This window comes from Hordeum vulgare, chromosome 4H, assembly GCF_904849725.1.
Source record: "Hordeum vulgare subsp. vulgare chromosome 4H, MorexV3_pseudomolecules_assembly, whole genome shotgun sequence".
Taxonomy (NCBI): domain Eukaryota; kingdom Viridiplantae; phylum Streptophyta; class Magnoliopsida; order Poales; family Poaceae; genus Hordeum; species Hordeum vulgare.
The window spans coordinates 518123098-518195186 of record NC_058521.1 but is presented as its reverse complement, the minus strand read 5'-3'; positions in this window follow the sequence as shown (position 1 = coordinate 518195186).

Here is a 72089-nt window from a genome sequence, read left to right as displayed (position 1 = left end):
AGATATCCTCAACAGAGTTTACCTTCCTACTTGTTGGAGCTCTCTCGGTGTGCCATTCAGAATAATTTGTCATCATCTCATCCAATAGATTTGTGGCAGCACCAAGTGTAGTTGACATAAAGGTTCCTCCCGCAGCCGAGTCTAATAGATTCAGCGAGGTAAAGTTCAATCCTGCATAGAAAGTTTGGATAACCATCCAAGTAGTCAAACCATGTGTAGGGAAATTCTTAACAAGAGATTTCATACGTTCCCAAGCTTGAGCAACATGTTCATTATCCAGTTGTCTAAAATTCATAATGTTACTCCTCAACTGGATAATCTTAGCAGGCGGGTAATACTTCCCAATAAAAGCATATTCGCACTTATCCCTAGAATCTATGTTATTCCTAGGCAAAGATTGAAGCCACACTTTAGCTCCTCCTCTCAAGGAGAAGGGAAAAAGCTTAAGTTTAACAATATCACCATCTACTTCTTTATATTTTTTCATATCAAAAAGCTCAAAAAAATTGTTCAAGTGCAAGGCAGCATCATCTCCAGCACCGAAGAATTGATCTTTCATAACTAGGTTCAGTAAAGCAGGTTTAATCTCATAGGACGTGGCTCTAGTGGTGGGAGCAGCAATAGGAGTGCAAATAAAGTCCTTGTTGTTGTGACTAGTGAAGTCACACAACTTGGTGTTCTCAGTGTAATCCATAGCAACGACAACGAGCAAGAACAAATCAACTATTTTTTTGTGGTTTTTGGTATGAGATTCTAAAGCAAAGACTAAAAAGCAAACTAACAAGACTAAAAAGCATAGGTAAAGGATAGCGTGCAACTCCCCTATCTTGAAGACTGGAGTCCCCGGCAATGGTGCCATAAAACTCTTGCTAATGATGAGATGATGTATATACTTCTCGCACCTCGTTGGTTACCCCAAGTGGAAGGTTGAGATGTAGTCAACAGCAAGTTTTCCCTCACACGGAACTGTAAGGTTTATCGAACCAAGAGGACTCCTAGTCTCAACAAGTAGGTGTCTTCCACCCTGGCGCTAGCAGAAGACGTGGACCTGCACACAAAACAAATAATTTTTCTCCCAACGATTACAGAGAGGTTGCCAATTTCTCCGGCCTTGTAGTTTGCAAAGGATCAAAACACAAGCGGGAATAGTAATGGTGATAGCAATGGAAAAGTAAATGAAAGCGGTAAATGATGGAGGTGTAAACAATGATGGTGATATGGACCGGAGTCACATGATGTTCACTAGTGATGTATCTCTCCCAAAAGACAATAAACAACTACGCTAGGGTAAACAAATCACAGTTGGGCAATTGATAGAATTATGAACGCACCACAATGCTAATTATGCTACTTGACAGTTAGAGGTTCAATAGTAATGGGCAGTAAGCCAAGACAAGTATATTGTTTATTCATCAGCATATACTTACTAATCATCCACCTTGATGTATCTATCCAGAACATCTCGCCGGTATTAAGTTGCGAGCCCCACCCAAAGTGTAAACTCAAAGCAACGGACAACTGCATTAATGAACTATGCGTAAGGTAAACAATCCTTGCAACCGTGGTCACAAGCACCGTTGTTTTCTCCCTGGTGGCAACAAGCACATCCCCTAGTCTCATGTTTCTGTCACTCAAGATAGACATCGAGGGGCATGAACCCACAATCATGCATAACACTCCCTCTTGGAGTTACAATCTACTACTCGACAAAGCAATAAATAACAACGGAGAACATGCATGACTCACTAAGGAACATAATATGAAAGGATCATCAAATATATAACTCGTAACAATCTGAACATAATCTCATAATCCATCGGATCCCAACAAACCGGGCATAGAAATAGCAAGAGAATTACATAGATGTCTTGATCATGTAGGACAACTCACAAGGACTAACCATTGAAGCACAAGATTGGAGAGAAGACATCACATAACTACTGGTCATGGACCCATGGTCAAAGGAGGACTAATCATGGCACGTCCGGGAAGCGTCCATGGTGGTGGATGATGACCCACAAGTGTAGGGAATCTATCATAGTCCTTTCGATAAGTAAGAGTGTCGAACCCAACGAGGAGCAGAAGGATCTGACAAGTGGTTTTCAGCAAGGTATTCTCTGCAAGCACTGAAATTATCGGTAACAGATAGTTGTGTGATAAGATGATTCGCAGCAAGTAGCAAGTAACAATAGTAAAAATGGTGCAGCAAAGTGGCCCAATCCCTTTTGTAGCAAGGGAAAAGCCTGGACAAACTCTTATAGGAGGTAAAGCGCTCCCGAGGACACATGGGAATTTCTGTCAAGCTAGTTTTCATCATGTTCATATGATTCGCGTTCGCTACTTTGATAGTTTGATATGTGGGGGACCAGTGCTTGGGTGCTGCCCTTACTTGGACAAAACTCCCACTTATGATTAACCCCTCTCGCAAGCATCCGCAACTACGAAAGAAGAATTAAGACAAAGTCTAACCATAGCATTAAACTAGTGGATCCAAATCAGCCCCTTATGAAGCAACGCATAAACTAGGGTTTAAGCTTTTGTCACTCTAGCAACCCATCATCTACTTATTACTTACCAATGACTTCCTCTAGGCCCAAATAATGGTGAAGTGTTATGTAGTCGACGTTCACATAACACCAATAGAGGGGAAACAACATACAACGCATCAAAATATCGAACGAATACCAAATTCACATGACTACTTATGGCAAGACTTATCCCATGTCCTCAGGAACAAAAGTAACTACTCAAAAAGCATAATTATGTTCATGACCAGAGAGGTATTGAATAGCATCAAGGATCTGAACATATAATCTTCCACCGAGTAATCCAACTAGCATCAACTACAAAGAGTAATTAACACTACTAGCAACCTTACAAGTACCAATCGGAGTCGCGAGACGGAGATTGGTTACAAGAGATGAACTAGGGTTTGAAGATGAGATGGTCCTGATGAAGATGTTGATGGTGACGAGTCCCCTCTGATGAGAGGAGTGTTGGTGATGACGATGGCGACGATTTCCCCCTCCGGGAGGGAAGTTTCCCCGACAGGACGGTCTGCCGGAGCTCTAGATTGGTTCTGCTCAAGTTCCGCCTCGTGGCGGTGGCGATTTCTCCCGAAAGCCTCCTCTTGATTTTTTCTGGAACGAAACCCTCCTTATAGCAAAAGAGGGGAGCCAGAGGGCCAACATGGAGCCCACAATTCCCCTAGGCGCGACCAGGGGGTAGGCCGCGCCTAGCAGGCTTGTGGCCTCCTCGTGGCTCCCCGCTGGTACTTCTTCCGCCCAGTATTTTTTATAAATTCCAAATAATTCCTCGTTGATTTTCATGGCTTTTGGAGTTGCGCAGAATAGGTATCTCAAACTTGCTCCTTTTTCAGACCAGAATTCCAGCTGCCGGCATTCTCTCTCTTCATGTAAACCTTGCAAAATAAGAGAGAAACGGCATAAGTATTGTACCGTGAAGTGTAATAACAGCCCATAAAGTGATAAATATCAACATAAAAGCACGATGCAAAATGGACGTATCAAATCCCCCAAGCTTAGACTTCGCTTGTCCACAAGCGGAAACCTAGATCAATAAATATGCCCACATGTTTCGAGAGAGAGATGTCAACAAAACAAAATACGGACATGCAGGCATCATGATCATAATTAGAACAACAATATCATCATATAATCTCTCATGCAAAAGTGATAATTCCTCCACAAAGTAAAGTATGGATCAAGAACCTTATTGAGAATTAACAACCAATAGCCTTTAGTCATTGAAGCAATTGCAATTTATCATAACATCAGAAAGAGTCAAATAAGAGCTTGTAAAGCAAATCCACATACTCAATCATCCTTTCGTCTTTTACAATTGCTACAACTCACGTGGTACTCATGAGATCAAAGTTTCAGTTGGACACAGAGAAAGATAGGGGCTTATAGTTTTGCCTCCTAGCTACTTACCTCAAGGGTAATGTCAACAATATAATTCATGAATACTTACTTCCAAGTTGACATACGAATATAGATCTTTGCCTAGCATATGACGTTAGCCAAGATAAAGGCGAGATAAGGAATTGGTGTCGATCACCATGACACTTTTAAGGACAACAAGTAAAGGTACAATATAGGCCCTTCGTAGAGGGAAGCAGAGGTTGTCATGCACTTTTGAGGTATGGATGTGCGACCTCTTAGTGTGAAGGAACGTCACTTTATATTGCCTCGTGTGATAAAGAACTTTATTATGCAGTCTGTCGCTTTTATGTCTTCCTCATCACAGGTTCGTACAAAGCTTATTTTCCACACACTAATAGATCATACATATTTAGGGAGCAATTTTTATTTCTTGCACCGATGACAACTTACTTGAGGGATCTTATTCAATCCATAGGTAGGTATGGTGGACTCTCATGGCAAAACAGTGTTGAAGGTTTAAGGATGCACAAGTAGTATCTCTACTTAGTGCGGAAGTTTTGGCTGATAAGAGGTGGAAGCAATCGTCACATGCTAAGGGATCTCTAGTCATATAACATTGTTCGGAACCAAGCAAACATAATTCATTACGTTGTCTTCCTTGTCCAACATCTACTTCTAAGCATGTAATAATTTATGAGTGTTCACAATCATAGATGGTGTCCAAGATGATTTATTTATATGTGAACCTCTCTTTCTTTATCATTTCCTATTAATTGCAACAATGACCAAGGTCTACGTTTGTCCATCCACAACAAGTTTCAATCAACATTCTTTTTATATGTGAAGCCATCACTTCCCATAAGATCATTACATGATCTTTCATGCTTTTGTTCTTTTATTATTCTTTTCTTTCAGATCATGGAATGAAGCAAGGCCCCTAACTAAAACACTCTTTATTATATGAGTCATGAGCTCGAATACATTGGAGGTGACACAAAGAAAAACTCAAGCCTAGAACACTAAGAACTTTATTCTACTAGAGAAAGATAAAACCAAAAAGGATCGAACTAAGAAAAGGTAAAGGCAAAAGATGTGATGGTGATACGATACCGGGGCAACTCCCCCAAGCTTGGCACAAGCCAAGGGGATTGCCCATACCCGTGCTTAGTTGTCTTCCTTTGATGGTGATGGTGGTGGAGTTGTTGCAACCTGGGTTTGATCCTCCGTCATCCAAGGCATAGGTGCTCCATCATGGAAAGACGATCGAGTTTCCGGAATCCTCAAATCTGCAGCCAACCATATTGATTTAAATCTATACTCATACTCACAGTTTTGGTTCTGCAGGTCATAGATCTGGGCTTGGAGGTGATCAATTCTGTCATAGAGCCTGGAGAGGTGCTTCTCGATGTCATTGGCATCGATCTTGTGCTTGTTGGTGAACTCCGTGATCATCATGTGGTTGGCGTTGAGTCCGCGATCCACCATCCCTTGGCACTTGAAGACTTGCTGCTCCATTGCTTCGAGTCTAGCCTCCATGCTTCCAGTCTTCTTGGGCTCCTCAACATCAGGGATGTGCAGCACCCCCCACGCATCTCGATAGATTGAGGGTGTTGCAGCACTCCCGTGAGGTAGGGATTGATGACCTTCTCGAAGAACTTGTCCTTCAGAACTTTTGGGGACGCCATAGCGATCTAGATCTGTCCGCACAGTAGCTCGAAAGGAAAACAGAGGAAATTTGCGTGATACGAGGGTCATACCTTTCGGGAGAATATATAATGATTTTTTCCCGACTAGAAGGAGTACTCCGCAAGAAAACGGAGTCCGAGAGGCACACGAGGTGGTCACAAGCACCCCAGGCGCAGCCAGGGGGTGGACCGCGCCTGGCAGGCTTGTCGCCTCCTCGTGCGCTTTCCGGACTACTTTAATTTTTTCTATTTTTCTAAAAATTCCAAAATGGAGAAAAATTCCTACTGGAAATTTTTGGAGTCGGTATACTTACCGAATCACATACCTCTTCATTTTCGGAGTCTGAAACAGGCTGATAAATATCCCTTATGTACTCCTCCGGGGTTATGGTATTGATAATATTGCTTTCAACATTTATGGGAGTACGTGAGATATAATGCTTGATTCTTTGCCCATTTACCACTCTTGGAAAATTACCTTCCGTGTTGTTGATCTTGATGGCACCAGAACGATGTACTTCCTCAACAATGTAAGGACCTTCCCATTTGGAGAGAAGCTTGCCTGCAAAAAATCTTAAACAAGAATTATATAGCAAGACATAATCACCTACATTGAACTCACGTTTTTGTATCCTTTTGTCATGCCACCTCTTAACATTTTCTTTGAACAACTTGGCATTTTCATATGCCTGAGCTCTCCATTCATCAAGTGAGCTAATATCAAATAACCTCTTCTCACCAGCAAGTTTGAAATCAAAGTTGAGCTCTTTGATTGCCCAATAAGCCTTATGCTCTAGCTCAAGAGGTAAATGACATGCTTTACCGTAAACCATTTTGTATGGAGACATGCCCATGGGATTCTTATAAGCAGTTCTATAAGCCCACAGTGCATCATTGAGCTTCTTAGACCAATTCTTTCTAGACCTATTAACAGTCTTTTGCAGAATTAGTTTAATCTCTCTATTACTTAGCTCTACTTGACCACTGGACTGAGGGTGATAGGGAGATGCAATTCTATGGTTGACATCATACTTAGCAAGCGTTTTACGGAAAGCACCATGAATGAAGTGTGAATCACCATCGATCATTAGATATCTAGGGACTCCAAATCTAGGGAAAATAGCTTCTTTAAGCATCCTAATAGAGGTGTTGTGATCACCACTACTAGTCGGGATAGCTTCTACCCACTTAGTAATGTAATCAACAACAACTAGGATATGAGTATAACCGTTGGATTTTGGAAAAGGTCCCATATAATCAAAACCCCAAACATCAAATGGTTCAATGAAAAGCGAATAATTCATAGGCATTTCCTGACGTTTACTGATATTACCTATTCTTTGGCATTCGTCACAAGACAAGACAAACTTATGGGCATCCTTGAAGAGAGTGGGCCAATAGAAACCTGATTGCAATACCTTGTGTGTGCAGTTTTATCTCCCGCATGGTGTCCTCCGTAAGCCTCGGAGTGACACTTCTGTAGGATCTGTCCCTGTTCATGTTCAGGTACAAAACGTCTAATAACACCATCTACTCCTTCCTTATAAAGGTGAGGATCATCCCAAAAGTAATGTCTCAAATCAAAGAAGAATTTCTTCTTTTGCTGGTATGTGAAACTAGGTGGCATATATTTGGCAACGATATAGTTTGCATAATCAGCATACCACGGTGTACTACGTGAAGCATTGATGACATTCAGTTGCTCATCAGGAAAGCTATCATCAATAGGTTGTGGGTCATCAAGAACATTCTCCAACCTAGAAAAGTTATCTGCTACGGGGTTCTCAACACCCTTCCTATCAACAACATGCAAATCAAATTCTTGTAGCAAGAGAACCCATTTGATAAGTCTATGTTTAGCATCTTTCTTTTCCATAAGATACTTAATAGTAGCGTGATCAGTGTGAATAGTGACTTTGGAATCAACAATGTAAGACCTGAACTTTTCACATGCAAACACGACTGCTAAAAATTCCTTTTCAGTAGTAGCATAGTTTCTTTGGGCACTGTCTAGAGTTTTACTAGCATAGTGAATAACATTCAACTTCTTATCTACTCTTTGTTCTAGAACAGCGCCAACAGCATAATCACTAGCATCACACTTTCAAAAGGTAAGTACCAATCAGGTGGTTGAACAATAGGCGCCGTTATCAAGGCCTTTTAAATATTTCAAAGGCTTCCTCACAATCATCGTCAAAAACTAAAGGAATATCCTTTTGCAAGAGATTGGTAAGAGGCCTACAAATCTTAGAAAAGTCCTTAATGAACCTTCTATAGAAACCAGCATGACCTAGGAAACTTCTTATACCTTTGATATCTATAGGGCATGGCATTTTCTCGATCGCATCAACCTTAGCCTTATCGACTTCAATACCTCTTTCATAAATTTTATGTCCTAAGACAATGCCTTCATTAACCATAAAGTGGCACCTCTCCCAATTCAAGACAAGATTGGTATCTTTACATCTCTGCAAGACTCGATCAAGGTTGCTGAGGCAATCATCAAAAGAAGACCCGTAAACGGAGAAGTCATCCGTGAAAACCTCAACAATCTTTTCATGAAAGTCAGAGAATATAGCCATCATACATCTTTGAAAGTTAGCAGGTGCATTACATAACCCAAAAGGCATACGTCTGTAAGCAAAGGTACTGAAAGGGCAGGTAAAAGTGGTTTTCTCCTGATCAGATTGTGCAACAGGATTTGGGAGAAACCAGAATAATCATCTAGAAAGCAGAAGTGTGTGTGTTTAGACAGTCTTTCTAGCATTTGGTCGATAAAAGGCAAAGGGTAATGATCTTTCCTAGTGCCTTCATTCAATTTCCTAAAATCGATCACCATCCTATAGCTAGTAATAGTCCTCTGTGGGATCAATCCAACCTTATCATTAGGGACAACGGTAATACCTCCCTTCTTAGGGACGCAATGCACCGGACTTACCCAATCACTATGAGCAACAGGATAGATAATACCTACTTCTAGGAGCTTTAGTATTTCTTTTCTTACTACCTCTTTCACCTTAGGATTTAATCTACGTTGATGATCGGCAACTGGTTTGGAATCAAATCGGTTTTAATCTTGTGCTGGCATAGAGTGGGACTAATGCCCTTAAGATCATCAAGAGTATATCCAATAGCAGCACGGTGCTTCCTCAGAGTTTTTAGTAACTTCTTTTCTTCATGCTCTGAGAGGCTAGCACTGATAATAACATGATATATCTATTTTTCATCAAGATAAGCATACTCAAGAGTATCTGGCAACTGTTTAAGCTCGAACACAGGATCACCCTTTGGTGGGGGTGGATCTCCAAGCAGTTCAACATGCAAATTATTCTTAAGGATAGGATGTTGTTCAAAGATAACTCTATCTATCTCATTCCTTTCATCCACATGCATATCATTTTCATGCTCAAGCAAATATTGCTCTAAAGGATCAGTAGGAGGCACAGTAATAGAAGCTAGAGCAATAATTTCATCCTTACTAGACAACTCTTTTTCATGTGGTTGTCTACCAAACTTGGAGAAATTGAACTCATGTGACACACCTTCAAAGCCAACAGTGACAGTTTGCTTCTCACAGTCAATATGAGCATTGACAGTATTGAGAAAAGGTCTGCCAAATATGATGGGACAAAAGCTATCTTGTGTGGCAGCAAGAATGAGAAAATTAGCAGGATACTTAGTTTTACCACACAAGACTTCAACATCTCTAACAACTCCCAAAGGGCAGATAGTATCTCTCTATTGGCAAGCTGAATAGTGACATCAATAGATTCCATCTCGACAAGTGCAATATCATCTTTAATTTCATCATACAAAGATTAAGGTATTGCACTAACACTAGAACCCACGTCACATAAACCATGATAACAATGATCTCCTATCTTAACAGAAACAACAGGCGTGCCAACAACATGCCTATGTTTGTCTCTAGCATGTGGTTTAGCAATTCTAGCAGCATCTTCATAGAAGTGAATATCATGGCCATCAACATTGTCGGACAGGAGATCTTTGATAATAGCAATGCTAGGTTCAACTCTAATTTTCTCAGGGGGTGTAGGTGTTCTAATGTAGCCCCTACGTATCATAGTTGAAACTTTAGAATGATCCTTTATCCTAACAGGAAAAGGTGGTTTCCCAATGTAAGCATTGGGAACAATAGGATCATTATAAGCAATGACTTTTTCTTCAACTGGATGGGGTTTAACTACATTGACTTCTAAGGGAGGATGATATTTAAACCACTTCTCTTTACGGAGAACAATATGAGCAGCAAATGATTCACACAATGAAGCTACTATCTCAGAGTCAAGTCCATACTTAGTGCTAAAATCATAAAAAGTATTTGTTTCGACAAAGGATTTAACGCAATCAAACTTGAGATTCATACCTCACTCCTTACCTTCATCAAACTCACAATATTCAGAGTTGTGTTTAATTCTTTCCAATAAATTCCATTTGAAGTCAATATCTCTCTTCATAAAAGAACCGGTACAAGAAGTGTCAAGCATGGTGCGATTATCATGAGAAAGCCGAGCATAGAAATTCTGAATGATAATTTCTCTTGAGAGCTCATGGTTGGGGCATGAACATAACATTGATTTAAGCCTCCCCCAAGCTTGAGCGGTACTTTCTCTGTCACGAGGCCAAAAATTATATATATAATTCCAATCACGATGTACCATATGGATAGGACAAAACTTTTGATGAAATTCCAATTTCAATCAGTTGTCGTTCCATGATCCAGTATCATCACATAGCCTATACCATGTCAATGCTTTATCCCTCAAAGATAAGGGAAAGACCTTCTTCTTGACCTCATCCTCGGGCAAACCTGCAAGCTTAAATAAACCACAAACTTCATCTACATAGATTAGATGCATGTCGGGATGTGATGTTCCATCTCCTGTAACAGGATTAGCCAACAGTTTCTCTAGCATACCCCAAGGAAATTCATAGAAAATATTTTCAGTAGGTGCAGCAGGTTGAGGAGCAACTCCTTGTGCTTCCGTTTGAGGTGAAGATATCCCGAACAAGCTCCTCAAAGGATTAGTTTCCATAGTGACAAGTGACAATAAATTTCAAGAAACTATATAAATCTTTCCTTGCCAAATTCCACTTATGAAAGTCGCTTCACTCCCCGGCAACGACGCCAGAAAAGAGTATTGATGACCCACAAGTGTAGGGGATCTATCGTAGTCCTTTCGATAAGTAAGAGTGTAGAACCCAACGAGGAGCAGAAGGATCTGACAAGTGGTTTTCAGCAAGGTATTCTCTGCAAGCACTGAAATTATCGGTAACAGATTGTTGTGTGATAAGATGATTCGCAACAAGTAGCAAGTAACAATAGTAACAACGGTGCAGCAAAGTGGCCCAATCCCTTTTGTAGCAAGGGACAAGCCTGGACAAACTCTTATTGGAGGTAAAGTGCTCCCGAGGACACATGGGAATTTCTGTCAAGCTAGTTTTCATCATGTTCATATGATTTGCGTTCGCTACTTTGATAGTTTGATATGTGGGTGGACCGGTGCTTGGGTGCTTACCTTACTTGGACAAATCTCCCACTTATTATTAACCCCTCTCGCAAGCATCCCCAACTACGAAAGAAGAATTAAGACAAAGTCTAACCATAGCATTAAACTAGTGGATCCAAATCAGCCCCTTACGAAGCAACACATAAACTAGGGTTTAAGATTCTGTCACTCTAGCAACCCATAATCTACTTATTCCTTCCCAATGCCTTCCTCTAGGCCCAAATAATGGTGAAGTGTTATGTAGTTGACATTCACATAACACTACTAGAGGAAAAACAACATACAACGCATCAAAATGTCGAACGAATACTAAATTCACATGACTACTTATAGCAAGACTTATCACATGTCCTCAGGAACAAAAGTAACTACTCACAAAGCATGATTATGTTCATGACCAGAGAGGTATTGAATAGCATCAAGGATCTGAACATATAATCTTCTACCGAGTAATCCAACTAGCATCAACTACAAAGAGTAATTAACACTACTAGCAACCTTACAAGTACCAATCGGAGTCGCGAGACGGAGATTGGTTACAAGATATGAACTAGGGTTTGAAGATGAGATGGTGCTGATGAAGATGTTGATGGTGATGAGTCCCCTCCGATGAGAGGAGTGTTGGTGATGACGATGGAGACGATTTCCCCCTCCGGGAGGGAAGTTTCCCCGGCAGGACGGCTCTGCCGGAGCTCTAGATTGGTTCTGCTCAAGTTCCACCTTGTGGCGGCAATGATTCCTCCCGAAAGCCTCCTCTTGTTTTTTTCCGGAACGAAACCCTTCTTATAGCAAAAGAGGGGAGCCAGAGGGCCAACAGGAACCAAAGCCCCCTAGGTGCGGCCAGGGGGGTTGGTCGCGCCTAGCAGGCTTGTGGCCTCCTGGTGGCTCCCCTCTAGTACTTCTTCCGCCCAATATTTTTTATAAATTCCAAAATAATTCCTCGTTGATTTTCTCGGCTTTTGGAGTTGCGCAGAATGAGTATCTCAAACTTGTTCCTTTTTCAGGCCGGAATTCCAGCTGCCGGCATTCTCCCTCTTCATGTAAACCTTGCAAAATAAGAGAGAAAAGGCATAAGTATTGTACCATGAAGTGTAATAACAGCCCATAAAGCAATAAATATCAACATAAAAGCATGATGCAAAATGGACGTATCAGTGGAGAAGCTCCCAGAGGTCAATCCTCCCTCCGTTAGGGCGTCGGGCAGATGTCTCGTGACGCTCCCGATCTCAGGAGCGCTGTAGCGGCGGAACGATGGAGAAATTCACGATTCTGGAAGTTGTGGAAGGGTTTCCTCTCGGGACTCTAAATATAGGCCAAAGGAGGGCACCAGAGGAGGTACCCAGGCGGCCTCCTGGCGCAGCCTAGGGCTTGGCTGCGCTAGCAGGTCGTCTGGGAGGCCCCTGGCCCCCCTTTGTCCCATGTTCGGTGATCCGGAAGCTTCTGTTTCGCTGTTTTTTTATATTTTTTTCTCTAATTTTCCGGGCTTTGGAAAATTGGGTAAAAGCCCCTGCAAAATAGACATCAGTAGACAGAAACTGGCACTGGGTGCACTGAGTTAGTAGGTTAGTCCAAATATGTGTAAAATGATATAAAAGTGTAGCAAAACATATAACAATGTCACCCAAAAGATCATGGAACACGCGGAAATTATAGATACGTTTGGGACGTATCAAGGAGGAATCACTGCTCTTAGTCAGGCTGTGGCTTATGCAGCAGAACATAACCTGGAGGAGATAGATGGCGGGTTTCCTTAATATAAAGATGACGGGTCGGCTTTTAACCAAGAAGATTACACCCATTGTATGAAGGTGTCTCGCATACCGGCTAGTCTACTGGTTGAAGGTGTTGATCTGAAGACATATCAGGCGGCTTATGATGAAAACAATACATGTGTGCAGCCACCGACATTTGAACTAGTGGATCTAACTCCTGACCGCCGTAAGCATATTTTTGCCCCTGATGTTGACACGTCGCCCATATTGAATGAAGAAGTTGAGTTCCATGCTTTAATCCATTGTAACTAGGATACGGGTAACCTCTAGATCCAGCACCCGGAAGGCTCGGCGCAGGATAACCCAGAGGCGTCTTGAACAAGAAATTTGCCCAAGACTGACCCGGAAGCGTCTAACCCCAATGAACTATCAACCGGGTTATTGTATTGATTATTGAAAAACTTGGGCTCCATGTAGCCTTGTAATACCTTTAGGTGTAAAGATTGTTATCTTGTGTCATGCCTTCGTGCATGCTGGAGCCTTTTTGTATCACCTTTGAATTTGATAATGACTGCTGAAACGGCTCAAGTGTGCCTTTTGCATCGATGTTCTTGTTGAAGTTAATAAGGGTGGGTCATTATAAGCCGCCTTTCTGAAATTTTCCACTTGTAATTTATCTTCCCACTATAAGATAATGGCTCCATAACCCGAATACTCTTCATGAGCCGGTATAAAATATTGAATCCTTCCCTGGAAAAGGTAACACCATATTATGGCATCAAGTTATTTTTAATAAGTCGGCTCAGTAAGACATGTCAGAGAGACGATCTTGCAAGGCTCTAGTCATGCCCTAAGATGTGTTTTTGCAATAACCCTTTATGATTTAGACTGGCCGATCAGGCTCAAGTCAAGCTTTAGTGAAGTGGGTTTCATGAACCCATGGTTTCTCCATTTTCCATATGTTGGCTCACACACGACACACTCAATGTTTTAACCTTGACAAGTTCAGGGCCCACAATGGATTGACTCGCCAAGAGTACACATGGCCAATAAGGGGAATAGCACAAACATACAGTCAGGTCTAACCGTTGTAAAGCGGTAATTTTTGGCACACCAACAGGGTGAGAAAGATAAACTCGGTGAGTTGGAAGCCCCCAAGTGACCATGATCAGGGAAAAGCCAAGCATAGGATTGCAGAAGACAATGCTATTACTGCCAAACAATCTAGGGACTAATAGCCCCCAGATAATCCGGCTTGATTCACCTCACCACAAGTGGAGCCTATGTTTGGACCGTGCATCGTGGCAACTGGTCCTCTTTGGCTTATCGGCACCTATATTTGAACGATCACAACATGGCTGCTCATCCTCTTTGATACTAATAGCATCCATGTTTGAATGACCTCCTCACGGCTATTCATCCTCTTGGGCGGCTTTGGAAAAAAATGCTCATGCTCACTGTATAGGCTGAAACGACATAAACCCTGAATCTCGTGAGTGCCGGCTTTATTGTGTTGATAAAATAGTACATAAAATTGCGCTATGTACATGAATAAGGAGCCAATGTCTCTAAGTATAGTAAGGCTAAACGTGAGCAATGTTCCACGACCGGGTTGTATCCTCCTCCAAAGTTGGCTTATTTGGACGAAGATCTATTAGATAGTATGAGCCATTATGAAGACTTTTGCTCATGACGAAAGGACCTTACCATGGTGGTGACAGCTTGTGCATGCCTATATGATCCTGAATCAATCGAAGCACTAAGTCGCCCTCCTGAAAGATCCGGCTCTTAACCCTCCGGTTGTGATAGCGACGTAGGTCTTGTTGATATATAGCTGATCATGCTTCTGCCAAATCACTCTCTTCCTCCAAGGCGTCCAAGGAATCCTGACATGCCTACTCATTGTCTGCTTCAATATAAGAGACAACTCAAGGAGAATCATGAAGTATATCACTTGGTAAAATAGTCTCGGCTCCATAAACTAGGGAAGGGCATGTAACCAGTGGATTTGTTTAGCGTCGTCCTGATGCTCCAAAGCACTGCAGGGAGCTCCTCAACCCAACAACCCGGAGTACGTTGCATGGGAACCATGAGTCGGGGCTTGGTCCCACGCAAAATTTCCTTATTAGCTTGCTCGGCCTGTCCATTGGACTGTGGATGTGCTACAGCGTACACATCAAGCCGGATATGTTCCTGCTGGCAAAACTGCTTCATGGAGCCTTTTGATAAATTGGTGCCATTATCAGTGATAATACTGTGAGGATAGCCAAATTGAAACATCGGCTTCTTTAGAAACTTGACTGTTGTCTGTGCTTCACAATTGCTGACAGGCTCCGCCTCAACCCACTTGATAAACTTGTCAACCGCCACCAGTACATGAGTCTTTTTGTTGGAAGACATCTTAAATGGGCCAACCATATCAAAACCCAGACCGCAAAAGGCCAAGTGAATGGGATCGTACGTAATTCCTGAGCCGACACATGAACCCGACAGCCAAAATTTTGAAATCCACCACACTTGCGCACTATATCCTCCGCATGTGCATGAGCCGTCAACCAATAGAACCCATGTCGAAAAGCTTTTGAGACCAAAGATCATGAGCCAGCATGGTGGCCACAGTCGCCAGCGTGAATCTCGTAAGGATCTCTCATCCTTCCTCAGAAGAAACACAACGTTGAAAAACACCGCTAACACTTCTCTTGTACAACTCGCCCTGATGAATAACCATGGATTTGCATCGCCGTATTATCCGGCAAGCGACAAGTTCTTCAGTCGGAGCTCCCCTCGAGCGAGATAAGCAAAGTATGGCACCGTCCAATCAGGGGTCGCCCGGAGAGCCGCCACCTACTTCAGTTCCGGGTCAGGGATGGCTATATCTTCCTCAGCCGGGAACTTGACCGAGGGGTTGTGGAGAACATCCAAGAACAAATTAGGGGGAACCAGCTTGCGCTGAGATCCGAGTCATGACAATGCATCAGCCGCCTCATTGTGTCGTTGATCCATGTGATCAACCTGATAATCATGAAAGTGATCCTCTACATGAGAGACTGCCCATCTTTAAGCCGCCATTAAGGGGTCCTTCGAATCCCAGGTTCCAGACACCTGTTGAGCCACCAAGTCTGAGTTGCCCAAGCACCTGACCCGGCTAAGGTTCATCTCCTTAGCTATCCTAAGACCATGTAACAGAGCCTCATACTCAGCAGCATTGTTGGTACAAGGGAACATGCATCGTACAACATAACAAAACTTGTCACCCCTTGGGGAAGATAACACTACACCAGCCGTCGAGCCTAACAATTGTGTGGAGCCATCAAAATGTGTAGTCCAGTACGTGTTCTCTGGCCTATCCTCTAGGAGCTAAAGCTTAGTAGAATCATTGATGAAATCCACTTGCGTTTGGGACTTAATGGTTGTACGAGGCATGTACTTCACATGATGGGGACCAAGTTCAATTGCCCACTTAGCAACACGACCTATAGCCCGTCGGTTCTATATAATGTCCCCAATTGGGGCTGAACTAACCATAGTGATTGGATGCTCCTGGAAGTAATGCTTCAGCTTCTGACTTGCCATAAAATTTGATCAATGCGAAATATTCTTGAGATTTTCTACATCACGTGAAATTTAATTAATGCTTCTAGACATATGATCAACCTTATTCAACTTTTCTTCTATCGTGCTATTGAAAGCTTTTTGTGCATTGATAAATTCCTTAATATTACTCTCAAGATCAGAGGGTATCCTAGCATTATTGTTATGAAAATTACCATAGGAATTAGTAGGGATGGCAGTGGGTACCCATCACCCACGTACCCTGCGGGTAAAAACCCTATTAGGGTAAGGGTATGTGACACAAATTTACCCATGGGTATATAAATAGGAAAAACTGAAACCCATCGGGTAGAGCGGGTATGGGTATGGGATCATATAACCCATACCCATATACCCATGTACCCATATAAAATCTATGTAAACTCAAAATTATCTCTACAATCTACACGATGTCAAGAATTTATGAACTGAAAGTGTATGCCTATGTGTTGTTGTTTATGACTATATGATGTTGTTTTATAAGTATGTGTTGTAATTATAATCTATCTTTGTAAACTATATGATACAATGCAATTTATAACTATAAGTTTTTTAATTGATGTTTTGCAAATATGGGTAATTTTACCCACGGGTACCCGTCTACCCTGTCGGGTAACGGGTATGGGAAAAAAGTGTACCCGTTGACGGGTATGGGTAAGGGTGATGGGTAATATCACACGGGGCGGGTAAGGGTATGGAGAGGCTCCACCCGTACCCATACCCTGCGGGTGCCATCCCTGGGAATTACCATAATTATTTGAAGAACTTCCAGGATACGGCCTAGGATTAAAATTGTTCCTATAAGCATTATTATGAAAATGGTTTCACGAGAAAAAATTCGCATATATGGGATCATAATTTCGCTCAATCAATGTAGACAAAGGCACATCATTAGGATCAATAGGAGCATGCTTACTAGCAACCAATTTCATAAGAGCATCACCTCTTTTCACTCAAAGCACCAATTTCTTGAATAGAATTAACCTTTTTTACTAGTAGGAGCTCTTTAGTATGCCATTGTGTATAATTAGCCATAATATTATCAAGCAAATGACTAGAATCACCCAAAGTAATTTCCATAAAAGTACTAGTCGCAACGGAATCTAAAAGATTTCTAGAAACAAAACTCAATCCCACATATTTTTTTTGCATGATCATCCACAAATGCAAACCATGAGTTGGGCAATTTATTATCATCATTTTCACCCTTTCCCAATATTGGGCAACATGCTCATGCTCAAGTTGTTTAAAATTCATAATCTGATTTCTAAGAGTAATAATTTTCGTGCGAGGAAAATGCTTTGTGATAAAAGCATCTTTGCACTTGTTCCAAGAATCGATACTATTTAGTGGGAAATATGAAAACCAAATTTTAGTACGATCACGCAAAGAGAACGGAAATAATTTCATCTTGACAATATCATTGTCTACATCTTTCTTCTTTTGCATATCACACAATTCTATGAAAGTGTTTATATGGGACGTGGCATCCTCATTAGGAGTACCGAAAAATTGCTCTTTCATAATAAGATTGAACAAAGCGGAATAAATATCATAATACTCCGCACTAGTGGCGGGAAGAGAAATCGGAGAGCTAATAAAATCATTGTTGTTGGTATTGGAAAAATCACACTACTTAGTGTTTTCTTGAGTCATCATGACTATGCAAGCAAGAACACAAGAAAACAAGAGATCTGGTAAGAAAACGACAAAGGAAATAAGGCAAATAAAAAGGCAAATTTTTGTGAAGTGGGGGAGAGGAAAACGAGAGGCAAATGGAAAATTATGTAATTGCAAGGAGATGAGATTTGTGTGTAGGAAACTGGTAGATCTTGACTTGATCTTCCCCGGCAACGGCACCAGAAATCTTGCTTCGTCTCGCAGATGTGTTGATTTCCCTCCAAGCTTAAAGGGTGATGTAGCACAATGACGACAAGTATTACCCTCAGTTAAGAAACCAAGGTATCAATACAGTAGGAAGATCTACAAGACTATGTAAGCAGCACCTACACACAAATAAGAAATCCTCGCAACCCAATGCGTGGAGGGGTTGTCAATCCGTCGTGGGTAAAGTAAGGATAGATTGATAGATGCAAATAAGAGTGATAGAAAATAGAATGAAGCAAGGTATTTTTGGTGTTTTTGATAATTTAGATATGAAAACAAAAGAGAAAATAAAGTAGAAATGCCAATAGCAAAGTAGATATTGCAATTAAATGATGTGAAGTAGACCTGAAGGTCGTAGATTTCACTAGTGGCTTCCCTCGAGAAAGAGTAAATGGTGGATACACAAATTACTATTGGGCAATTGATAGAAGAACAAATAATTATGACGATATTCAAAACAATGATCATGTATATAGGCATCACGTCCAAGATAAGTAGGCCGACTTCTACCTGCATCTACTTCTATTACTCCACACATCGACCACTATACAACATGCATCTAGTGTATTGAGTTCATGGAGAAACAAAGTTATGCATTAAGAACGATGACATGATGTAGAGAAGATCTATTCATTTAGGAATAGACCCCTATCATTTTATCCTTGATAACAACGATACATGCGTGTTATGTGTCTTTCTGTCACTGAGATTGGGTACCGAAAGGTCGACCCCATCACAAATCACCTGTTCCCATTGCATCATAAAATATCAAGTTTGCCAGACAAAACCAAATATCGGATAAGAAATACGAGGCTATAATAATCAAGCATGAACATGTTTTCGTAGATCTGATCATAAACTCATAATTCATCGGATCCCAACAAACACACCACAAAAGAAAGAGTTACATCATATGGACCTCCAAGAGACCATTTTATTGAGTAAAAAACGAGAGAGAAAGACATGTAGCTACTGCCAACGGACCCGTAGGTATGTTATGAACTACTCACGCATCATCGGAGGAGCACCAATGAGGATGGCGAACCCCTCCGTGATCGTGTTCCTCTCCGGAAAGGGCTCTAGATTGGATTTCATGGCTCTGGAAGTTGCGGCGATTATTTATCATTGACTCCCCTAGGGTTTTTTGAATATTGGGGTATTTATGGAGCTTAAAGGCGGTGGAGAAGGTGCCCGAGGGTCCCACTAGACACCAGGCAGCGCCAGGGGCCTCTAGCACGCCCTAATGTCTAGTGGGCCCCTGGGCCTTGTCTTTTGCTCAATCTTGGCTACCAAGTTTCCTTCCGGTCTAGAAGATCTCCATAAAGTTTCGGGGCAATTGGACCTCATCTGATATGGATTTTGTGCAAAGGAAAAAAACAACATAAAACATCAACTCGCACTAGGCACTATGTCAATAGGTTAGACCCAAAATATGATATGAAGTTGCTATAAAATGATCATAAAACATCCAAGAATGATAATATAACAACATGGAAGAATAAAAAATTATAGATACATTGGATACATATCAAACGTCTTCGCGGTCCAATCACAATCCGTCCCGCGATCCAATCATGATCCATCCCGATCTAGCGCCGAATGGACGACACCTCCGTGTTTAGCACACGTACAAATCGATGATGCCTTCACCACCTCGATCTAGTGAGCGAAGGTGAAGTACTAGCTTGAGTTCTCCGGCAGCACGACGGCGTGGAGCTATCCCCACATGGCTTCCCCAAGCGCTGCCGTGATAGGAACGAGGGAGAAGTACTACGAGAGATAGGAGGGATGTGCCATGCCTCTTAGGGTTCGGCTGCCCTCTGTCTTCTCTAGTATATATAGGTGTAAGGGAGGAGCAGGCTGCGCCCTACGGTTTTTCCTAGGGTGGGGTGGTGGACAAAGGGTTGCTTGGCCCCAAAATTGGGTGGCCGGACCCCTCTTAGGCTTGCCCCCACCAGTCCTTGGGTGCATGTGTTGGAAGTATGCCCTAGAGGAAATAATAAAATGGTAATTATCATATTTCCTTGTTCATTATAATCATCTATTGTTCATGCTATAATTGTATTAATAGGAAACAGTAATACATGTGTGAATAAATAGATCACAATGTGTCCCTAGCAAGCCTCTAGTTGGCTAGCTCGTTGATCAATAGATGATCATGGTTTCCTGATCATGGACATTAGATGTCATTGATAACGGGATCACATCATTGGAGAATGATGTGATGGACAGGACCCAATCCTTAGCATAGCACTAGATCGTATTGTTCGTATGCTAGAGCTTTTCTAATGTCAAGTGTCTTTTCCTTTGACCGTGAGATTGTGCAACTCCCGGGTACCGTAGGAGTGCTTTGGGTGTATCAAACGTCACAACATAACTGGGTGACTATAAAGGTGCACTACGGGTACCTCTGAAAATGTCTGTTGGGTTGGTACGAGATCGGGATTTGTCACTCCGCGTGACGGAGAGGTATCTCTAGGCCCAATTGGTAGAACATCATCATGAGCTCAATGTGACTAAGGAGTTAGTCACACTATGACGTGCTACGGAACGAGTAAAGAGACTTACCGATAACGAGATTAAACAAGGTATAGGTATACCGACGATCGAATCTCGGGCAAGTTCTATACCGACGGACAAAGGGAATTGTATACAGGATTGATTGAATCCTTGACATCGTGGTTCATCCGATGAGATCATCATGGAGCAAGTGGGAGCCACCATGGGTATCCATACCCCGCTGATGGTTATTGGTCGGAGAGGTGTCTTGGTCATGTCTGCCTTTCTCCCAAACCCGTAGGGTCTACACACTTAAGGTTCGATGACACTAGGGTTATAGGGAATTGTTATACGAGGTTACTGAAAGTTGTTCGGAGTCCCGGATGAGATCCCGGACATCACGAGGAGCTCCGGAATGGTTCGGAGGAAAAGACTAATATATAGGATGGATGGTTTTGGACACCGGAAATGTTTCGGGCGTCACCGGTAATGTACCGGGACCACCGGGACCACCAGAAATGCTCTCGAGGGTCCACCGGGAGGGGCCACCAGCCCCAAAAGGTAGCATGGGCCAAAAGAGGGAGGGCAACCAGCCCAAAGTGGGCTGGTGTGCCTCCCACAAGGAGGCCCAAGGCGCAGGAGGTGGAGAGAGGGGGGAACCCTAGGCGCTGGTGGGCCTAAGGCCCACCTAGGGGTGTGCCACCCCCTCCCCCTGCCCTGGCCGCCGCACCTCCCATCTAGTGGGGCTGCCGCACCACCTAGGGTGGGAACCCTAGGGGTGGCACCCCCTTCCCCTCCTCCTATATATAGTGGGGGTTTTGGGGCTATTTGACACACAGTTTTCCATCTCCCTCGGCGCAGCCCTGCCCCCCTTCTTCCTCCTCTCCCAGGGTGCTTGGCGAAGCCCTGCCGGGAGACCTCGTCTCTCCATAGACACCACGTTGTCGTGCTGCCGGAGATCTTCCCCAACCTCTCCCTCCTCCTTGCTGGATCAAGGTGCGGGAGACATCACCAGGCTGCACGTGTGTTGAACGCGGAGGTGTCGTGGTTCGGCACTAGATCGGAATCACACCGTGATCTGAATCGCCGCGAGTACGACTCCATCAACCGCGTTCTAGCAACGCTTCCTCTTAGCGATCTTCAAAGGTATGAAGATGCACTCACCCCTCTCTCGTTGCTGGTCTCTCCATAGGAAGATCTGAATATGCGTAGGATTTTTTTTGAATTTATGCTATGTTATCCAACAGTGGCATCCGAGCCAGGTTTTCTATGCGTAGATTCTTTGCACGAGTAGAACACAAAAGGTTGTGGGTGATGATTTGTCAATTGCTTTCCGCTACTAGTATTATTCTTTTCCGGCAGTATTGTGGGATGAAGCGGCCCGGACCGACCTTAGACGTACGCTTATGTGAGACTGGTTCCACCGACAGACATGCACACCGTGCATAAAGGTGGCTGGCGGGTGTCTGTCTCTGCTACTCTAGTCGGATTGGATTTGATGAAAAGGGTCCTTATGAAGGGTAAATAGCTTTGGCATATCATCTTTGTGGCGGTCACGTAGGTAAGAAAGCGTTCTTGCTAGAAACCCAAATCAGCCACGTAAAACTTGCAACAACAATTAGAGGACGTCTAACTTGTTTTTGCAGGGTTTGACATGTGATGTGATATGGCCAAAGTTGTGATGTTGCATGTATGATGTATGAGATGATCATGTTATTGTAATAGGTTTCACGACTTGCATGTCAATGAGTATGACAACCGGAAGGAGCCATCGGAGTTGTCTTAATTTATTGTATGAGATGTAACGCCATGTGCTTACTACTTTTACTTCATTGCTAACTGTTAGCTATAGTAGTAGTGATAGTAGTAGTTGGCGTGACGACTTCACGGAGACACGATGATGGCGATCATGGTGTCACGCCGGTGACAATGATGATCATGCGATGCCTAAAGATGGAGATCGAAAGAGCAAAGATGATAATGGCCATATCATATCACTATATGATTGCATTCTGATGTTTATCATGTTTTTCATCTTATTGCTTAGAACGACGGTAGCATAATAAGATGATCCCTCTTAAAATTTCGAGAACGTATTCCCCTAAGTGTGCATCATTGCGAAGGATCGTTGTCTCGAAGCACCACGTGATGATCGGGTGTGACAGATTCTAACGTTCGCATATAATGGGTGTAAGCCAGATTTACACACGCGAAACACCTAGGTTGACTCGACGAGCTTAGCATGTACAGACATAACCTCGAATACAAGAGACCGAAAGGTCGAACATGAGTCGTATGGTTGAATACGATCAGCATGAAGTTGCTCACCATGGTGACTAGTCCGTCTCACGTGATGATCGGACACGGGTTAGTCAACATGGATCATGTATCACTTAGATGACTAGAGGGATGTCGATTTAAGTGGGAGTTCATACTTAATTTGATTAAATGAACCTAATTGTCATGAACTTAGTCTAAAAGTTATCTTTATAAATATTGTAGATGGCCAACGTCAACCTCAATTTCAACGCATTCCTAGAGAAAAACGAGCTGGAAGATGATGGTAGCAACTATGCGGACTGGGTTCGCAACTTGAAGCTCATCCTTGAAGCAGCTAAAAAGGCTTATGTCCTTGATGCGCCGCTAGGTGACCCTCCCGCTCCCGCAGCAGCCCAGGACATTCTAAACGTCTGACAAACGCGGAGTGATGACTACTCTCTGGTCAGGTGTGGCATGTTATACAGTTTGGAAACGGGGCTCAAAAGGCGTTTTGAGCAACATGGTACATATGAGATGTTCCAAGAGCTGAAGCTAGTTTTTCAAGCTCATGCCCGTGTCGAGAGATATGAAGTCTCCGACAAGTTCTTTAGTTGTAGGATGGAGGAGAACAGTTCTGTCAGTGAGCACATACTCAAAATGTCTCGGTTACACGGTCGTCTGACTTCACTTGGAGTCGAACTTCCGGATGATGCTATAATTGACAGAATCCTCCAGTCTCTCCCACCAAGCTACAAAGGTTTTGTGCTGAACTACAAAATGCAAGGGATGGAGAAGACCATTCCCGAGTTGTACTCGATGCTCAAGTCTGCAGAAGTAGAAATCAAGAAAGAGCATCAAGTGTTGATGGTCAACAAGACCACTAGTTTCAAGAAGGGCAAGGGTAAGAAGAACTTCAAGAAAGACGGCAAAGCCGTTGCCGCGCCCGGTAAGCCAGATGCCGGGAAGAAGAAAAAGAATGGACCCAAGCCTCAGACTGAGTGCTTCTATTGCAAGGGAAAAGGTCACTGGAAGCGGAACTGCCCCAAATACTTAGCGGACAAGAAGGTCGGCAACGTTAAAGGTATATGTGATATACATGTTATTGATGTGTACCTTACCAGCACTCATAGTAGCTCCTGGGTATTTGATACCGGTGTTGTTGCTCACATTTGCAACTCAAAGCAGGAACTGCGGAATAAGCGGAGACTGGCCAAGGACGAGGTGACGATGCGCGTCGGGAATGGCTCCAAGGTCGATGTGATTGCCGTCGGCACGCTACCTCTACATCTACCGTCGGGATTAGTTTTAAACCTTAATAATTGTTATTTAGTACCAGCTTTGAGCATGAATATTGTATCAGGGTCTTGCTTAATGCGAGACAGCTACTCATTTAAGTCAGAGAATAATGGTTGTTCTATTTATATGAGTGATATGTTTTATGGTCATGCTCCGCAGGTGAATGGTTTATTCTTGATGAATCTCGATCGTGATGTTACACATATTCATAGTGTGAGTACCAAAAGATGTAAAGTTGATAATGATAGTCCCACATACTTGTGGCACTGCCGCCTTGGTCATATTGGTGTTAAGCGCATGAAGAAGCTCCATACTGATGGACTATTAGAGTCTCTTGACTTTGAATCATTTGACACATGCGAACCGTGCCTCATGGGCAAGATGACTAAGACTCCATTCTCAGGAATAACGGAGAGAGCAACCGACTTATTGGAAATAATACATACTGATGTGTGTGGTCCAATGAACGTTGAAGCTCGTAGTGGCTATCATTATGTTCTCACTCTCACCGATGATTTGAGTAGGTATGGATATATCTACTTGATGAAGCACAAATCTGAGACGTTTGAAAAGTTCAAGGAATTTCCAAGTGAGGTAGAGAATCAATGTGACAGAAAAATTAAGTGTCTACGATCTGATCGTGGAGGAGAATATTTGAGTCACGAGTTTGGCACACACCTAAGGAAGTGTGGAATCGTTTCACAACTAATGCCGCCTGGCACACCGCAACGCAACGGAGTGTATGAACGTCGTAATCGCACTTTATTAGATATGGTACGATCTATGATGTCTCTTACCGACTTACCGCTATCATTTTGGGGATACGCATTAGAAACTGCAGCATTCACTTTAAATAGGGCACCGTCTAAATCCGTTGAGACGACACCGTATGAACTATGGTTTGACAAGAAACCTAAGTTGTCGTTTCTCAAAGTTTGGGGATGCGATGCTTATGTGAAGAAACTTCAACCAGAAAAGCTCGAACCCAAAGCGGAGAAATGCGTATTCATAGGATACCCTAAGGAAACTATGGGGTATACCTTCTATCTTAGATCCGAGGGCAAAACCTTTGTTACCAAGAACGGATCCTTTCTAGAGAAAGAGTTTCTCTCGAAAGAAGTAAGTGGGAGGAAAGTAGAACTTGATGAGGTAATTACACCCCCTCTTGAACAGGAAAGTAGCGCAGCGCGGGAAATTGTTCATGTGGCGCGTGCACCAACTGAAGAGGAAGTTAATGATAATGATCATGAAGCTTCGGATCAAGTTACTACTGAACCGCGAAGGTCCACAAGGGCACGCTCCGCACCAGAGTGGTACAACAACCCTGTGATGGAAATCATGTTGTTAGACAACGGTGAACCTTCGAACTATGAAGAAGCAATGGTGGGCCCGGATTCCAACAAATGGCTTGATGCTATGAAATCCGAGATAGGATCCATGTAAGGGAACAAAGTATGGACTTTGGTGGACTTGCCCAATGACCGGCGAGCCATAGAGAATAAATGGATCTTCAAGAAGAAGACTGATGCAAACGGTAATGTGACCGTTTATAAAGCTCGACTTGTCGCAAAGGGTTTTCGACAAATTCAAGGAATTGACTACGAAGATACTTTCTCTCCCGTAGCGAAGCTGAAATCAGTCTGAATCATGTTAGAAATTGCCGCCTTTTATGATTATGAAATTTGGCAAATGGACGTCAAAACAGCGTTCCTTAACGGGAACCTTAAGGAAGAGTTGTATATGATGCAACCAGAAGGTTTTGTCGACCCTAAGGGTGCTAACAAAGTGTGCAAGCTCCAGCGCTCCATCTATGGGCTGGTGCAAGCATCTCGGAGTTGGAAAATTCGCTTTAATGGGGTGATTAAAGTGTTTGGGTTCATACAGGTTTATGGAGAAGCCTGTCTGTACAAGAAAGTGAGTGGGAGCTCTGTAGCTTTCCTCATACCGTATGTGGATGACATATTATTGATGGGGAATAACATAGAGATGCTGGAGAGCATAAAGGCCTATTTGAACAAGAGTTTTTCAATGAAGGACCTTGGAGAAGCTGCATACATATTTGGCATCAAGATCTATAGAGATAGATCGAGGCGCCTCATAGGTCTTGCACAAAGTACATACCTTGACAAAATATTGAAGAAGTTCAATATGGAAAACTCAAAGAAAGGGTTCTTACCAATTTTGCAAGGTATGAGATTGAGTAAGACTCAGTCACCGACCACGGCAGCAGATAGAGAGAAGATGAGTACTATCCCCTACGCTTCAGCTGTAGGCTATCTAATGTATGCCATGCTGTGTACCAGACCTGATATAAACCATGCCATAAGTTTGGCAGGGAGGTACCAAAGTGATCCCGGTATGGAACACTAGACAGCGGTCAAGAATAACCTTAAGTACCTGAAGAGGACTAAGGAGATGTTTCTCGTTTATGGAGGTGACGAAGAGCTCGTCATAAAGGGTTAAGTCGATGCTAGCTTCGACACAGATCTGGATGACTCTAATTCACAGACCGAATACGTATATGTTTTGAATGGTGGGGCAGTGAGCTGGTGTAGCAGCAAGCAAGAAGTCGTGGCAGCATCTACATGTGAAGCGGAGTACATAGCTGCTTTAGAAGCGGTTGATGAAGGAATTTGGATGAAGGAGCTCATCACCGACCTTGGAGTGGTTCCAAGCGCGTCGGGTCCAATGACGCTCTTCTATGATAACACTGGGGCCATTGCCATAGCCAAGGAGCCCAGGTTTCACCGGAAGACCAAGCACATCAAACGCCGCTACAACTCCATCCAGGACCATGATCAGAGTGGAGTAATAGAGATTTGTAAAGTACATACGGATCTGAATGTCGCAGACCCGTTGACTAAACCCCTTCCTCGAGAAAAACATGATCAACACCATAATGCTATGGGTGTTCGATACATCACAATGTAACTATATTATTGACTCTAGTGCAAGTGGGAAACTATTGGAAATATGCCCTAGAGACAATAATAAAATGGTTATTATCATATTTCCTTGTTCATGATAATCGTCTATTGTTCATGCTATAATTGTATTAACAGGAAACAGTAATACATGTGTGAATAAATAGATCACAATGTGTCCCTAGCAAGCCTCTAGTTGGCTAGCTCGTTGATCAATAGATGATCATGGTTTCCTGATCATGGACATTAGATGTCATTGATAACGGGATCACATCATTGGAGAATGATGTGATGGACAGGACCCAATCCTAAGCATAGCACTAGATCGTATTGTTCGTATGCTAGAGCTTTTCTAATGTCAAGTGTCGTTTCCTTCGACCGTGAGATTGTGCAACTCCCGGAGACCGTATGAATGCTTTGGGTGTGTGAAACGTCACAACGTAACTGGGTGACTATAAAGGTGCACTACGGGTACCTCTGAAAGTGTTTGTTGGGTTGGTACGAATCGAGATCGGGATTTGTCACTCCGCGTGACGGAGAGGTATCTATGGGCCCACTCGGTAGAACATCATCATGAGCTCAATGTGACTAAGGAGTTAGTCACACGATGATGTGCTACGGAACGAGTAAAGAGACTTACCTATAACGAGATTGAACAAGGTATAGGTATACCGACGATCGAATCTCGGGCAAGTTCTATACCGATAGACAAAGGGAATTGTATACATGATTGATTGAATCCTTGCCATCGTGGTTCATCCGATGAGATCATTGTGGAGCAAGTGGGAGCCACCATGGGTATCCATACCCCGTTGATGGTTATTGTCCGGAGAGGTGTCTCGGTCATGTCTGCATGTCTCCCGAACCCGTAGGGTCTACACACTTAAGGTTCGATGACGCTAGGGTTATAGGGAATTGTTATACGAGGTTACCGAAAGTTGTTCGGAGTCCCGGATGAGATCTCGGACGTCAAGAGGAGCTCCGGAATGGTCCGGAGGTAAATATTGATATATAGGATTGATGGTTTTGGACACAGGAAATGTTTCTGGCGTCACCGGTAATGTACCGGGACCACCGGGACCACCAGAAATGGTCCGGGGATCCATCGGGAGGGGCCACCAGCACCAAGAGGTAGCATGGGCCAAAAGAGGGAGGGCAACCAGCCCAAAGTGGGCTGGTGCGCCTCCCACAAGGAGGCCCAAGGCGCAGGAGGTGGAGAGAGGGGGGAACCCTAGGCGCTGGTGGGCCTAAGGCCCACCTAGGGGTGCGCGACCCCCTCCCCCTGCCCTGGCCGCCGCACCTCCCATCTGGGGGGGCTGCCGCACCACCTAGGGTGGGAACCCTAGGGGTGGCACCCCCTTCCCCTCCTCCTATATATAGTGGGGGTTTTGGGGCTATTTGACACACAGTTTTCCATCTCCCTCGGCGCAGCCCTGCCCCCCTTCTCCCTCCTCTCCCACGGTGCTTGGCGATGCCCTACCGGGAGACCTCGTCTCTCCATCGACACCACGTCGTCGTGCTGCCGGAGATCTTCCCCAACCTCTCCCTCCTCCTTGCTGGATCAAGGTGTGGGAGACGTCACCAGGCTGCACGTGTGTTGAACACGGAGGTGTCGTGGTTCGGCACTAGATCGGAATCACACCGCGAGTACGACTCCATCAACCGCGTTCTACCAACGCTTCCTCTCTCGTTGCTGGTCTCTCCATAGGAAGATCTGAATATGCGTAGGAAAAAATTTGAATTCATGCTACGTTACCCAACAACATGGTCCTAAGAGAGAGGGGTGCCCAGCCCACCAGGGGCTTGTGTGCACCCATATTAGCCCATGTGGCCTCCTGGAGCGAGTGGGCCCCTTCCGGTGGACCCCGGAACCCTTTCGGCACTCCTCTTAAATTATCTGTGACACTCGAAACTTTTCCGGTGACCAAAACGGAACTTCCTATATATCAATATTTACCTCCGAACCATTCTGAAGCTCCTCGTCATGTCCTTTATCTCATCCGGGACTCTAAATAACATTTCGTCACCAACATAATAACTCAACAATACTATATCGTCACCAAACGTTAAGAATATGGACCCTGCGGGTTCGAGAACTATGCAGACATGACTAAGACACCTCTACGGTCAATAACCAATAGCAGGACCTATATGACCATATTGGTTCCTACATATTCTACAAATGTCTATATCGTCAACCACGATAGCAACGATTCAGTCAATCCCGTATGTAATTCCCTTTGTCCATCGGTATGTTACTTGCTCGAGATTCCATCGTGGTATCTCCATACCTAGTTCAATATCGTTAGCTGCAAGTCTCTTTACTCATTCCTTAATACAAGATCCCATGACTAACTCCTTAGTCACATTGCCTGCAAGCTTATTGTGATGTGATACGTCTCCAACGTATCTATAATTTTTGATGGTTTCATGCTATTATCTTGTCAAACTTTGGACGTTTTGTATGACTTTTATATCTTTTTTTGGGACTAACTTATTAACTCAGTGCGAAGTGCGAGTTCCTGTTTTTTTCGTGTTTTGGACCCTTTTCAGAGGAGGATTTTAAACGGAGTCCAAACGAAATAAAACCTGCGGAATGATTTTTTCCATAACAGAAGACGCGCAGGAGACTTGAGAACCAAGGCAGGGAACCTCGGAGGAGGTCACAAGCCCACCAGGCCCGACCTAGGGGGCGGGCCTAGCAGGCTTGTGAGCTCCCCGTGGCTCCCCCGCCCTAGGTATTCCGCCTATATATTCCCTAAAATCCCCGAAAAAATCAAGAGATCTTCGAAAGTACTTTTCCGCCACCGCAAGCTTATGTCTCCGCAAGATCCCATCTGGGGCACGTTTTGGTGCCCTGCCGGAGGGGGGATTCGGATACGGAGGGCTTATTCATCAACACCATGACCTCTCCGATGATGCGTGAGTAGTTCACCATAGACCTACGGGTCCATAGCTAGTATCTAGATGGCTTCTTCTCTCTCTTGGATCTTCAATACAAAGTTCTCCATGATCTTCATGGAGATCTATCCGATGTAATCTTCTTTTGCAGTGTGTTTGTCGAGATCCGATGAATTATGGATTTATGATCATATTATCTATGAATCTTATTTGAGTTTCTTGTGATCTCTTTCTTCTTCCTTGCATATGGTAACTATTGGTTGTCTTGACAATATGTTTTCCTATAAAATGCATATGCATAGGAATTATGTTAGACTTAGATGTGATTTTCACATGCTTTATGATGCTCTCGTTGTGCTTCAATTCTTGTCTTTTATGTGAGCACCATTGAATTATCAATGCCTAGCTAAGGGCGTTAAACAATAGCGTTTTTTGGGAGGCAACCCAATGAATTTATTTCTTTCTTTCTGTTTTGTTGCGTCCACACCATCATAATTCTGTTATGATAGTGTCTTTTGTGTTTCTTTTTATGTTTGAGCCAAGTAAGACCTTTATGACTAGTCTTGGTGATGGTTGTTTGATCCTGCTGGAAAAAGACAGAAACTTTTCACTCACGAGATGATTTTTCATTTTTATTCAGAAAGAGATTTTGAGTTGATTCTTTTTGGTGCTGGTTGATATGCCTTTTGCCCAGGCATTCATAATGTTTCAGAATTTTTGAGGTACCAGAAGTATACGAAGTATACAGATTGCTACAGACTGGTCTGTTTTTGACAGATTCTGTTTTTGTTGAGTTGGTTGCTTGTTTTGATGAAACTATGGATAGTATCGGGGGGTACTAGCCATGGAAAAGTGAGAATACAGTAACCTAACACAAATATAAATAGAAATCAAGATTGCTACAGTACCTAGAGAGGTGGTAGTTTGTTTTCTTGTGCTAATGTTATCACGCATTTCTGTTTAAGTTTTGTGTTGTCAAGTTTTCAAGTTTTGGGTGATGTTCTCATGGACAAAGAGATAAGGAGTGGAAAGAGCTCAAGCTTGGGGATGCCCGAGGCATCCCAAGCCAAATTCAAGGACACCAAAAAGCCTAAGCTTGGGGATGCCCCGGGAAGGCATCCCCTCTTTCGTCTTCAATCCATCGGTAACTTTACTTGGGGCTATATTTTTATTCACCACATGACATGTGTTTTGCTTGGAGCGACTTGTATCGTAGGATTCTTTTCTTTTTGTTGTGTCACAATCATCCTTTCTGCACACCTTTAGAGAGAGACATGCACTCATCATGATTTTGCTGGAATGCTCATCGTGCTTCACTTATATCTTTTGAGATAGATAATTTTGCTCTATGTGCTTCACTTAGATCTTTTAGAGCACGGCGGTGCGTGACTTGGTAGTTGGCTTATGCTATGAAAGTAGTCCCAAAGGTGATAGGTACCCAAAGAGGATACAAAAACTTCCATCTTCATGTGCATTGAGTAAAAAGAGAAGTTTTGATTCCTCTCAATTAGTTTTGAGACGTGGATTTGGTAATATACGGAGGGCTTCTTCATCAACACCATGACCTCTCCGATGATGCATGAGTAGTTCACCATAGACCTACGGATCCATAGCTAGTAGCTAGATGGCTTCTTCTCTCTCTTGGATCTTCAATACAAAGTTCTCCATGATCTTCATGGAGATCTATCCGATGTAATCTTCTTTTGCGGTGTGTTTGTCGAGATCCGATGAAATGTGGATTTAAAATCAAATTATCTATGAATCTTATTTGAGTTTCTTCTGATCTCTTATATGCATGATTTCATATCCTTGTAATGCTCTTCGAGTTTTGGGTTTTGTTTGGCCACCTTGATATATGATTCTTGCAATGGGAGAAGTGATTGATTCTGGGTTCATACCGTGCGGTGACCTCACCCAGTGACAGAAGGGGTAGCGAGGCACACATCGTGTTGTTGCCATCAAGGGTAAAAAGATGGGGTTTCCATCATTGGTTTGAGATTATCCCTCTACATCATGTCATCTTGCTTAAGGCGTTACTCTGATTGTCATGAACTCAATACACTAGATGCATGCTGGATAGCGGTCGATGTGTGGAGTAATAGTAGTAGATGCAGAAAGTATCGGTCTACTTGTCTCGGACGTGATGCCTATATGTATGATCATTGCCTTAGATATCGTCATGACTTTGCGCGGTTCTATCAATTTCTCGACAGTAATTTGTTCACCCACCGTAATATTTGCTATTTTGAGAGAAGCCTCTAGTGAACACTATGGCCCCCAGGTCTAATTCACACCATATTTTCAGCCTTACTCTTTTAGTTCGTTGCACTTTCCGCCTTCAGATCTCACTTTGCAATCAATCTTGAAGGGATTGACTACCCCTTTATAGCGTTGGGTGCAAGCTCTTTTGTGTTTGTGCAGGTACTCTGGACTTGACGAGATTCTCCTACTGGACTGATACCTTGGTTCTCAAACTGAGGGAAATACTTACTGCTCCTGTGCTGCATCATCCTTTCCTCTTCAAGGGAAAAAACCAACGCAAGCTCAAGAGACGACAGAAGATTTCTATCGCCGTAGCATGATGTTGTATTACCGAGTGGGCCTAGAGATACCTCTCTCTTATAGGAGTGACAAATCCTTGTCTCGATCCATGCCAACTCTACAAACACCCTCGGAGATACTTGTACAACATATTTAGAATCACCCAGTTACATTATGATGTTTGATACACACAAGGCATTCCTCGAGTGTCACGGACTTGCATGATCTCATGGTGCCAGGAATAGATACATTGACATGCAAAAAAGCAATAGAAATAAACTTAGTGAAACAATCAAATGCTATGCTTACAGTTTGGGTCTTGTCCATCACATCATTCTTCTAATGATGTGCTCCCGTTATCAAATGAAAACTCATTTCTATGGCTAGGAAACCTTAACCATCTTTGATCAACGGGCTAGTCCACTAGAGGCTTACTAGGGACACTGTGTTGTCTATGTATCCATGATACGTCTGAGTCGTAACTATAATTCTTTTATTTTCTCATGCTAATATTATACAATTTTCATATACTTTTGGCAACATTTTATATTATTTTTGGGACTAACTTACTTGTCCAGTGCCCAGTGTTAGCATCTGTTTTTTGTGCTTTTTGTTTCACGAAAATTCCATATCAAATGAAATCCAAACGCGATAAACATTTATGGAGCTTTTTTGGAATATATGTGAATTTTGGGAGTTAGAATCAACGCAAGACAATGCCCGAGGGTCCCACAAGCCAATAGGGCGTGGCCTGGGGGAAGGGGGCTAATGGTTGCGGCCAACCGTTAAGTCAGCTCAGGCTCTCCTTCCTCCACAAGAAAGATATTTTTGTTGGGGAACGTTGCATGGGAAACAAAAAAATTCCTACGCACATGAAGACCTATCATGGTGATGTCCATCTACAAGAGGAGATTTGGATCTACATACCCTTGTAGACTACACAACAGGAAGCGTGAAGAAACGCGGTTGATGTAGTGGAACGTCCTCACATCCGTCAATCCGCCCCGCGAACCGTCCTACGAACCGTCACGCGATCCGTCCCACGATCCGCTCCAATCTAGTGCCTAACGGACGGCACCTCCGCGTTCAGCACACGTACAACTCGACGATGATCTCGACCTTCCTGATCCAGCAAGAAAGACGGAGAAGTAGATGAGTTCTCCGGCAGCGTGACGGCGCTCCGGTGGTGGTGAAGGATCTACTCCTGCAGGGTGCTACTGCGTCAACAGACCTTCCCTAGCAACGGCGCCAGGAATCCTTCTGCTACGGGCTACGCCTATAGGGACTTCCTTGGCAAATATGCAAAGGATTTCCCTGCGGCCTTGGTGGCAACAACACAATGCGTGCCTTGCTGCCCCTTCTATCACTGGGAAAGGTCACCACACGGTATGAACCCAAAACCAAACACTTCTCCCATTGCAAGAATCATAGATCTAGTTGGCCAAACAAAACCCAAGACTCAGAGAGACTTACAAGGATATCAAATCATGCATATAAGAAATCAGCAAAGACTCAAATATAATTCATAGATAATCTGATCACAAATCCACAATTCATCGGATCTCGACAAACACACCGCCAAAGAGGATTACATCGGATAGATCTCCATGAAGATCATGGAGAACTTTGTATTGAAGATCCAAGAGAGAGAAGAAGCCATCTAGCTACTAACTACGGACCCGTAGGTCTGAAGTGGACTACTCACGAGTCATTGGAGAGGCGATGATGTTGATGTAGAAGCCCTCCAACTCCAAAGTCCCCTTCGGCAGGGCACCGGGAAGGGTCTCCAGATGAGATCTCGCGGAAACGGAAGCTTGCGGCGGCGGAAAAGTGTTTTCATGGATGCCCTCATTTTTTCTGTGATTTTAGGGAATTTATAGGCCAAAGAGCTAGGGCAGGGAGCGCTAGGGAGGCCACAAGCCTGGTAGCTGTCGCCCCCTGGTGGCGGCTACAGGGCTTGTGGGCCCCGTGTGGCTCTCCTGCCTTGGCCCTCAAGTCCCCCGATCTTCTTCTGTTCTGGAAAAATTTATTCCGGGAATTTTATTCCGTTTGTACTCCGTTCCAAAATCAGATCTAAAAAGAGTCAAAAACACAGAAAAAACAGGAACTGGCACTTGGCACTGAATTAATGAGTTAGTCCCAAAAAAGATATAAAAGGTACATAAAACATCCAAAGTTGATAAGATAACAGCGTGAAACCATCAAAAATTATAGATACGTTTGAGACGTATCACAGGGCTCCGACCGAGCTCCGCAGAAATACGATCTAGAGGTAAAACTATGGTGTCTAGATCTGAGTTGCACGTGGCAAAAGTTGTCTCAAATCAGCCCTAAGTCACCACTATATATAGGAGGGATGGGGAGGAGGTTTTCCTTGAGGTTCAAGCCCTCAAGGGTGCGCCGGCTCGGGAGGAGGAGGAGTCCTACTCCAATCCTAGTCCAACTAGGATTGGAAAGTGGAGTCCTTCTCTTCCTTCCCACCTTTTTTCTTTGGTTTTTCTTTCTTGGCGCATAGGTCCCTTTGGGGTGTCCCACCAGCCCACCAAGGGCTGTGCGCCACCCCTAGGGCCTTTGGGCTTCCCCCGGGTGGGTTGCCCCCCTCCCGGTGAACATCCGGAACCCATTCGTCACTCCCGACACAATCCCGGTAATGCCCGAAAACCTTCCGGTAATCAAATGAAGTCATCCTATATATCAATCTTAGTTTCTGGACCATTCCGGAAACCCTCGTGACGTCCGTGATCTCATCCGGTAATCCGAACAACATTCGGTAACCACACATATAACTCAACTATACTAAAACATCATCGAACCTTAAGTGTGCAGACCCTGCGGGTTCGAGAACTATGTAGACATGCCCCGAGGTACTCCTCGGTCAATATCCAATAGCGGACCTTGATGCCCATATTGGATCCTACATATTCTCCGAAGATCTTATCGGTTGAACCTTAGTCTCAAGGATTCATATAATCCCGTATGTCATTCCCTTTATCCTTCGGAATGTTACTTGCCCAAGATTCAATCGTCGGTATCCGCATACCTATTTAAATCTCATTACCAGCAAGTCTCTTTACTCATTCTGTAATACAAGATCCTGTGACTTACACTTAGTCACATTGCTTGCAAGTCTTGTGTGTGATGTTGTATTACGAGTGGGCCCCGAGATACCTCTCCGTCACAAGGAGTGACAAATCCCAGTCTTGATCCATACTAACTCAACGGACACCTTCGGAGATACCTGTAGAGCACCTTTATAGTCACCCAGTTACGTTGTGACGTTTGATGCACACAAGGTATTCCTCCGGTGCCAGTGAGTTATATGATCTCATGGTCATAGGAACAAATACTTGACACGCGGAAAACAATAGCAATAAAACAACACGATCAATATGCTACGTTCATAGTTTGGGTCTAGTCCATCACATGATTCTCCTAATGATGTGATCCAGTTATCAAGAAACAACACTTTGCACATAGTCAGAGAACCTTGACTATCCTTGATCAACTGGCTAGCCAACTAGAGGCTTGCTAGGGACATTGTTTTGTCTATGTATCCACACATGTATATATGTTTTTATTCAATACAATTATATCATGAATAATAAACGACTATCTTTAAACATGAAATATAATAATAACTATTTATCATTGCCTCTAGGGCATATTTCCAACAGTCTCCCACTTGCACTAGAGTCAATAATCTAGCCCTCACATCGCCATGCGATTTACATTGTAATAAATCGAACACCCATATAGTTCTTGTGTTGATCATGTTTTGCCCGTGGAAGAGGTTTAGTCAGCGGGTCTGCTACATTCAGATCCGTGTGCACTTTGCAAATAGTCACGTCCTCTCCTTCGACGTAGTCGCGGATGAGGTTGTAGCGTCGTTTGATGTGTCTGGTCTTCTTGTGAAACCTTGGTTCCTTTGCTAAGGCAATGGCACCAGTGTTGTCACATAACAGAGTTAATGGATCTAGTGCGCTTGGCACAACTCCAAGATCTGTCATGAACTGCTTCATCCACACACCCTCCTTTGATGCCGCCGAGGCAGGTATGTACTCCGCTTCACATGTAGAATCTGCTACGACACTCTGCTTGGAACTGCACCAGCTTACAGCACCCCCATCTCCCCTAATAATAAAGCGCGCAGCGCTTCTGTCGCGCGTCGTCGGTCATTTTGCAGAAAAGCCCTCGTAGTTTCAGTTAATTAACCTGCAGTCCAACTTTAAGTCAGAACGAACTGTTTTCTGTCCTTTTGCAGAAAAGTCCTCACAGTTTTAGATAATCAACCCGCCGTCCATCTTTTAGTCGGTGCCGAACCGTTTTTTTGCACTTTACAGAAAACTCCTTGATGTTTCAGGTAATCAACCCGTCGTCCCTATTTAAGTCAGCCGAAACGTTTTTTTGTTTTAACAAAAAAAACCTGACTTTTCAGTTAATCAATCCATATTTTATCTAAAACAAAATTATCCATATCTATTAAACCGTAACTCCGATTTTAACATGTTATATATGAAATTTGATTGAAAAAATGTGTAGAATCTAAATAGGATGTTATTTTTAGCTGTTGAATACTTCTTAAATATTATTTTTTGTGCAAACTTAATCTGTAATGCATCGTCTTTTTTTTCTCTTTCCGACGACCATACGAATTGCAATAAATATCCATTAAATTAAAACCAAATTGAGAGGAAAGAAAACATAGTTAATCACACATGCACACCTTTGAAAAATCTCGTGGGGAGAAACAACATATTTCTCATCTTATTCCGAGTGATTGTACATTCAAACTCGTTTTCGTTGTGTGAGCACTGAGGCCATCGTCGACAACACAAATGTGCTAATATATTACGTTCAAAGCGTGTTTTATTTTCTCTTCCGTTGCAACGCACCGGCTTTTTTGCTAGTACCTACTAATAAAGTAAATAGTGGTTCTTACGTACGTCATTCAAAGTCTCTTTAAAGTTGACTAAAATTACCCACGAATGTCACATATAAGTCATAAAAACGTTTCAAACAGGAAATTCTCGGGACTGGACCGGCCCATGTAGGCACCTCCTATATTATGCTCTAAGCGTTGGAAAAAGATGCAGAACACCTGTTTGGGCCGGCCATGCGTGGGCGCCTGTTTTTTTAGTTTAGTTTTTTTTATTTTTCTTTTCAGTTCCATTTTGTTTTTCTACTTTAAATAATTTAGAACTTCAAACAACTTTACTCAATTTTAAGAAACTGAGAATTTCGAAATAAAATATTCAAATAAACATATTTTTTTAGAATTCAAAAACTACTCAGGAGTTTTGAAAAATGTTTGCATATAAAAAAATGTTTAAACTTTGAGAAAATGTCCATAAAATAAAAAAGTCAACGATTTTAAACAAAAGTCCATGTAAAAATCTTAAAAACAGTCGTGCATCTGTTTTTAGTCTCATTTTTTATTTCATTTTTCTGTTCCATTTTTTAGTTTAAATAATTTCGAACTTTGAAAAACTTTTGCAATTTATAAAACTGGGAATTTTGAAATAAAAGTTTGAAGAAAATATAAAATGTTTGTGAATTCAAAAAATGCTCTGGATTTTTGTAAAAATATTCGCATATTCAGAAAAATGTTCATAATTTTGAGAACAATGTTGGTGAAAACAATAAAAGTCCATGATTTTGAAAAAAAGTTTGTGTGTTGTTTTTTGAGTGCAATTGAAAAAAATGTTTGCTAATTCAAAAAATGTCCTATAATTTTAAAGACATAATATGATCAGCATCATTGGAGATTATAATTGTTTTTCTCCAGTTGCAACGCACGGGTCCTTTTGCTATAATAATAAAGCAAATAGCGTTTCTGTCGTCCGTCATAAGATTTACCCTCAAAGTTGTAAACAATTACCCGCCATGCTACCGGTAAGTGAGGAAAAACGATTTGTTTTTTGTCATGAGAGAGGTTTCAGGTTTATTTAAAATCGATATCCTAATGTAACGCTTTCACTAGGCTGCTGCAGTGGCTCGACCTTCTTTCTTCTATCTCAAAGACCCGGGTTCGAGTGCCGGTACTCACCTTTTTTGCTTTTTCCTATTTTTTCATCTTTTTTCTTTCCTATTTATACCAAGTTTTTTTGATAATAATTAAAGAGGGATTGATTCTTCCTTCAGATTTTATAGGTACATAAATTTTCATCCATCCCGCACGCACGGTAAAATTTGTACGCTAGCCTAACCTTTGCTAATCGAGTATTTTTTTCATCTATTTCTTTCCTATTTATACAAAAAAAAATTAATAATAATTAAAGAGAGATTGATTCTTCCTCTAGATTTTATAGGTACATAAATTTTCGCCCGTCCCGCACGCATGATAAAATTTGTACGTTAGCCTAACCTTTGCTAATCGAGCCATCTATTGACATGCATGGGATTCATGGATGTTTGATTTGGCTGATGCCGACAATGTTCGATCTACTTGACGTGCTTCGGCAGTCTGACGCTGTCAATGTCATTGACGTTTGACGGCTCGACGCACTCCAGATTGTCTTCTCCGACCACAACCCACGGGGGATAGACTCTAGAGGCCTGCACCTTTGCAATCTCCAGCCACGAACATGCATGCAGTGCTGGCTACCTGCCTCACGCACTCAACACAGGAGTATTGCGTCGGCTGGGCGGCGTCTTCTCGTGGAGCAGACAAGGGCTCTCGCGTGGGCTTAGGATGATATTGGTGCAAATCCGTTATCTTTTCCAGCTTGGTTGTGAGACGTCCAAGTTGCCAAGTCTCAACAAGTATGTGGTTATGATATTTCTTAAAAAAATTGGTTGTGTATATAGGCACGACTTGACTGTCTTTCCATTACCTAGAATCGCCACCTTTCTGCACTAAGGACACATAGGTTGATCCAGATCCTGTTGCTGTTGCCTCCGTCCTTGATTATTTTCACTGTGCATCTTATTCAAGAGGCTATCGTCTCCTCTCTTTTTCCCAGCCATCACTATGATTCTTGATACAGACCTCGCATGCATGTTTGTTTGATCCATCGTCAGTTTGCCACATAGTCAGGTTGTACCACCGTCCTCCAAACTTGGATATTTGCTATGAGAATCTGTCACGAAAAGTACTACCAATGACTACTCGGCTGCTATGCATAGGCACTCCTAGCTTTGGTCATCATGGCGACAATCACTCGACCAAAAACACGGTGGCAATGGTATTGAGTTATTTTCTTAAATCATGACTTACAAACAAAAATATACTATAATATTCTTACTATGTTTACAAAAAAATCTGAAAGGTGACTTTACATTGTTCTATTGTTATGTTTTTTATGTTCTCCAAATTGCACAATTATGCTTTGTTATTAATGTCCACCAGTAGTTTCACAAAACATAAGCACTTATCATATTGATATTTTACTATATTTCTATATGTGGTGTATTCCATATGTCTCAAACAATGTTACATTTTTAGGCTATTAACTTTATTGTTGCGTGTTTTTGAAGAAGAAAAATCCGTTCATCCATGTTATTGTTTTTAATATTTTACTATCCGAGGTGGTACTAATTGTTTGCGGCCGTCTAAAATAATTATGAGATCGCATGGGAACGCATGGTAAACGACGTTTTCAACATAGGGAAGCACATGCATTGTGATCGAGACATGGTGCATCTACCTCAAAAGTCAAAACGCACATAGTCTTACCAATGACGAGTCATTTCATTAAGAAAAAAGAGATTCAATCTTGTGAATACTTCTAATGCCGTTGCAACGCACGGGCATTTGTGCTAGTTAAGATTAAATACGTATCCGGTTTGCGACTTCGAGTCATCTGGATCGGTGTCAAAACTTGCATTGATGTAACCCTTTACGACGAGCTCTTTGTCACCTACATAAACGAGAAACATTTCCTTAGTCCTTTTCAGGTACTTCAGAATATTCTTGGCCGCCGTCCAGCGATCCACTCTTGGATTACTCTGAAACCTGCCTGCAATACTTATGGCAAGCTGACGTCTGGTCTAGTGCACAACATTGCATACATGATAGAACCTACGGCTGAAGCTTAGGGGACGAAACTCATTTGTTCTCTATCTTCTGCAGTTGCTAGGCACTGAGTCTTACTCAATTTTATACCTTGTAATACTGGCAAGAACCCTTTCTTGGACTGATCCATTTTGAACTTCTTCAAAACTTTATCAAGCTATGTGCTTTGTGAAAGTCCTATCAGGCGTTTCGATCTATCCCTATAGATCTTAATGCCTAGAATGTAAGCACCTTCTCCTAGGTCCTTCATAGAGAAACTTTTACTCAAGTAATCCTTTATGCTCTCCAAAAGCTCCACGTTGTTTCCAATCAGCAATATGTCATCCACATATAATATTAGAAATGCCACAGAGCTCCCATTCACTTTCTTGTAAATACAAGATTCTCCAACCACTTGTATAAACACAAATGCTTTGATCACCTCATCAAAGCGCTTATTCCAACTCCGAGATGCTTGCACCAGTCCATAAATGGATCGCTGGAGCTTGCATACTTTGTTAGCACTCTTCGGATTGACAAGACCTTCGGGTTGCATCATATACAACTCTTCCTTAAGAAAACTGTTAAGGAACGCTGTTTTGACATCCATCTACGAGATTTCATAATCGTAAAAGGCAGCTATTGCTAACATGATTCAGACGGACTTAAGCATCGCTACCGGTGAGAAAGTCTCATCGTAGTCAACTCCTTGAACTTGTGAAAAAACCTTTGCCACAAGTCGAGCTTTATAAACGGTCACATTACCGTCTGCGTCTGTCTTCTTCTTATAGATCCATTTGTTCTGAATAGCCTTGCGGCCTTCAGGTAGTACTTCCAAAGTCCACACTTTGTTCTCGTACATGGATCCTATCTCGGACTTCATGGCCTCTAGCCATTTGTTGGAATTCGGGCCCACCATTGCTTCTTCATAATTCAGAGGTTCATTGTTGTCCAACAACATAATTGATAAGATAGGATTACCGTACCACTCAGGAGCAGTACGTGATCTTGTCGACCTGCAAGGTCCGATAGGAACTTGATCCGAAGTTTCATGCTCATCATCATCAACTTGCTCCTCAATAGGCATCGTAGCAACAGGGGTTTCCCCTTGCCCCACGCCTCCATCTAGAGGAATCAAAGGTTCGACAACCTCATCAAGTTCTATCTTCCTCCCACTCAATTCTTTCGAGAGAAACTCCTTCTCAAGAAAAGCTCTGTTTTTAGCAACAAACACTTTTCCCTCGGATTTGAGATAGAAGATATACCCAACTGCCTCTTTTGGGTAAGCTATGAAGATGCACTTTTCCGCTTTGGGTTCCAGCTTTTCAGGCTGAAGCTTTTTGATATAAGCATCACATCCCCAAACTTTAAGAAACGACAATTTTGGTCTTTTGCCATACTACAGTTCGTATGGTGTCATCTCAACGGATTTTGATGGTGCCCTATTTAAAGTGAATGCAGCTGTCTCTAATGCATAACCCCAAAACGATAAGGACAAATCGGTAAGAGACATCATAGATCGTACCATCTCTAATAAAGTACGATTACGACGTTTGGACACACCATTACGCTGTGGTATTCGAGGCGGTGTCAACTGTGAAACAATTCCACATTGTCTTAAGTGAGCACCAAACTCGGAACTCGTATATTCACCCCCACGATCAGACCGTAGGAACTTGATCTTCTCGTTACGATGATTTTCAACTTCACTCTGAAATTGGTTGAACTTTTCAAACGTTTCAGACTTGTGCTTCATCAAGTATACATAACCATATCTACTCAAATCGTCAGTGAAGGTTAGAAAATAACGATATCCACTGCGCGCCTCCACACTCATCGGACCGCATACATCGGTATGTATGATTTCCAACAAGTAACTTGCACGCTCCATTGTTCCGGAGAACAGAGTCTTAGTCATCTTGCCCATGAGGCATGGTTCGCACGTGTCAAGTGAATCAAAGTCAAGTGACTCCAAAAGACCATCGGTATGAAGTTTCTTCATGCGCTTTACACCAATATGACATAAGCGGCAGTGCCATAAAAACATCGCGCTATCATTGTTAACTCTAACTCTTTTGGTCTCAATGTTATGTATATGTGTATCATCGCTATCAAGATTCAATATGAACAATCCTCTCACATTGGGTGCATGACCATAAAATGTATTACTCATAGAAATAGAACAACCATTATTCTCTGACTTAAACGAGTAACCGTCTCGCAATAAACAAGATCCATATATAATGTTCATGCTTAACACAGGCACTAAATAACAATTATTTACGTTTATAACTAATCCTGATGGTAACTGAAGTAAACTGTGCCGACGACGACTGCATCAACCTTGGAACCATTTCCCACGCGCATCGTCACTTCATCCTTCGCCAGCCTTCACTAATTCCACACTTCCTGTTTTGAGTTGCAAATATGAGCAACAGAACTGGTATCGAATACCCACGCACTACTACGAGAGCTGGTTAAGTACACATCAATAACATGTATATCGAATATACCTGATTTTTCCTTGGCCGCCTTCTTTTCAGCCAGATACTTGGGGTAGTTGCGCTTCCAATGACCCATACCCTTGCAATAATAACACTCCATTGCAGGCTTAGGTCCAGCTTTGGGTTTCTTAGTTGGATTGGCAACAGATTTGCCGCCCTTCCTGGAATTACCCTTCTTTACTTTGCCGTTTCTCTTGAAACTAGTGGTCTTATTCACCATCAACACTTGATACTCTTTACGGAGTTCTGACTCTGCGACTTCCAGCATCGCGAATAACTCGCCGGGTGACTTGTTCATCCCTTGCATGTTATAGTTCAACACAAAGCTCTTGTAGCTTGGTGGCAGTGATTGAAGAATTATGTCAGTGATAGCCTCTTGCGGGAGTTCAATCCCCAGCTCAGCTAGACGGTTTGAGTACCCAGACATTTTGAGCACATCTTCACTGACAAACGAATTCTCCTCCATCTTGCAAGCATAGAATTTATCGGAGGTCTCATACCTCTCGATTCGGGCGTTCTTCTGAAAGATAAACTTCAACTCCTTGAACATCTCATATGCTCCATGATGCTCAAAGCGATGTTGAAGTCCCGTCTCTAAGCCATACAAGACTGCACATTGAACTACTGAGTAGTCCTCCTTACGTGTTAACCAAGCGTTCTTAACATCTTGGTAAGCTGTAGATGGTGTTTCATCTCCTAGCGTAGCATTAAGGACATAATCCTTCTCCCCAGCTTGCAGGAGCAACTTAAGATTATGAGCCCAGTCTACAAAGTTGCTTCCATCATCTTTCAACTTAGCTTTCTCTAGGAACGTATTAAAATTTAGGGTGACTGTCGCGTGAGCCATTGATCTACAACACAAATATTTTCAAACTGGAATTAGATATTGTTCAAGATAATTAGAGTTTAACTAATCAAATTACTTGCTAAACTCCCACTCATAAAGTACATCTCTCTAGTCATTTGAGTGGTACATGATCCAAATTCACTAACTCAAGTCCGATCATCACGTGAGTTGAGAATAGTTTCACTGCTAAGCATCTCTATGCTAATCATATCAACTATACGATTCATGCTCGACCTTTCCGTCTCATGTGTTCCGAGGCCATGTTTGTACATGCTAGGCTTGTCGAGCTTAACCCGAGTGTTCCGCGTGTGCAACTGTTTTGCACCCGTTATATGTGAACGTTGAGTCTATCACACCCGATCATAACGTGGTGTCTTGAAACGACGAACTGTAGCAACGGTGCAAAGTCGGGGAGAACACAATTTCGTCTTGAAACTTTAGTGAGAGATCAACTTATAATGCTACCGTCGTTCTAAGAAAAATAAGGTGCATAAAAGGATTAACATCACATGCAATTCATAATTGACATGATATGCCATCATCATGTGCTTCTTGCTCTCCATCACCAAAGCACCGGCACGATCTTCTTGTCACTGGCGCCACACCATGATCTCCATCAACGTGTCGCCATCGGGGTTGTCATGCTACTTATGCTATTACTACTAAAGCTACGTCCTAGCAATATAGCAAACGCATCTGCAAACACAAACGTTAGTTTAAAGACAACCCTATGGCTCCTGCCGGTTGCCGTACCATCGACGTGCAAGTCAATATTAAATATTACAACATGATCATCTCATACATCCAATATATCACATCACGTCATTGACCATATCATATCACAAGCATACCCTACAAAAACAAATTAGACGTCCTCTAATTTGTTGTTGCATGTTTTACGTGGCTACTATGGGTATCTAATAGATCGCATCTTACTTAGGCAAAAACCACAACGGAGATGTGCAAATTGCTATTTAACCTCTCCAAGGACTGCCTCGGTCAAAACCAATTCAACTAAATTTGAAGAAACCGACACCCGCCGGTCATCTTTACGTAACAAAGTTGCATGTCAATCGATGAAACCAGTCTTTCGTAAGTGTACGAATAATGTCGGTCCGGGCCGCTTCAATCCAACAATACCGCTGAATCGAGAAAAGACTAAGGAGGGCAGAAAATCGAACATCACCATCCACAAAACCCTTTGTGTTCTACTCGAGATAACATCTATGCATGAACCTAGCTCATGATGCCACTGTTGGGGAACGTTGCATGGGAAACAAAAATTTCCTACGCACATGAAGACCTATCATGGTGATGTCCATCTACGAGAGGAGTTTTGGATCTACTTACCCTTGTAGATCGCACAGCAAGAAGCGTTAAGAAATGCGATTGATGTAGTGGAACGTCCTCACGTCCCTCGATCCGCCCCGCGAACCGTCCCGTGATCCGTCCCACGATCCGCTCCGATCTAGTGCCTAACGGACGGCACCTCCGCGTTCAGCACACGTACAGCTCGACGATGATCTCGGCCTTCTTGATCCAGCAAGCAAGACGGAGAAGTAGATGATTTATCTAGTAGCGTCACGAAGCTCCGGCTGTGGTGAAGGATCTACTCCTGCAGGGCTCCGCCCGAGCTACGGACAAATACGATCTAGAGGTAAAACTATGGTGTCCAGATCTGAGTTGCACGTGGCAAAAGTTGTCTCAAATCAGCCCTAAATCCCCACTATATATAGGAGGGAGGGGGAGGAGGCTTGCCTTGAGGTCCAAGCCCTCAAGGGTGCGCCGGCTAGGGAGGAGGTGGAGTCGTACTCCAATCCTAGTCCAACTAGGATTGGAAAGTGGAGTCCTTCTCTTCCTTCCCACCTCTTTTTTCTTTTCTTTGGTTTTCTTTCTTGGCGCATAGGTCCCTTTGGGCTGTCCCACCAGACCACCAAGGACTAGTGCACCACCCCTAGGGCCTTTGGGCTTCACCCGGGTGGGTTTCCCCCCTCCCGGTGAACATCCGAAACCCATTCGTCACTCCCGGTACAATCCCGGTAATGCCCGAAAACCTTCCGGTAATCAAATGAAGTCATCCTATATATAAATCTTAGTTTCCGGACCATTTCGGAAACCCTCGTGACGTCCGTGATCTCATCCGGGAATCCGAACAACATTCGGTAACCACACATATAACTCAACTATACTAAAACATCATCGAACCTTAAGTGTGCAGACCCTGCGGGTTTGAGAACTATGTAGACATGCCCCGAGGTACTCCTTGGTCAATATCCAATAGCGGGACCTGGATGCCCATATTGGATCTTACATATTCTCCAAAGACCTTATCAGTTGAACCTCAGTGTCAAGGATTCATATAATCCCGTATGTCATTCCCTTTGTCCTTCGGTATGTTACTTGCCCGAGATTCGATCGTCGGTATCCGCATACCTATTTCAATCTCGTTATCGGCAAGTCTCTTTACTCGTTCCATAATACAAGATCCCGTGACTTACACTTAGTCACATTGCTTGCAAGGCTTGTGTGTGATGTTGTATTACCGAGTGGGCCCCGACATACCTCTCCGTCACACGGAGTGACAAATCCCAGTCTTGATCCATACTAACTCAATGGACACCTTCGGAGATACCTATAGAACACATTTATAGTCACCCAGTTATGTTGTGACGTTTGATGCACACAAGGTATTCCTCCGGTGCCAGTGAGTTATATGATCTCATGGTCATAGGAACAAATACTTGACACGCAGAAAACAATAGCAATAAAATAACACGATCAATATGCTACATTCATAGTTTGGGTCTAGTCTATCACATGATTCTCCTAATGATGTGATCCAGTTATCAAGCAACAACACTTTGCACATAGTGAGAAAACCTTGACTATCCTTGATCAATTGGCTAGCCAACTAGAGGCTTGCTAGGGACATTGTTTTGTCTATGTATCCACACATGTATCTATGTTTTCATTCAATACAATTATAGCATGGATAATAAACGATTATCTTTAAACAGGAAATATAATAGAAACTATTTATCATTGCCTCTAGGGCATATTTCCAACAATTTTTGTGGTAAAAATCCCCTCAAAATTTCAGCCCAATCGGAGTTACGGATCTTCAGATATTTAAGAAACGGTGAAGGGCAAGAAAATAGAAGTGAAAACAGGAGATTACCAGAGAAAGAGATCCAATCTCACAGGGCTTGCTGCCCTCTGGGAGCCATGACAGCCATGGACCAGGGAGTAAACCCTCCTCCCACCTAGGAAGGAGGCCAAGGAAGAAGAAGAAGGAGGGAGTCTCTCCCCCTCTCTCCCGGTGGCGCCGAAGCGACGCAAAGGCAACCATCATGACTACGATCTACACCAACAACTTCGCCGGCGTCACCACCAACTCTCTCCCCCTCTATGTTGCGGTGTAAAACCTCTTCCCCCCACTATAATCTCTACTTAAACATGGTGCTTAATGCTGTATATTATTACCCAGTGATGTGTGGCTATCCCATGATGTTTGAGTAGATTTCTTTTGTCCTACAGGTTAATTGTGATATGATGTTATTGATATGATTTGTGTGTTGATATGGTGATGTCCTAACTACCTTCTGTGAGGCGCACACGTGAAGGATTCATGCTGGAGAGTTTGCAATATGTTCATGATTCACTTATAGTGGGTGGCTAGAGTGACAGAAGCTTACAACCGAGTAAGGGAGTTGTGTGCGTATGAGAGTAAAGATGACTTGATGTTTAATGCTTTGGTTGGGTTTACCTTAATGATTTCTATTAGTCGTGGATGCTTGCTAGTGTAGGATCTGAAGTATGTCTAGAGGGGGTGATCAGACTACTTGACCAAATAAAAAACTTACCATTTTCCCAATTTTAGTTGTGGGCCAGTTTTAGCAATTGTAACTAGTCAAGCACACCCTACACATGCAAGTGCAAGAGCATTTCAGCATAAAGTATTGACATGCAAATGTAAGTAGAGGGTACGGATAGGAAGATCAAATGCATAGGTTGACACGATGATTTTCGGTGTGGTTCCGATAGGTGGTGCTATCGTACGTCCACATTAGTGGAGACTTCAACCCACACAGGGTAACGGTCATGGGAGTCCATGATAGTCTCCAACGTATCTATAATTTTTTATTGTTCCATGTTGTTATATTATCATTCTTGGATGTTTTATAATCATTCTATAACAACTTTATATCATTTTGTGGACTAACATATTGACATAGTGCCTAGTGCTAGTAGCCCTTTTTTGTTGTTTTTTTCCTTCGCACAAAATCCATATGAGATGAGGTCCAAATGCCACGAAAGTTTACGGAGATTTTTTTGCACCATAAGGAAACTTGGGAGCCCAGAATGAGGAGCATAATAAAACCCTACAGGAATCAATGAAAAATCTTTCAGCCGCCGCAAGTCCGAGAGCCACGAAATCCAATCTAGAGCCGTTCCGGAGAGGAACATGATCACACAGGGGTTCACCATCCTCATTGGTGCTCCTCCAATAATGTGTGAGTAGTTCATATCGGACCTATGGGTCCATAGGCAGTAGATAGATGGATTTGTATCTTGTTTTGTTTCTCAATACAATGGTATCTTGGAGATCCATATGATGTAACTCTTTGTTTTGCGATGTGTTTGTTGGGATCCGATAAATTGTGAGTTTATGATCAGATCTATGAAAACATATTCATGCTTGATTATTATAGCCTCGTACTTCTTCTCCGGTATTTGGTTTTCGTCTGGCCAACTTGATCTTTTATCTTGCAATGGGAAGAGCTCCTTTGTGATGGCTTCGATCTTGCGGTGCTCAATCTCAATGACAGAAAGAGACATGACGCGCAGGTATCATTGCTATTAAGGATAAAACGATGGGGTCTATACCTACATGAATAGATCATTTATACATCATGTCATAGTTCTTAAGGCATTACACCATTTCTCCATGAACTCAATACATTAGATGAATGCTCGATAGAGGTCGATGTGTGGAGTAATAGAAGTAGATACAGGCAGAAGTCGGTCTACTTATCTTGGACGTGATTCCTATATACATGATCATTGTCTTGAATATCATCATAATTATTTGATCTTCTATCAATTTCCCAACAGTAATTTGTCTACCCACTATTTTCCATTTCTCGAGAGAAGCCACTAGTGAAACCTATGACCTCCAGATCTACTTCACATCATCTATTTGCAATCTCTACTTGGCTATTTGCGTTTCTATTTTATTTGCTCTTTTGTTTTCAGATCTATACTATCAAAAACCCAAAAAATACCTTGCTTTGTTCTATTTAGTATCACTCTTATTTGCATCTATCAAACTATCCTTACTTCACCCACGATGGATTGACAACCCCTCCATGCGTTGGGTTGTGAGTATTTGCTATTACTGTCGAGGTGCTGCTTACATAGTCTTGTGGATCTTACTACTGTATTGATACCTTGGTTTCATGGCTAAGGGAAATTGTTGTCGTTGCTTTGCTACATGAACCTTTAAGCTTGGAGGGTAAACAACGCATCAGCAAGGAGTAGCAGTCCACGGAGGGTCCAAAGAGAAGCAACATTGTCTATTCCACCATGGCTTGCGTCCATGAAAGACTAGCCTCACTCGGGGTAGATCTTCACAAAGTAGGCAATCTCCTTGCCTGGACAAACTTCTTGGTTCAACTCCACAACACGAAGTAGGAGGCTCCCAAGCGACACCTAACCAATCTAGGAGGCACCACCCTCCAAAAGGTAATAGATGCGGTAGAATGATGAAATCTGTGATCTTGTGCTTTAAAAGATAGTATCCTCAATGCCTAATCACTCTCTCACAAATTTTTCATGGGTAGAAGAGATTGATTGGATGTAAAGAAACTTGGGGAGGCTAGAGATCAAGTTTCAAATGATTGGATTAGAATATCTTGATCTCAACACATGAGTAGGTGGCTCTCTCTCAGAAAAATGGATATGGGAAGTGTGTGTGTATTTTGAGTGATTCCTCTGGGAATGAGAGGAGGTGGATGGGTATATATAGGCATCTCCAAAAATCTAACCATTACAACATTATTTCCCAACTCGGTGAAACCTAAGTGAATCTCGATGGCACCGATTTGCACAAAATGTTGGTGAGACCAATATAGGAATCTCGATGGTACTAATATTGTGACCTAGGGCATTTTTCAAATCTCGGTGAGACCGATTCCAAGACTCAGAATTTTCGATTCTTGAAGACGACAAACCTGAAAGTTGGTCACTGATTTTGAGTGGCACCAAAGTGGATGTTGGTGGTACCGAGCTTCTAGGGTTTGGCATAGGTTCTGTCTCTCAAAAAATTGGTAGGGCCGAGTAGAAAATATTGGTGGCACTGATTTTGATCTTTAGGCTTTGGAGAGATAACTTTGTGGGAGAATGGCTGAGTATTTTTGGTGGCTCTCTCTAAGCACTTGAGCAACCAATTCATCATAGATATCTCACCCCCTTTTAATAGTATAGGCTTTCCTATGGACTCAAATGTGATTTCTCACAAATATAAAACATAGAGTCTTGTAGCTTGAATCTTGGACAATCCTTTTCCTTTCCTTTCATCAAGGGGTTTCTCCTCACAATACTTAGCTAGCCAATGCATCTTTGAACTTTTCTCAAATATGCTTGGATAAGATCATTAGTTCAATGACATATGTTGTTATTAATTACAAAAACCACCTTAGGAGGCAATTGTGCTTTCAGTCTCCCCCTTTTTGGTAATTGATGACAACATACAGATCAAAACTTCGACAAAAGATATAATCAATGATTAGCATCGTCGCTTTGAGAAATATCTAAAAAGAAAGAGCTCCCCCCTAAATTTGTGCATTATTTTAAATTTGCATTTGAATCCAAATGCACAATCGATTAGGATCATGGGTTGCTCTTCCATGTCACATACATCTTGGTGCGCATAAATGATATGAATGAACAGTAATGAACATGACACTAAACGAATGAGTGAATGATCATCATGTAGTTATCTTAAGGATATAAAGTAGTAGCATCAACAATCAGAGTGTATCATCAAACACAACAAAGTTTAAGAAATCCAAAAGACCAAAAGTTTTGAAAAGCCAAAGAGAGCAATAAAAGGCAAAACTCTCTCACTCTCGAAGCCCTAATGATTATACACTTCTCCCCCTTTGGAAACAAGTTACCAAAAAGTTCAAAGGTCTAGAGCTAAGCATCGCCCTAGGCTCGATCACCTTCGATAGAAGTTGATGTAGTCGACAGGAGAGCGTTGACGAAGGCTTCAGCGGATGTCCTCTAAGGTGGAGGTGTTGACACTAGAGGTGTAGGAGCTGGTGGAGCTGGAGGAGTTGAAGGTGTTGATGCTTGAGATAATGAAGATGGTCTAGCTCCCGAAATTGGCATAGCTGCAGACCTAGTTTGAGTCCTAAACTGAGTAGTCGTAGAAAGAGACGAATCATCACCATCACTACTAGAGCGAGGTGTGTGCACTGCTTCTACTTCATGCGTTAGATGTTCAACAGTGGTAGCCAATTCTGCCACTTTGATATCCAGGTCATGGAATTTAGTATCCACAATCCTCTCAATGATCTTCTGGTTCATCAAAATTTCAAATATATTCTTATCCATCCCCTGGATGGTACTGAAAAGAAATGACATATATTCCTCTCTGGTTCTCAGTTGTGGTGCTGGAGCTGCTCTGGCTACCTCTACCTATGCTTGTTCACGAGCTATAGTTGCGCTGGGATGGCTGGGGTCCATCACTACCCGGGGGGCTTCAAACTCTGGCTGAAGTGGCATATGTTGACGATCAAGTAGACATGCATGCTTCCCAATCTTGGCATTGATGATCATCTAAATGTACGGAGCATATCCACAGGGTCTATTCTGATCAATAGTTGTTCTCTTGACTGTCTCAACTATCAGATCCATCACTTTAATCCTTGTGTGGGTGTCAATGTGGTGGAACATGTTGATGGAATACCCTATTATAATTTATCATCTCCTGATTTGGGCATTAGGATGTACCTCATAATGGTGTTTGTAGTGGGTATTCCTGCTTGCAGGAAATAGACAGAGCCAAGATTGTGTGTCTTCAAGTATTGGTGGGGCACTGGATTGTACATATTTGCCATAGAGTTGTCATTCATTTTTGACTCAGAGTACACATCCAAGTCACCCTCTTGGACCTTTGGGGCACCAATGATTATAGCCCACTCCTCTATAGTTGACTCATATATGTGAACTTCAGTCATCCACACAATTCTACCATCTGGATAAAAATGTGTAGTGGAGTAGAATTGCTTGATCAATTCATCATTCTAGGCAGTCATCTCTGTCATCATTCAACATGTACTGTCCTCTTCCTGATTCCCTTCTTCCATGTCATCTTAGCTTGATTGAAAGAGGGGTTATCAAGGGTTAGCTTCATCTCTTTCTAAGTAGTGTCTGTATCTCTCATAGGATCAATCCCGGCATACTCTTTTCTCACAGTTTTCTTGATTGTGACCCTCTCCTTTTGCTTTTGGGGAATGCTTTCTTCACGAATAAAATAAGCATCCTCTTCATCTAAGCTTAGATTCATTCTGGACTTGGTAGCTGCCTTAGGCATGTCATGGGAGCTTGGAGTACCCGGTCAGACGCAATCCTCTCACGACTAGTTCCTTAGTCCATTTCCACACTTGGCTCCCTGGAAACAATCTGGCTATCTTCAGAAGCTGACATATTGACAAGCTGACAAGCAAACAAGTTGACCCTGTGAATAGTTGTCGAAGAGCATGAGTGAATGAGCATAAAAAACACAGACATTTTCCAAAAAAATAAACTAAAAAAATAAATTTAACTTTCAGCTAAGTGAGTTCTGGTTCCACCGAGTCAGAAATTTTGGACTCACCGAGATATACATTCTCATTAAGAGAAACTTGGCCACCCACTTCGGTTTCAATGAAATGAGAAGCTCGCTCTCACTAAGAATGTTCTCAGTAACCCTAAAAGTAAAATCTGTAGGACTGATTTTTATGCTTCAGAGACACAGAGAGACACATGGTGGAAAATTAAACCTAAAATAATTTCGTTCACCTTATCTAATCGGAGTTTTCTATGCATAAGAGCTTTGCAATTTGTGGCGGGATGATGAAGAAGACCTAATGCATATGAATCGGATAGGGAGCACAAAGGGGCGAGATATTTACCCTACTCTTGGTGAAGATCTCCTAGAGCGGTGACCGGAGGGGTGATTTACATTGGTTGTAAGGACTCATGCAGCAAGGGTGCATGAGAGACAAAGGGCGATGTCCTGGAGATGAGAGCACGACAGCAGGGTCTTGTGGGAGATAACATTTGAGATTGAATTTCAAAAGTCGGGTCCGCCGATATATATATATATATCCCCTAGCTCTCGGTGATACCGAGTTGGAAATTTCAATGCCACCGAGTTCTATAACTGTCACGTGACAGTGAAACTCGGTAAGACCGAGATTTAAAAATTTATGGTACCGAGATCAAAAAACCATATCAACCCTAGTGCTTCGGTGGGACCGAGATTTTGGAGTTGGTCACACCGAGTGGCACATGGAAGGTTTTGGAAGTCAGATCTTATCGAGACGGATCTTCGAGTGCTACTCACACGAAGTGTCCCTTAAGTACTTGCTCAAATTTTGTGAGGTAGCAAGAATAGAATTGGAGATTAGAAACCATAGATAGCTAGAGAGGGGTTCTTAGGCAATTTTGTATATCCAATTCACCAAATAAAATGGAAAGCCAAATAACAACAATTGGATATCCTCTAATGAGCAAAGGTATGCATACGAACATGCTCACACAATAAGATGTCAAATAAAACATGGCAAACACATACAACCACTCTAGTATCTACCAAGCACTTTGGCAATGACAAAGTCATCTGTATATGAGTATTTGACTTAGGAGCCAAGCAAGAATACTTGATCATAGTTCATACTCATTATTTAAGCACAAGTGGGGTCACCACTTTTACATAAAGCTTTCAATGTATTAACACCTTTGGAGATGCTTTAACTCAGTCTTAGAGTAAAGCTCCCGCTTGATGTGACATCCCCCCCTAAGAGGGATAAACTAACCTTGGGTTTTGTCATAGAAGACTTCATGTAGGTGTAGTAGTGGTGGATGCTCATTATTGATGAATATTATCTTGAGTTGGGAGCAATCCTTATTGTTTTATTACTCTTCTCACCTACATGGGTTAGCCCCAAACACAAGGAACAAATACAAGGATATCTATGGACATGGAATGGAGTACATATGAGATGGTGTCCATTGATTCATTAATTACCTTGTCCATTGCTTACCTTTGAGAGATTGTGTTACTCCTTGAACTAGTGCATATGGTGGAAGTTGATTGCAAATAGTTCTTGCCAAAATGAATAAGAGTGAATTTAATTGGGGAGTCACCCCTCAAGAACTTCTCTAGTTCTTATTCTTGGGGACCCACATCAACTTGATGGGAATCCACTTGACCATGGCTTGGGGTTTGTTCCTCAAATGAGTCAATCTCCTCTTGGAGCTCGTCCTTGCACTTGTGGTCTTGTGGTGGAAGGTCATCTTGAGAGCTTGTCCCCTTGAGGAGAGTAGGATCATACTTCTCCTTTTGGGGAAAAAACTTCGGGACGGGGTATTTACCTTCTTCCCATTCAACTCCGTTGGCATTTAAGTAACCAACACCTTGCTTCTTACGATGTACTCCTTGCTTGCATACAATTTCCTCGAATTGCTTACTTACGGCAAGACTCTTGAAGACATCCCTCTCTATAATTCATTTCGATAAAAAAAATCTTGCTCAAGTGTAACTTGGCTAAGAGAATCATTAGTGTAATCAAGAGAGCTGCTAGCAACAATATCATTTGATTTAACATTAGTATTGTTGTTACTAGATGAAAAAACCTTCATGACTTTGTTACTAGTGTGCTTAGATTTAACTTGTGGAACAAAAATATACAAGAGTAACCATCTGGGTAGATAAGAAGAGCTCTTCTTTAAACGATCATCATTGATTGCTTTTAGAAACTCATGCTCTTGCTCTAAATTCAACTTCTCGAAGCATAGCTTCTCATGAGTTCTTGCAACATATCTATGATCTTCTAGAGTAGATTCATGAGCTAACTTAAGAGTGTTTAATTCTTTAGTTAGACACTCAATCTCTTTATTATCATCATTATACGACTTACCTTGACTAGCATGATTATCATCAAGTTCATTTTCACTGTTATCACTAGTTTTATGAAAGAGAAAATCATCTTCTCCTAGCAAGTCATCCTCATCACTACTAAAGTCAAAGTATTCAAGGTATGATACCTTGGTGCCTTTAGCCATGAAGTAGTTTCAAATCCCTTCATTTGATGAATCAAATATGTCATGCGAGTTGGAGGATACAAGTGCAAGACCGACAACACCTTCATCTTGACTATAGTCGGAGTTGGAGTGATAGCTTCTCTCGGATTGGTTGTCGAACTCAGAGCCAGATACCCATTCACCAACATGATATTGATGTTCCTTCTTGAGTGGATCTTTCTATATTTGTCCTTCTTCTCTGATTCCTTACTTCTCCGGGAGAGTCTTCGTTCATAATGTTCTTCTCTACTCCTTCTCTCTCTTCGAGGTGACTCTTCTCTTGAGCTTCGTCTTCTAGGTGACTCTTCTCCTTGTTTGTGGGGAGCCAAGCACTCATTGGAGTAGTGACCAGGCTTTCCGCAATTGTAGCAGTTTCTGTCACGACTAGATGACCGCTTCTCTTCATATCTTGAACTAGAGCTTCTGTCTTTGCCTCTACCCTTGTAGAACTTGTTGGATTTCTTAACCATGAGTCTTATCTCCTCACTGGTAACAAGGTTGTCATTTGAAGTAGAGGGAGCATCACTTGAAGCTTTGTTAGCACATCTTGACTAGTTGTGCAACTCTTCTTTGTCCTCGAGTGACATTCCATGAGCGACATTTCTTCCAATGACTTCTATTCGCTTGACATCCTTGTAGTTTGGCATTATTTGGATAAGTGTGCACATGGTGTCGTACTTTCCATCCAAGGCTCTATGTATCTTTTTGATGATGAATTTTTCGGTCATTTCTTTGCTTTCTAAGCCGACAAACTCATTTGTGATGAGAGCTAGCCTAGAGTACATCTCAGCGACTCCTTCACCATCCTTCATCTTGAACTTGTGAAGCTCACATTGTAGCACATCCAACTTAGATTCCCTGTCAAATTCGGTACCTTCGTGCATACCAATCAAAGTGTCCTAGATTTCCTTGGGATTCTCAATATGGTTGATTTTGTTGAACTCTTCGGGCATAGGCGGTTGGATATAATGTCCCATGCTTGAGCGTTGTATTGCAACATCTTCACTTCTTCCGCAGTCGCTTCGCGATCCAATTCCCTTCCATCAACAAAGAATTCACCTTGCAAACCAACATGAACAATAGCCCGATTGGCGGGGTTATGACCAAGAATATGCATTTTCATCATATGCTTCCAAGTAGCAAAGTTGGTACCATCAAAATATGGACCTCTACGGTGATAATTTCCCTCACTAGACGCCATACTCTCCTAGGTTGTGAAACCAATGCAATTGGGACCAAATCTTTGATACCGCTTGTGGGACCCGAAGTATGTCTAGAGGGTGGTGATTAATCTACTTGACCAAATAAAAACTTAGACTTCTCCTAATTTTAGTTGTGGGCGAGTTTTAGCACTTGTAACTAGTCAATCACACCCTACACATGCAAGTCTAAGAGTATTGCAGCAGAAAGTAATGACATGCAAATGTAAGTAGAGGGTAGGGATAGGAAGATCAAACGCAAAGGTTGACACGACAATTTTTGGCGTGGTTCCGATAGGTGGTGCTATCGCACGTCCATGTTAGTGGAGACTTCAACCCACGAAGGGTAACGGTCACGCGAGTCCACGGAGGTTCCATGAAGAAGCAACCTTATCTATTCCACCATGGCTTACGTCCACGAAGGACTAACCTCACTAGGGGTAGATCTTCACGAAGTAGGCGATATCCTGGCATATAAGAACTTCTTGGTTCAACTCCACAACACAAACTAGGAGGCTCCCAAGAAACACCTAACCAATCTAGGAGGCACCACCCTCCAAACTGTAATATATGTGGTAGAACGATGAACTCCTTGCTCTTGTGCTTCAAAAGATAGTCTCCTGAACACTCAATTACTATCTCTCAAATTTGCCATGGGTATAAGAGATTGATTGGGTGGAAAGAAACTTGGGGAGGCTAGAGATCAAGTTTCAAATGGATGGATGCTGGATAGATCTTGTCTAGATCATGTCATAGTTCTTAAGGCATTACTTCGTTTGTCCATGAACTCAATACACTAGATGCATGCTAGATAGCGGTTGTTATATGGAGTAATAGAAGTAGATGCAGGAAGAAGTCGGTGTACTTGCATGGGACGTGATTCCTGTATACATGATCATTGTCTTGAATATCGTCATAATTATTTTCTCTTCTATCAGTTGCCCAATAGTAATTTGTCTACCCACCGTTTGCTATAACTCGAGAGAAGCCACTAGTGAAACCTACGGGCCCCGGGTCTACTTCACACCATCTATTTGCAATCTATGCTTTGCTATTTTTTGTTTCTATTTTATTTGCACTTTTGTTTTCAGATCTATATTATCAAAAAATCCAAAAATACCTTGTCGTGTTCTATTTTCTATCACTCTTATTTGCTTCTATCAATCTATCCTTACTTCACCCACGAGGGATTGACAACCCCTCCACGCGTTGGGTTGCGGAGATTTGCTATTTGTGTGCAGGTGTTGCTTACATAGTCTTGTGGATCTTCCTACTGGATTGATACCTTGGTTTCATAACTGAGGGAAATGCTTGTTGCCGCTATGCTACATCACCCTTCAAGCTTGGAGGGAAACTAATGCATCGGCGATGAGTAGCAGTCCACGGAGGGCTCAACCCACGGAGGGTCCACGGAGAAGCAACATTGTCTATTCAACCATGGCTTACATCCACGAAAGACTAGCCTCACTCGGGGTAGATCTTCACGAAGTAGGCGATCTCCTAGCGTGTAGAAACTTCTTGGTTCAACTCCACAACACGAAGTAGGAGGCTCCCAAGAGACACCTTACCAATCTAGGAGGCACCACCCTCCAAAAGGTAATAGATGCGGTAGAACGATGAACTCCTTGCTCTTGTGCTTCAAAAGATAGTCTCCTCAACACTCAATCACTCTCTCAAAAATTTGGCACGAGTAGAAGAGATTGATTGGGTGGAAAGAAACTTGGGGAGGCTAGAGATCAAGTTTCAAACGGATGGGTTGGAATATCTTGATCTCAACACATGAGTATGTGGCTCTCTCTAAGAAAAATGGATATGGAAAGTGTGTGTGTGTTCTGAGTGCTTCCTCTGCGAATGAGAGGAGATGTATGGGTATATATAAGCATCTCCAAAATCCAAACTTTACAACATTATTGCCCAACTCGGTGAAACCGAAGTGAAAAAGCGGTGGCACCGATTTGCACAAAATGTGAAAACTTTTCAAATATTGGTGAGACAATATAGGTATCTCGGTGGTACCAATATGGTGACCTGCGACAGTTTCCAAATCTTTATGGGACCGATTCCAAGAGTGAGAATTTCAGATTCTTGAAAATGACAAACCAGAAATTGGTCACTGATTTTCGGTGGCACCAAAGTGGAAGTTGGTGGTACCGAGATTCTAGGTTTGGCATAGATTGTGTGTGTGAAAAAATCGGTAGGGCCGAGTGGAAAATATTGGTGGCACTGATTTTAAGTTTAGGCTTTGGACAGAGAATTGTGGGAGACTGGCTAAGTATTTTTGGTGGCTATCTCTAAGCACTTGAGCAACAAATTCATCATAGATACCTCACCCCCTTTTAATAGTATTGGCTTTCCCCTGGACTCAAATGTTACTTATCACTAATATAAAATATAGATTCTTGTAGATTGAAGCTTGGCCAATCCTATTCCTTTCCTTTCATCAAGGGGTTTCTCCTCACAATCCTTAGCCAATGCATCTTTGAACTTTTCTAAAAATATACTTGGATAATATCATTAGTTCAATGGCAGATATGTTGTTATTAATTACCGAAACCACCTTAGGGGGAAACTATGCTTCCATCTAGAGGTCCAATCATAAGTTCATGTCATCCAAGTACGGAAAGTGTGCTAGCGTATGCCTCTCCCTCATTCCATATTATAAGTATCTATCATGTTATATTCATGTGCATATGGATAATCTTTCTCTTGCATTATACAAAAAGCTTTCTACTAAACAACTAAATAAATTAATATTTGTCTAAAACAACACCTAACTTTTATTTCCACATTCTTTATTATCTTGCAAAACTATCTATTACCCTACTAAGTACTTCTAGTTTCTTTCCCCCAAAGTAGTTTAATACTTGTTCTAGTTAAAGTAAGCGTTAGCGTGCATAGAGTTGATTTGTGGTTGATAGAACTTGAGAGAATATTAATTCTACCTTTAGCTCCTTGTTGGTTTCGTCACTTACTTATCAAATAAGGCTACAAACGATCCCCTACACTTGTGGATTATCAAGAGCTTTTTCTGGCACCGTTGCCGGGGAGAAATAGCAGAATGGTTGATATTCTCGTGTGTGCTTGTTTTATTTATCACTAAGTAATTTTATTTTCTATTATTAGTAAACTTATATCTTTAGTTGTGGATATGGAACACGAAACACCAAAAAAATTAGTTTTACTTGCTACTCATGGAGATGGGGAACCTCCTAAAGCCCCCGATGATGGTTATGTGGAAAACATTAAATACTACTTTGATAATCCTGATAATTCCCCATTGAAATTGATATGGGGATACACGTTAGATCAACATGAGTATTTTAGGTATTATCGCTTGACTCAAAAAGGGAAACACTTATGAGATCAAATTAAAATGTTCCGTTGGTGTGCTTGGAATTTATGCTTGAGATGTGATTATACTTGTTGCTCTAAAATGGAGACTTCACACCTTCCATTTCAATGTGAATTTAATGATAATAAACCATTGGAATCTTATGCTAATGGTATATATGATTACTATGATGTTGAAAAAATGAATAATTTGTTGCTTTTAAGGGTGCTTATGAGATTGCTTCTTTGATTGAAAAGTATGATGTTATTCTGTACAAATCTGAAATTTTTGTCGTACTTAAATATTGCTATGAGAACTATGAAAACAATGCCTATATTAATGAGTTTGTTGAATGAATGACTGCTCGTTGGAAGAGACTAATATTTTTGCAGGAATCTATGGAGGAAGAAATTGCTAAAACTGTGAGCTCATTAGATGAAAAAGATGAGGAGGATAGCGAAGAACAAAAGGAGGAAGAGCGGATTGATCACCCACGCCCACATTCTAAGGAGAGTAGATTTTCAACTCATACGTTGTTAAATTTCCCTTCGCACATACCGAAGGATGAACGCTATGATGATTGCTATGATCCCTTGGATTCATTTAAAATATCCCTTTTTGATGAAGTTGATACTCTCTATTCTTGTGGCCATGATGCCAATACGAATTATGCTTATTGAGATTAACTAAGTGTAGTTCCTTATGTTAAGCATGAAATTGTTGCTATTGCAGCCACACATGATAGTCCTATTATCTTTTTGAATTCTCCCAACTACACCATATAAGAGAAGTTTGCACTTATTAAGGACTATATTCATGGGTTTCATCTTAATATTACACATGATGATTTTTATGAATATAATATGCATGTGCTTGCTGCTCCTACCTGCAATTATTATGAGAGAGGAACCAAATCTTTACCTTTCTGTGTTTCCAATATGATAAAATTGCAAGAAACTACTTATGTTATGTATCGGCCTTTACTTTGTGTGAATGAATTGTTCTTGTATGACATGAAGAGAGTTAGACTTTGTTGCTACATGATATATATCACTTTTTGCTCACTAGTAAATTACAAATCATTGTTAATTAAAATTGGCTTTTATATACCTTAGGATTCGGGTGGATCAATTACTTGAGCACTATATGCCAAGCTTAATGGCTTTAAAAAAGCGTTGCGAGGGAGACAACCTTGAAGTTTTAGAGAGTCATTTTTTTGTGATTTTAACATAATTAAAAACAAAATAAATCGGGGAAATTAAAAACAATTTTAAAAAAAGGTGAAAGTGAGAAAGATGAGCACCCTTGAAATGGGGGCTAGCCTTGAACTTTGTTCATGCCCATGGAAACTTTGTGAATCTTGATTACAGCAACTTTTCAACAAAAGTAATTATCCCCTTGTACAAAACCATTGTATTATAAAAATAATGTGCCAAGAATTACCTTTAGGATGTTTAAATTGCTTGTTTGATATGTGCAGTGTAAAAGCAGAAACTATGGGTGTATTGTTTGATTTTTCATATTTTACTTGACGAAAAATAATTATGATATTTTTACACAATAATGTTGTATAAATTATTTACCATGTCCTAAATTTTCATAATTTTCTGAATTACAGTAGTATACGGTTCATCTACATCTTTCGAGACTTTCGTGTTTCTCACAAATTGTTGTTATAGTTGCTTTGTGTGCTTATGTTTGAATTCTTGTGAGCCGCAATGACTTGGGAGCCATAAAATTGTGATAGCATATAGTAGGTAATGTTGGATTATAATTATACAATAATGTTATGGTAGTACATGATGAGATTTGATGTTATATGAACTAACCTTTCTAATGAATGTCCTATTAAGTTTTGTGTGGACGAAGTGTTCGAAGATCGATGAGGTATTGACATGAGAAGAATAAGGAGAGGCAAGAGCTCAAGCTTGGGGATGCCCAAGGCACCCCAAGTAAATATTCAAGGAGATTCAAGAGTCTAAGCATGGGGATTCCCCGGAAGACATCCCATCTTTCTTCTTCAACAACTATCGGTATGTTTTGGTTTTTGTTTTGTTCACATAATATGCGTAAATTATTGGAGCGTCGTGTGCCTTTTATTTTCCTTTTAGCAATGCACAATGCTGGTATGGGAAAGTCCATGGTTGATTTATAGAATTCTCTTTGCACTTCACTTATATATTTTGAGTATGGCTTTATAGAATGTTTCATGTGCTTCACTTATATCATTTGAAGTTAGATGTCTGTTTCTCTACATATAGAAAATCATTATTTGTAGAATGATATTTTATTTCACTTATATGTATTAGAGCATGGACTTTTGTATAAATAACTAAACTCTCATGCTTCACTTATACCTATTTAGAGAGTCATCGGGAATTGGTCATTCACATGGTTAGTCATAAAATCCTACATAAAACTTGTTGATAACTAAATATGATATGTTTGATTCCCTACAATAGTTTTGCGATAAGATAGTAATATGTGGGTGCACTAGTTGATGATTGTGGATTACTAAGAATATTGATGCTAAGGTATGTGATTCCCTAAGCATGCACCTATAGTCTCTAGTTATGCGACGAAGATTGGAGCATAATTATCCTTGATTGAAATCCTTTGTGCTGCTATAATTGGGGGGTGATGGTTAACTCCCACCAACCTCCTCCCTAGGAGCATGCGAGTAGTACTTTTCTTCGAGAGATATAATAAAACATTGCAATAAGCATGTGAGTTCTTTATGACTAATGTGAACCCATGGATATACACACCCTCACCTCCACATATTTGCTAGCCTCTTCGGTACTGTGCATTGACCATTCTCACTTCGAGGATCGGTGCAACTTTCGTCGGTGCATCCAAATCCCGTGATCTGATACACTCTATCGCACATAAGCCTCATTATATCTTCCTCAAAACAGCCACCGTACCTACCTATCATGGAATTTCCATAGCAATTCCGAGATATATTGCCATGCAACTTCCACCATCATTTCATATGACTTGTACTTCCATTGTCATATCACTTTGCATGATCGTAAGATAGCTATCATGATATTTACATGGCTTGTCCTTTTTTGGTATCTTTTGCTACGCTAGATCATTGCACATCCTAGTACACCGCGAGAGGCATTCATATAGAGTCATATAATCCTATCAGTTTTTCATATCAAGTTGTAAGTAAATAGAAGTGTGTTTATCATCATTATTAGAGCATTGTCCGAGTGAGGAAAGGATGATGGAGACTATGATTCCCCCACAAGTCGGGATGAGACTCTGGACGAAAAATGAAAAATGGGGAAGTCCAAATGAGCCCACCATAAAAAACTGGGGGAGGCAAAAAAAGAGAAAAAAAGCCCACCATGAAAAAATAAGAAAAATAAAGAAATAAATGAGAGAAAAATAGAGAAGGGACTTTGCTACTATCCTTTACCACACTTGGGCCTCAAAGTAGCACCATGTTCTTCATATATAGAGTCTCTTGTTTCGTCAATTCCATGTACTCGTGGGAATTTTTCTTTATAGAACTTGGCTTGTGTATTCCGATGATGGGCTTCCTCAAATGCCCGAGGTCTTCCCGAGCAAGCAAGTTGGATGCACAACCACTTAGATTCGGTTGAGCTTTCATAAACTTATAGCTCTAGTGCATCCATTGCATAGCAATCCCTACTCCTTGCATTGATATCTATTGATGGACATCTCTGCTAGGTATTGTTGATTGATACGTCTCCGTCGTATCTACTTTTCCAAACTCTTTTGCCCTTGTTGTGGACTCTAATTTGCATGATTTGAATGGAACTAACCCGGACTAACGCTGTTTTCAGCACAATTGCCATGGTGTTGTTTTTGTGCACAAATAAAAGTTCTCGGAATGACCTGGAAATTTACGGGGATTTTTTGTGGAATATATAAAAAATACTAGCGCAAGAATCAACCGAAGAAGTGGAGCGTGGAGCCCACAAGCCCACCAGGCGCCCCCTGGCCGCGCCTGGCAGGCTTGTGGGGCCCATGGAGCTCCACCGCCTCCAATTCCAGCTCAATTTAGTCCCTTTCGTCCGGAAAAAAAATCAAGGAGAAGAGTTCATCACGTTTTACGATACGGAGGCGCCGCCACCTCTTGTTCTTCCCCTGGAGGGCAGACCTGGAGTCCGTTCTGGGCTCCGGAGAGGGGAGATCGTCGCCATCATCATCACCAACCTTATTTCATCGCCAATTCCATGATGCTCTTCACTGTTCGTGAGTAATCTCATCGTAGGCTTGTTGGACGGTGATGGGTTGGATGAGATCTATCATGTAATCGAGTTAGTTTTGACGGGGATTGATGTCCGTTATGCCACTGCACAAAAGACCTTCCAGTGGCGCCAGAAATGGGCACGTTGGCGACACCAGGAATCCTTCTGCGTTGGTGTTCCCTCGAAGCGGATAGGATGATGTAGCACAGCGGAGGTAAGTATTTCCCTCAGTTTGAGAACCAAGGTATCAATCCGGCGGAGGAGTATCTCAAGATCCTACACAAACACAAAAGCTTGCACCCAACGCTATGAAGGGGTTGTCAATCCCTTATAGATTGTTTGCCAAGTGAGAACTGAAAGCAATAAAGTAACAAAGCAAAGTAAAAGCGGAGTTGTAAACGATGGAAGTGAATAGACCCGGGGGCCGTAGTGTTTACTAGTGGCTTCTCTCATGAAAGCAAGTAGACGGTGGGTGAACAAATTACTGTCGAGCAATTGATAGAACTGTGCAGAGGCGCGACGATATCTATGCAATGATTATTTCTATAGGCATCACGTCCGAAACAAGTAGATCGATACTTTCTGCATCTACTACTATTACTCCACCCATCGACCGCTATCCAGCATGCATCTAGTGTATTAAGTCCATAAGAACAGAGTAACGCCTTAAGCAAGATGACATGATGTAGAGGGGTAATCTCAAACCAATGATAAAAACCCCATCTTTTAACCCTTGATGGAAACTGCTTGATGTGTGCCTTGCTGCCCCTACTGACACTGGGAAAGGTCACCACATGGCAGAACCCAAAATGAAGCACTTCTCCCATTGCAAGAATCATAGATCTAGTTGGCCAAACAAAACCCAAGACTCGAAGATACTTACAAGGATATCAAATCATGCATATAAGAAATCAGCAAAGACTCAAATATATATCATAGATAATCTGATCACAAGTCCACAATTCATCGGATCTCGACAAACACACCGCCAAAGAAGATTACATCGGATAGATCTCCATGAAGATCATGGAGAACTTTGTATTGAAGATCCAAGAGAGAGAAGAAGCCATCTAGCTACTAACTACGGACCCGTAGGTCTGAAGTGAACTACTCACGAGTCATTGGAGGGGCGATGATGATGATGAAGAAGCCCTCCAACTCCAAAGTCCCCTCCGGCAGGGTGCCGGGAAGGGTCTCCAGACGAAATCTCGCGGAAACGAAATCTTGCGGCGGCGGAAAAGTATTTTCGAGGCTCCCCTGATTTTTTGTGGAATATTTGGGAATTTATAGGCCAAATACCTAGGTCAGGGGGCGGCCAGGGAGGCCACAAGCCTGCCCACCACCACCTCCCCCTGGTGGCGGAGTGGGGGCTTGTGGGCTCCCTAGAGCCCACCTGACTTGGCCCAAAAGCCCCCTGGACTTCTTCCGTTCGGGAAAAAATCATTTCGAGTTTTTTCTTCCGTTTGGACTCCGTTCCAAAATCAGATCTGAAAAGAGTCAAAAACACGGAAAAAACAGGAACTGGCACTTGGCACTGAATTAATAAGTTAGTCCCAAAAAGATATAAAAAGGTACATAAAACATACAAAGAAGGCAAGATAACAGCGTGAAATCATCAAAAATTATAGATACGTTTGAGACGTATCAGAGATTGATCCCTAGTATCCACTATGTTCTGAGATTGATGTTGCTACTACTTTGCCATGCTTAATGCTTGTCACTAGGGCCCGAGTGCCATGATTTCAGATCTGAACCTATTATGTTCTCGTCAATATATGTGTGTTCTTGATCCTATCTTGCAAGTTGTAGTCACCTACTATGTGTTATGACCCGGCAACCCCGGAGTGACAATAGCCGGAACCACTCCCGGAGAAGACCATAGTATGAGGAGTTCATGTATTCACCAAGTGTTAATGCGTTGGTCCGGTTCTCTATTAAAAGGAGAACCTTAATATCCTGTAGTTTCCATTAGGACCCCGCTACCATGGGAGGGATGGACAATAGATGTCATGCAAGTTATTTTCCCTAAGCACGTATGACTACATACGGTATACATGCCTACATTACATTGACGAACTGGAGCTAGTTACATATCTCTCCGTGTTATAACTGTTCCATGATGAATACCATCTGGCATAATCATCCATCACCGATCCAATGCCTACGAGTCTTTTACTGCTGGTCCTTGCTATGTTACTTTGCCGCTACTGTTGTCACTGCTGCTACTGTTACTCTGCTGCTACTGTTGTCACTATTTCTACTGGTTACTGTTGTTAGTGTTGCTATCACACTACTCGGCTACTGATACTTTTCTGCAGATACTAAGTCTTTTAGGTGTGGTTGAATTGACAACTCAACTGCTAATACTTGAGAATATTCTTTGGCTTCCCCTTGTGTCGAATCAACAAATTTGGGTTGAATACTCTACCCTCAAAAACTGTTGCGATCCCCTATACTTGTGGGTTATGAAGACCTTTTTCTGGCGCCGTTGTTGGGGAAGCATAGCTCTATTCTCTAAGTCACTTGGGATTTACATCTGCTGATCACTATGAGGAACCCGAAAGATCCAAGAACTAAAGTCTTCCCCTCAACTACGAGGACAGGTAAGGAACTGCCATCTAGCTCTGCACTTGATTCACCTTCAGTTATGAGTAAGTTTGCGACACCACCTCCTGCTAGAAATTTTGATGTGTCGCCTGTGCTTGATGATGCTACTTCTGCTATCCATGATACTTGTGATGATGTTATGCTTGATACTGCTTTGCCACTAGGTACATTCCTTGATGCACAAATTAATAGAGTTGCTGCTAGATGTGATGATACTTCTGAAACTGCTGAGATTATTGAAGTAGAACCTGCTATTTTGCCTGTTAGAACTAGCTCTCCTAGATATGAATTGCGTGATATGCGTGAGGGTTATGTTATGGAGGGAGAGATAGGTGAGGACTTTCTTGCGTGTAAGGATAGCTATGATGTTGAGAAATTACTGCGCAAGTGGAAAGAAAAATCTTTGAACGCTAGGATGAAATACGACCCGAAGTTTGCTACTTCACCTATCTTTGTGATCGATAAGGATTATGAATTCTCTGTCGACCCTTAGTTAATCACTCTGGTCGAATCTGGTCCTTTTCACGGTTATGAGTCTGAAACGGTTGTAGCCCATCTTACCAAATTGCACGATATAGCCACCCTATTCACGAGTGAGGAAAAGATCCGCCACTACTATATCCTTAAGTTGTTTCCTTTCTCGCTAAAGGATGATGCTAAGACCTGGTTCACTTCTCTTGCTCCTGGTTGTGTGCGTAGTCCCCAGGATATGATCTACTACTTCTCTGAGAAATATTTCCCTGCCCATAAGAAGCAAGCTGCCTTGCAGGAAATATACAACTTTGCGCAAGTTGAAGAAGAGAGTCTCCCACAAGCTTGGGGGAGGCTCGTCCAGCTACTTGATGCTTTGCCTGATCACCCTCTTGAAAAGAATGAAATACTTGATATCTTCTATAATGGACTAACTGATGCTTCTAAGGACCACCTAGATAGTTGCGCCGGTTGTGGTTTTAGGGAACGAACTGTGGAACAAGCTGAGATCCTATTGAATAATATCTTGTGCAATGAGAACGCTTGGACTATTCCCGAACCACCTCCAAATCCAACTCCTAAGAAAAGAGGTATCCTATTCCTTAGTCCTGAAGATATGCAAGAAGCTAAGAAATCTATGAAAGAGAAAGGCATTAAATCAGAAGATATCAAAAATCTACCACCTATCGAAGAGATCCATGGTCTTGATAACCCGATACAGGTAGTAGAGGTAAATTCTCTTCGTAGATTCAATGAGAGTGATATTCCTTTTGATAAACCTTCTAGCTTATGCCTGGATGAATTTGATAACTTTGTTGCCAAACAACAAAGTTTCAATGATTATGTTAGCAGACAATTGGAACAGAATGCTCGTATGCTTAATCATTTAAGTGCTTGTGTGGACAGAAACGGAAATGATCTTAAGCTCTTGAGTAAACATCCCTATATGGTTACTACTCAAGTAGAACAAGTACTTAAAGCTCAAAATGACTTGATCAATGAGTTGAATGATAATTCTGTTAGAGTCGTCACTAGAGACGGTAGAATAACCCAGGAACCTTTGTATCCTGAGGGTCATCCTAAGAGAATTGAACAAGATTATCAAGGAGTTAGCACTGATGCACCTAGTCATCCTAGGAAGTAGAAGAAAGATGATAGGAACTTGCACGCTAGCAACCCTGTTACACCTGAGGATCCAAACGATGTCTCTATCTCTGATGCCGAAACACAATCTCGTGATGAACATGAGCCTAATGATAATATCAATAGTGATGTTCATTTTGATGCTCAACCTAGCAATGATAAGGATGTGGAGATTGAACCTGTTGATCTTGATAACCCACAGCCTAAGAATAAGAGATACGATAAGAATGACTTTGTTGCTTGGAAGCATGGTAAAGAAAGGGAACCATGGGTTCAGAAACCCATGCCCTTTCCTCCCAAACCATCCAAGAAAAGGATGATGAGGACTTTGAGCGATATGTTGAAATGATTAGACCTGTCTTTCTGCAAATGCGTTTGACAGATATGCTCAAAATATATCTGTATGCTAAGTACATGAAGGATATTGTGACTAATAAGAGGAGAATACCTAAGGTTGAGATTTCCACCATGCTTGCTAATTACACCTTCAAGGGTGGAACTCCTAAGAAACTAGGTGATCCCGGAGTGCCCACTATACCTTGCTCCATTAAAGGAAACTACGTGAGAACTGCTTTATGCGACCTTGGAGCCGGTGTTAGTGTTATGCCTCTCTCTCTTTATCGTAGACTTGAACTGGATAAGTTGACATCCAGTGAAATCTCTCTGCAAATGGTCGACAAATCAACTGCTTTCCCTATCAGCATTTGCGAGGATGTGCCTGTTGTGGTTGCTAACGTTACTATCTTAACAGACTTTGTTATTCTGGATATTCCCGAGGACGATGCCATGGCGGTCATACTCGGAAGACCCTTTTTAAACACTGTAGGGGCTGTTATTGATTCCAACAAAGGCAATGTCACTTTCCATGTCAACGGTAATGAGCATACGATGCACTTTCCGAAGAAACAATATCGAGTACATTGCATCAATGCTATCGAAAAAACTTCATCGATTCTTATTGGGAGCTTTGAATGCCCTATACCTACTGTTAAGATGAAGTATGATTTGCTTGTTGGGGATATGCACATTCCCATTGAGGTAACCTAACTGTTATTCGAAAATTCTCCATTTCCTTTTGCCATTCGAAAAAGTTTGTCAAGGAGACTTGATCAACCTCATTGACGGATTTCTTTCGATAACCATGGGATGGATGAATCGAGGAGTCACAACCCTCTGTTCCAAGCTTTCACGTTCGGTTGCTTAGAAGAAAAATGATAGATTTAGCTTTAGTTTTTCCTGTTTTCTGCTTTTAGCGTCCCGTAGAAAAGTACCCCAAAAATAAAAGTTCTCCGAATGTCCTGAAAATCAAGTATGATTTTTTCTGGAATTTTTGAAAAATTCTGAGACAAAGAGCTAGTCAGGGGGCTGCACCAGTGGGCCACAAGCCCTGGAGGCGCGGGCACCCCCTGGCCGCGCCTACTAGGCTTGTGGGGCCCACGTGTACCCCCTTCACTTATTCTAGAAAAATCGTTTCGCACCTCAAACCCGTGTTCTTGCTCTTCTTGCTGCGATTTTCGATCTCCTTGTGCAAAGCCCCATTCACCAAACTGTTTTGGGGAAATTGCTCCTTGGTATGTGACTCCTCCATTGGTCCAATTAGTTTTTGCTCTAGTTCCTTATTCGTTGCGTATTTTTGCTGCCTTGGTGACCCTGTTCTTGAGCTTTGCATGCTAATTTTAGCTTGTCCCAAGTAGTTTTGATGCGTGATATGGCACCTAGGCACTTGTCGGAGTATTTGCTATGAGTTTCGTTGAACCTTGTTCACTTTTCCTTTGAGTCACTAAAAATTTCAGAAAAGGAAGATGTTCAGGAGAAACTATCATGGTGGTTCCTCAAGCAAGAAGGGTCCCCGTCTCCCGATTCAGGAGCCCGATCCTTACCAACACAGGAACGCACAGGTACAACCATGTGAATGGCCTTCTGATGAATTCATGATTGAGGCAGGTTTCAAAGACGAGTTTGATACACTTGTTCACAACGTCGGACTCGAAGAATTCATCTCCGATAAATGTGAACAGTATGTTACTCTCACTGCCTCTTTTGTTCGTAGATTCAAAATTTTAGTTGGTCGTGATACATCTGTACTGTTTGATCTCTATGACAAATCGTATACCATGGATTTACATGATTTCAATAGAATTTGCAAGATACCTGGTTGGGGTAGTCTCAATGATCCTCCTAAATCTTCGGTTAGGGATTTTTTTTTCTCTGGTATAACTGTTGGAGAAACTAGAGATATTACGCAGGCTACCATGGGGAGCATTCATTTTCCTGCCTTGCATTACTTTGCCCTCTTCGTAGGTAGATGCATTAATGGCAAGATTGAGCATTGTCACCTCGTGCACCCGACCTTAGTATTCTTAACAGCGCAGTAACGGGTGATAGAAGTTTCAACATGGGAGCTATAATAGCAAGGAGGCTGAATAATAATGCTAATGAAGGGGATTTCTTTGGTGGGATCTATGCCACTCGCATAGCAAATTTTCTTGGAGTACCCATCCGCGAAGGAGACCCCCCGCTCCATACAGCTTTCCTTGATTACGCCGCTATGACACGCTATCTGTTCCTTGAGAGGGATAATGAATCCCTCCTATACCGTTTAATATTTAACCGACAACGTGTTTTCCATATTACCCTGCCTGCTCCTGCCTTCTTTGAATTTAAGGTAAAACGGAGATATTACATAACCAGAGGAGAGGCAGAGGAGTATGAGAGGGAGGCAAAGGCTGCTGGCCTCCATGAGGCAGTTATTCAGGCAGTAGCTACAGCGCTCCCGTACAACCCCCATTATGATTTTGGGTATTGCCCGGACCAGCCATGGGAGTAGACCAACTTAGGCCAAAAGCCTAAGCTTGGGGGAGTACGTGTTTCTCACCGACTTTATATTCTTCCTTACACTTTGACTTTGTTAGTCGGTGTTCACACTTCGCCACTGTATCATCCATGCTAGTTATTTCTTTTTCTTGCTTTCTTCTCGTGTGTTTGTCCAGTTTGAGAAAACCCAAAAAGATTTCTCGTTCTTCTTTTCCTTGTTGGGAGCTTTCCCGTGTAAATAGTTTTCTTTTTCTTTGGGTCAAGGTAGAAAACCATGGTTACAATGTTTAGTGGCTCTCGCATGCATACCTGTTTATCTGTCAAAGAACCATATTACTTTGTCTTCTCCTTTGTGTTTGCCTGCAGATTCCAGCTTAGTCCAATGCACGAGCACTCTTATTATTGTTCACATCGTTCGGTCCTGCAAGTGAAAGGCAATAATGACGATATATGATGAAGTGACTGAGCCTGGAAAAGCTGGTATGAACTCGATCTATTTTGTTTTTGTAAATATGACTAGCTCATCATTCCCAATTCAGCTTTGTTGTGAGAGAAACATGTTTGCAATGACAACTTAGAGATCATAGTTTCTGATGCCATGCTTAATTAGCTAGGACCTTACAATGGTTTGTCTTGGATGCCAACATGAATCTTGAGATGATTATGATGTAGTATGATAGGATGGTATCCTCCTTTGAATGATTCAAGTGGCTTGACTTGGCACATGTTCACGCATGTAGTTGAAACAAAATCAACATAGCCTCTATGATATTCATGTTCATGGTGATTTATGTCCTACTCATGCTTGCACTCAATGTTGGTTAATCTCAATGCATTTTGATGACTGTTGTCGCTCTCTAGTTGG